Source organism: Berghia stephanieae, chromosome 3, assembly GCF_034508935.2.
Source record: "Berghia stephanieae isolate SIO BIC M18660-M18661 chromosome 3, UCSD_Bste_1.3, whole genome shotgun sequence".
In the NCBI taxonomy this organism is placed as follows: Eukaryota; Metazoa; Mollusca; class Gastropoda; order Nudibranchia; family Aeolidiidae; genus Berghia; species Berghia stephanieae.
Genome location: NC_088362.1, coordinates 89505852 through 89568351, shown reverse-complemented (window position 1 = coordinate 89568351; position 62500 = coordinate 89505852). Strand labels below are relative to the sequence as shown.

The window sequence follows — 62500 nt, the reverse complement described above, 5'->3', positions numbered from 1 at the left end:
TTTTTAAAAAGAAAAAAAAATATTAAAAAAAAACAACATCCCTCCCCCCGTAAAACCCTTAAAAACAAAAACAAAACAATAAACTGGCCAGTTTTAGCGCACATCTACAGATTTACTACCGAACTGAATTTGACTGCTGATGGCTCAAAGGATTCAACTCAATCTAACTAAATTTCCACAATAGTATAATGATTAAAATAAATAAGCACCTCTGAGTAAAAACCTTTTTATTTTGTGATCTGTCAGCACCGAAACCCATTCATGTTTTCAAGTTAAATCTATTGTGGAGAAGGGTTGCCAGATTCAAGTGCTGTAAATACAGATTTTATTACTGGACCAATTTAGATCACTGATGGCTCAAAAGATTGGCCTTGATCCATCTTAACTTCCAAACTAGTATGATAATAAAAAATAAATAAGCGTCTATGTGTCATAAGCCATTCCCTTACCCATAAATTTTTACAGGTTCTCCACTGAAGATGTGTATATACATAATATAGTTCACCGACTCATTTGCACACTATCAAGAACTAATCTAATAGAAGGCGAAATGGGCTGTTATCTGGAGTTTTAATGTTCTTGTTTGAACAAAGAAGCAAAAGGATGGCTTGTACAATTACCTCGTGTGTAATTAAGTAAAGTGAATTATTTTTATTAAATTAAATGACAAATTGTATTAATGCAGGCCTGCCTTCTTCTACCCAAAAAATAATTTAAAAATTAGAACTTTGAATTTTGGACTCCACCTAAAGAGCAGTTGCTGAAAACGAAAATTTAGTGTGAGACCATTAATAGAAAGGATAACAAAGTGATATTCAAGGGGGAAAAAATATGTTGATAGCAGAGCTTTAGTTGGGACTATTGGGATTCAAGTGCAATGCCTTATATACTAGGTATCTCGCTCCCAAATATTGATGAAACACTTCAAAACTGACTGATCTGAGTCATACATGATAACACTTGACTCCTTGGTAAAGAATGATAATACTCTATAACTGTCCAAAATATTTATCTCTGCACAAGGCCATGTGCCCATATTAAAATCATTTTACCAAAAGGTACAACGATGTGCATCAATTTAATCATCAACCATCCCATCAATAAGTTGAAGTATATCTGAGTTTAGAAAGTGAAACGTCTATGTTCAGAGATTACACTTGACACAATCACCCACTGTTTATCTTATACTTATAACGCACATAGTGCTTATCAGAAATATTTAGAGAAAAATATGCCATTTATGAGATTACATGATGGTCGAATTTACTACTACAGAAGCTTGATAAAATGAATGTAAGGAGCTAATTCTTAGGTTAATATATAGTATATGAAATTATTAAACTAATGTCATGATAATTTTTACATCATAATTTGTGGGTACAAAAATCATTTATAATTTTTTTAAAATGAGTTAATCATTCCTCCACATGAGTATACTTCTGAGGACAAGCATGGAAAAGAAAACCACAGTAACAAAGTGTAAAAGTATATTCTTTACATTTTTTTTTTCGAAAACAATCTTCGCTACTTTCTAAATCAAGAGATTTCTAAATAATCCATTCAACAATTCTATTTAATGTCTATATATGAAGGATTTCCAAATTCTCTCATATATCCCCTCAAGGTATCAAGAATGTTCAGACACCATTAATCTCATTTGATAGCACTATGGTGAAAATGATAATCAGTATTAGTAAAAATGACTCAAGTAGTCTATGAGATTAAATAGGCTAAAGCATCATTATCAGTAATCCTTCTACGTCACTTATTTTAATGATAACATGAAATAAAATTATTGTTGAAAATGATCTGCGTCACAAGTTTTAATGATAATATGTTATATCATTTAACAATTGTTGAATATGTTATCAAATGGAGTACATACCTCATCACACACCCCTTGATGTTGTTCATTAATTACAAGAACATTAGTCATTACAAAGAAAGCATTGTTCTCCTGTGAACAAAACAATATTAAGAATAGACCTTTATAAATTAGGGAGACATAATATTGAAATGGCTATGAAAAATTTCAGTAAAAATATCAGATACATTTATGTTGAGCATTTCAAATGGTAATTACCATGCTAAATGCACTTTGAAATATGAAGTTTATTTGTCGGATATAATATGTTTAAAAAACTTGTTTTTCTCACTCCAAAACTTTCTATCTACCCTACTTAATTCTAATTGTGACCAGAGTTTTACATAACCCTTTCGGGGTTTTGATAGAAGGTAGTATATTGTATCTGATATAAAGCATTATTTTTATAGGCCAAAATCATATCTAAAGCATTATAAGTTTCTATCCAATTCATATTCCAAGAAATTGAAGATACTTTTTGGGTTCTTTTAAGTGAGTCTCAAGAAAAATGCTAGCATATTAATCAAGCTCTGAAAGATTTTAATTTAGGTTAAACTGATATCAAAGGAATCACACCCATTTTTGCAAAGACTCTTTCAGAAGAATGTTTTAACAAATAAATTAATTAATAAAAATAAACAATTCAATTCATTTAAGATGGTGAAAATGTGTTTTTCCGAATACAATTTATTCACTTGGTATGCAGCCCACAATACAATCACACCAATACAAATTTTTCAAAAAGAAAGGGTGTTATAGTTGATTGCATCCACAATCCGCGGGTCCAACGCGAAGAAGAAATTGCTTTATTAGTTTTTAATAGATTGCCCTCCTATCCCAAAGATCTGATATACAAATCTAGCTTTTAGGTGAAAAGCATACATTCTATGTCTTTACAACATAGCAATCTAAAAAAAGTAAAAATGTTTAAAATGAAAATTTTTTGCATCATCTATCCATGAGAAATCTTACCTGTGGAGGAATTACATAGTCTGCTACATCCCAGGTCCTGCCCCCCATTGATGGGGTACCAGAATAATTAGTATAGACTATTCCTTTCAATTTGGTTGTTACAGCACTCTGAACATTTTCAAATTCTTGATAGCCTTTTTTGAATACAATCACATACCTGAAATATTAGAAATTTATAAATGGACTTTAACTGTGAAAACTGTTTTGAACTTTTATTTTTGGGCAGTTTCATTGCTTTTTTTTTCAATTTCAATACATTTGACATAACAGGAATCCTTGGGTTTATTCATTATTATTTGCTTTATTCTAATCTTTTAATTGATCTTTAAAAGAACTAAAACCAGTAACAGTCTCAGCTTTTGATGAGAAAGAAATTAAATAGGAAATTTCATCTATATTCCTTTTACATGTGTACTTCCTTACCTATAATTCTTTTCTTTTATTATTATTATTATTATTATTATTATTATTATTATTATTATTATTATTATTATTATTATTATTATTATCATTATCATTATTATTATTATTATTATTATTATTATTATTATTATTATTATTATTATTATTATTATTATTATTACTAGGGGCGAAATGGTTAAGGCATTGCACCATGACACGGAAGGACCCGGCACTTTCGTTTTTTTCCATGAGCAAGATTATTAACCCCCGAATTGCTCACTTGGACAACATGGGTGATTCCTGTTGACATCAGACATCTTGTTTGATGAATTATCTATATTCCTTCGTGGAATGCCCAGCCGACGATATCTTATGATGTAGTGGTGGAAAAGGCATAATTTTTAATTTTTAAAATTATTATCATTATTATTATTATTCTTAGATAAAACAAGAGAGTAAACTAAAAGTTCTGCAATTCTTTTTGGAATTAAATGACGTTAAATGATGTTTAAAACATGAACATTGCTGTTTATTTTTCACATTTTCATTATAAAAATGTTTTGATGATTTTTGAAACTTTTGACTCATTTTTTTCATGCTGTTGGAAAAAAATTCATGGTAAATCCATGAGCAAAATGACTTTTTTTTATCTGAATAAAACTAAAGAATGATACTTTCACCTTGTTTGTTGTGAAATTATCTTTACAAAATGTATAGTTGTCAATAGTTTTGATTGAAATTGAATTGCCTACGATTATTTTTTGCACACTTGTGTCAAATTCAAAATGACCAGGATTTTGATCCACATTTTGAGTGCACTATCATTTTTTAGCTGGGTTAAAACATTGGCAGACTGTTGTGATCAACGGTGTTCAATCAGAATCAAAACTGCTGTCATTCTGAGTGCCACAAGACTCAGTTCTTGGCCCCATCCTCTAATATTTCCAAGCAACCCCTTTCAAATGTCATCTCAAAATACTATCTTAATTACCGCTTTTATGCGGATGACACACAAATTCATTATTCTATTCTCTCCCTTTAAGTTTAAGTGATTTACAAACACTTATACATCGGTTTTTCTGATTGTTTTAATGAAATAAAGAGATGGGTGTATAAAAATAAACTAAAACTCAATGATGATAAAACAGATGTCTTGATCTGTGGTAGGCTAAATATTCTTCAAAATGCAAAGAGATTACCAATTACTTTCGGCAATAGTACCATTGAGATTTCCTCACAAGCAAAAACCTTGATGTTTCCATTGATCAAGATCTCACAGTCATGTAAATCAGTGCTTCCTCCAAGAAATTGTCAAAAAGGAGGATTTTTTTAGAAACCGGCCGAAGGCGGGCAATGCGACCTCCAAAGGGGGGTCCGGGGGCATGCTCCCCCAGAAAATTTTAAAAATTGCCATGCAATTAGAGCCATTTGGAGCCTTTTTGGATCAAAATTATGATTTTTGTTAAGCACTTCAACAAAAAATTTTTTTCTTGAAATTTTCCGCAGAGATTTCTCTTGGTTTTTGACAAGTGCGGATTTTTCATGGATCATTAAAAATGCGGAAATCCGCATAAAAGAGGAAAAGAGGAAGCACTGGTAAATAACACCCTAAAATGTGTATACCTAGAAATGGATAATAATGAGCTTTTTTGATTTAGGAAGTGTCAATTGCCAAGGAGTGAGTCTTTGGTAGTTGACAGTTCATCAACTGCCAAGGAGTCAAATTGGAACTCTTCAGCTGCGCTGCATGTGGTGATTTCAGTCGAGCCTCGATTTGCGCGCATACGAATTTCGAATCCTGTCACTTTCTTCCATTCACTCATTCCTTGTCAATCGTTGTGGAAAGGATCAAGTCAACACTTGTTGGCATTTGTTTTTAATTTTTAAGTCTTTTCACGAATTCCAAGATGAGTTAAAATAATATCAAAATAAAAATTTCTGTTGATTTCAGATTCAGCTAAAAAAAACAACAAAGAAGGACGAAGTGGCAAATCCCTGCCAAGAAGTCCTAAATTAAAAAAGAAAAGTAAGATTTCCTTTATTTTAAAGGAAAAATACTGCACATTGTCTTAATAAGGAAAGTTAACATAAAACATTTGTGCAACAAGATCAATCCGTGGCAGTTAATAGTAAATAGTTGACGATTTACCAACTTGCAAGGTCCGTGACAAAAAGAGGAAATATGAGAGAGAGAGAGAAAGGAGGAAATGACAGAGAATTACACACACACAGAGGGAAAAGAGAAAATGACAGAGAGAGAGAGAGAGAGAAAGAAGAGAAAATGACAGAGAGAGAGAGAAAGAAGAGAAAATGACAGAGAGAGAGAGAGAGAGAGAGAGAAAGAAAGAGAGAGAGAGAGAGAGAGAGAGAGAGAGAGAGAGAGAGAGAGAGAGAGAGAGAGAAAGAGAGAGAGAAGAGTAAAAGAGAGTATTAATTAATATTAATATTAATAACATCACTCTGCGACAATGCATCACTTCGTGACACTAAAGGTAGTCGGTGGCAGTTATAAGTACACATGCGTAGTTGATGAAATGACACGGTCCTTGGCAATTGACGATTTGACAATTGACGCTACCTTTGATTTAACATTGTTGTATTAAAATATTATTATGGACAAAATATTGTGTTGGTGTCGGAGTATTTCCATTACAACAATGAGCCCATAACAATTTGGGTTACCAGACCTGCAAATAATATGTGCACTTCGCAATGTACATTCATTTATTATCATAACATTATTATCTATCCAGGCCTGCAAATAATATGTGCACTTCACAATGTACATTCATTATCATATCATTAGTAGTATTACTATAAATTATCTATCATTTTATCGTCATATCCCATTATTTTCTTTGCCTTTGAGATTAAAGAAAGGCCGTCATTATTCCCAGACAGCTGTCTGGGAATAACCAATTTTCGTTTTGGCAGACCCTGTCTGGGAATAATCACAGCGTTAAAGAAATGAGACTCATGATGGCAATTTATTATTTTTATTTTTTAGGGTTTTTTAAATTTTTTATTTTTACTCTAATTTTGACATAGAAAAAAAAGTTGGCTACCATTTCTCTTAAAATCAGATGAAACATCTGGCTAATAAAACATAGGTAAAATTACTTCTCTCCACTGTTATAATTTTTTGTTTTTAATATTTACCCGAGGTTGAAGGGATTGTTGAGTCGAAGTGAAGTCTATCTAGATAGTGTAAGAGTGAGTGTAAGTTAATAAGTATGACAGTAGAAGTCAGTGGAGTGAATACGAATACGAGTGAAGAGGATCGTCACATCATATTTCTAACAAACGATTTATTTTAGGAGTGAAATTGTGACTTACCCAATAATATAGCCAATTATAGCAAGCTGCAATAATCTATTAATTATTCCAACCTTTTTGCTTCTAATGTGTACAATTCGAGGTGTATCATACTCAAAAAATACTGAGATCGCCGATCTGACGTACTTTGAGGTGGACATCTTTTCGATCATGTGACTACGGCAAAAATTTTCGATCTAAATATAGAGCTGGATATGTCACGTGATTAAAGGAGCCACTCAATCGGTCAGAATCAGCGTGGGTGCGCAACCGGATGCGCGGGTTGACGGAGGTAGGAAACAATAACAAACCCACATGGTTGCCATTACCTCCACCATCATTCTCGCTCACGGTTTGTGGAAAGCACTTCATTACAGGCACGTAATAGTGAATCTAGTTTTTGTTTTGAACATTTCTATTATTATTCTTTGTAAATTGACCGATATTAAAAGAAACATACAAACAAAACAGGCATGACCAGTCACTAACAATGCCGTGTAGTGTGTAGACAGTAACACAGTACGGTGAACATGACTGACACTGGGATCGGAATGTCGGAACCCATGAGTCGTTCGCAACTCTGCCTCACGTATTCATTTAATCAGTCAATTTAATTTTTATTAAGCTTGCGTAAAACATACAAACAAAAAAGACATGACCAGTCACTAACAATGCAGTGTAGTGTGTAGACAGTAACACGGTACGGTGAACATGAATGACACTGGGATCGGAATGTCGGAACACAGTTAGTCGTTCGCAACTCAGCCTCGCGTACTCATTTAATCAGTCAATTTAAATTTCATTTAGCTTGCCTATTCTTCAAGTTTATGATATATTCACTTTTTCTATTTAAAAAGGGTAATCCAAACAGACCATAAAAACGATTTTATAATAAGCCGACTTCAACTTCCATCACTTAGACACGAACTTATTTTGGGTGGGTTTATTTAACAAAACCGTTTGACTCAAACTAAAGCTTCGGCATTGGATAAGGAGCGAGGTCCCTGTTGCCATCTTGCTTAGTTTATACAGAGACTGGGTTGCCAGCTTGGCTGTTCTTGATAAATAGTAGTAAATAGCACAACCTTGTGCAATGAGAGATAGAGAGAGAGAGACATAGATTTTGAACAAAAAACGAATATCTCTCTCTCTCTCTTACCCTCTCTCTCTCTCTCTCTTGCCCTCTCTCTCTCTCACTCTCTCTCTCTCTCTCTCTCTCTCTCTCTCTCTCTCTCTCTCTCTCTCCCTCTCTCTCTCTCTTCCTATTTCATCTGTCACACTGTTTGACAATCTTCTTCACCTGGCTCACTTGTACTTGTAATATCGGGTGTAAGGTAAAATTTTGAACAATTATTATTATTTATAAAATGCAGAAACTTTGCAAATAAACCGATAGACTAGATATTAATTCGATTCGAAAAGTGAAACACAAAAGGAGAATTTGCGAATACCCGGTCCAGACATAAGCGTCATGGTCTTATTTATAAAGTGCAGAATCTTTGCAAATAAACGGATAAAATAGAGATTAATTCGATTCGAAAAGTGGGACACAAAAGCAGAATTTGCGAATGCCCGGTCCAGACATAAGTGTTATGGTCTTATTTATAAAATCTAGAAACTTTGAAAATAAACGGACAAGATAGAGATTCATTCGATTCGAAAAGTGGAACACAAAAGCAGAATTTGCGAATGCCCGGTCCAGACATAAGCGTTATGGTCTTATTTATAAAGTGCAGAAACTTTGCAAATAAACGGATAAGATAGAGATTCATTCGATTCGAAAAGTGGAACACAAAAGCAGAATTTGCGAATGCCCGGTCCAGACATAAGCGTTATGGTCTTATTTATAAAGTGCAGAAACTTTGCAAATAAACGGATAAGATAGAGATTCATTCGATTCGAAAAGTGGAACACAAAAGCAGAATTTGCGAATGCCCGGTCCAGACATAAGCGCTATGGTCTTATTTATAAAGTGCAGAAACTTTGCAAATAAACGGATAAGATAGAGATTCATTCGATTCGAAAAGTGGAACACAAAAGCAGAATTTGCGAATGCCCGGTCCAGACATAAGCGCTATGGTCTTATTTATAAAGTGCAGAAACTTTGCAAATAAACGGATAAGATAGAGATTCATTCGATTCGAAAAGTGGAACACAAAAGCAGAATCTGCGAATGCCCGGTCCAGACATAAGCGTTGTGGTCTTATTTATAAAGTGCAGAAACTTTGCAAATAAACGGATAGACTAGATGTTATTTCGATTCGAAAAGTGGAACACAAAAGGAAAATTTGCGAATACCCAGTCCAGACATAAGCGTCATAGTCCTATTTATAAAGTACAGAATCTTTGCAAATAGACGGATAAAATAGAGATTAATTCGATTCGAAAAGTGGAACACAAAAGCAGAATTTGCGAATGCCCGGTCCAGACATAAGCGCTATGGTCTTATTTATAAAGTGAAGAAACTTTGCAAATAAACGGATAAGATAGAGATTCATTCGATTCGAAAAGTGGAACACAAAAGCAGAATCTGCGAATGCCCGGTCCAGACATAAGCGTTATGGTCTTATTTATAAAGTGCAGAAACTTTGCAAATAAACGGATAGACTAGATGTTATTTCGATTCGAAAAGTGGAACACAAAAGGAAAATTTGCGAATACCCAGTCCAGACATAAGCGTCATAGTCCTATTTATAAAGTACAGAATCTTTGCAAATAGACGGATAAAATAAAGATTAATTCGATTCGAAAAGTGGAACACAAAAGCAGAATTTGCGAATGCCCAGGTCCAGACATAAGCGCTATGGTCTTATTTATAAAGTGCAGAAACTTTGCAAATAAACGGAAAAAACAGATTAATTCTAATCGAACAGTGGAACACAAAGGCAGAATCTGCGAACAACCGGTCCAGACATAAGCGTTATGGTCTTATTTATAAAATCTAGAAACTTTGCAAATAAACGGATAAAATAGAGATTAATTCGATTCGAAGAGTGGAACACAAAAGCAGAATTTGCGAATGCCCGGTCCAGACATAAGCTTTATGGTCTTATTAATAAAATGCAGAAACTTTGCAAAGAAACGGATAGACTAGATATTAATTCGATTCGAAAAGTGGAACACAAAAGCAGAATTTGCGAATGCCCGGTCCAGACATAAGCGCTATGGTCTTATTTATAAAGTGCAGAAACTTTGCAAATAAACGGAAAAAATAGAGATTAATTCTAATCGAACAGTGGAACACAAAGGCAGAATTTGCGAACAACCGGTCCAGACATAAGCGTTATGGTCTTATTTATAAAGTGCAGAAAATTTGCAAATAAACGGATAAGATAGAGATATATTCGATTCGAAAAGTGGAACACAAAAGCAGAATTTGTGAATACCCGGTCCAGGCATAAGCGTCATGGTCTTGTTTAAATGAAACAATGCCATTTAAAAAAATATATGGTCAATGAGCAATTAAGCTAAATATGCGGAGTTCAAATAGATAATTTGATCTGTGAATTATTTTTATAATTAGCTGTTTTTATTCTCCATCATTTAGGTTATGTGATTAAGTTTATAATTGAAATACAAACTTTATCTCACTTATCAATGTTTTGCAATAAAGGAGAGTGTGAGTGAACCTGAGCAAAGGAAATTATTTGAGAGAGTGATATTTATCATGCTTTTCAGTTTGTAGTTGAATTCTAGAATGGATTCTTTATAGTTCTCATTGATTGTATGTCAGTATGTCAGTCTTTAGGACACCGATTACCCTAATGCGGCCACAATTTACAATGTGACGGCCACAAGCCCGTTAAACACAGAGTGGGGTATTGTTGTTTGCAAGTAATGCTATGGTTTTAATAGGATATCTGTCTCCTATTAAAATACATTCCTGTGTTGGATTTTGGATTAAATTCATGTCTTCTTCGGATTTTGGGATATTTAATTTTCATGGATTGTGATTGTGATTTTCAAGACTATTAATGTAAGTAAATGCCCAAATAGATATTTTTATTCATTTATTCTTTATTTATTTTTTTTAGTTTTGTTTTGTTTTGAAGCATTTATTATAAGAAATATTGTACATATGCACTTATACACCAAAGACTATATCCTTTCAACTGCTTATTATTATTATTATTATTATTATTATTATTATTATTATTATTATTGTTATTATTATTATTATTATTATTATTATTATTATATTATTATTATTATTATTATTATTATTATTATTATATGATAATAATAATAATAATAATAATAATAATAATAATAATAATAATAATAATAATAATAATAATAATAATAATAATTAATAATAAGTGCATTGAGTGAAATCCCAATCATGGTTGCCCAAATAAAACTGGCGCTAGAATCCCGACTACCTGTCTAAACGAATGTTGTTTGTACGATACATACTAACTACACGTTCAATATCGGGGGCAGAAAATATACGTTTGGTTTTATGAAATTAAAACAGTAGTCCCACATTGTTCTTTGATGTTATTTGTGGTTGCATTTGCTTTGAAACTTACACATTATATTGTGTTACATTGTTTACAAAATATTTCTGGTACTCGTATGCATGTGTAGTCAACGGACCACCGGTCAATCGTGTTCTTTATTATTTTATTATTAATTTTGGCTTGACATCTTACATATGTGAATTTGACAGGTTGTTATGGATGGTAATTATAACATTAAGTGATTTTTAAACATTTTTACGGCGTTTTAAATGTCTTTCTTGCATTCATTGCCGAGCACCTCCACTTTTCTGTTACTATTTTAACGATCAGCTGATTTTCTCTTGCCTCCCCTTTAATTTCGCGGACTTTTTTCAGAACGAGGCGTGGGAGTGGCCAATCAGAGAACGGCAATAGATAGAACGAAATTGACGTCACTCAGTTCCTTGTTTTTTTTTTGTTTTTTTTTTTGGTTGTAGTCAGCCTTTTCCAATCTTTGTGTTTTGGTACGTTATATCCAGCTGACGGAAGTTTTATGCCCTCAATTTGTCAAAACTGGCCTCACAAAAAGTTGTGTTTCTATTAGATACTATTATAAATCCATTTTTTCTTTTAAAAAAATTAAATTAATTTTTTTGCCAATTCTAATCAACTTTTTGTTTATCAAATCTGATGCATTCTTCAAGTGAGTTACAGTTATAGTAGTGATAACAACATATTGATAATATTATGGCAAAAGCAAATCGTACCCTTGGTTCCCTAGACGCAACCTGTGGCAGTGTCCCCAAAAAGTGAAAGAACAGGCATACACAATGCTTTATCAGATCTGCCAAATTGAAAACGTCAAATTTAGCAATTTTTATGTCATTTTTTAGTAATTTGACAAGGACATTAGTAATTTCTGAAATCGTGTAGGGACAACCACAATTTGACATTGATGATGTCATGCTTATTCGCTTTACTGTTATTATTATTATTATTATTATTATTATTATTATTATTATTATTATTATTATTATTATTATTATTATTATTATTATTATTATTATTATTATTATTATTATTATTATTAGTGACCAGAAATTAATCATAAACTTAACGGTTATCCTGTATGGACAAGGGTACGAATTATATCTGACAACTGTGGAATTTAATTGTCATTAATGTCATTTAGAACTAGTAGGTATGTGTAGTGAATGTGTTTTCGACTGGTGCTGTAAGTATCGCCAACCTATCAAATAATGGGATTTGGTAATTCATGTTTATTATAAACAGAAATATTTTATTCACTTTCTATGTCTGTATATGCCTTTCGAAGGAATGAATTATATTTTGCAAATGTACTGTCGCTTATGCGCAATAGTAATATTATGAATGTATACATTGTACTATTCTCTTATGTTCTCTTATTTTCATACTTATGTTCCCCAATCCCATTAACATAATTGTAACCTGTTTGTGTTTTTATTTTCAAAAATGAGATCATTGGTATTGCCAAGGGTTTGTTAATTGAAACCATTTCGTTATCACTGCTCTTAAAGGTAAACCAGAATTTTTCAACCCAGTCAAAGTTTTATTCCTGAATATTTGCAGATCTGGTTAGCCGCCGGCTAAGACGCTCGTAACATTGCATCCGGAAGTATAACGGACCAACACACAAAACTGTGTGTTTCCATGAACGTTTATAGTCAGGTTAATACAGTTCAGTGAGCATTACTCATAAACGCGGATGTCAAAAAACAATAACAAAGACCCGAGTGACGTCATCTTCGAACTGTCTATAGTCTGCTAACCGTAGCCATCGTATAGACAGTATGCAGATGACGTCACTCAGGCCTTTGTTATTGTTTTTGCCATCCGCGTTTGTGAGTTGTTCTCACTAAACTGTATTAACCAGACTATAAAAGTTCATGGTTACACAGAGTTTGTGTGTTGGTCCGTTATACTTCCGGATGGCAATGTTGTGAACTCCTTGGCCAAGCGCATTCTATCTATTATAGTCTGATAGATACTGAAATCCAAAAGGACTGGCAGTTTGACGTCATTATTTGGTTTTTGCACCGCCTAGTGAGTTGTCGTTAGTAGAACTCATGGAAACAAGTTATTTCATTGATTGAACTATTGAATACAACTCACGATTTGTTTTCTTTTGTGGCAAAAGACTGGCATTTTGACGTCATTTTTTGGTCAGTATCAGGCCATAAATTTACGAAGGCCACGGCTTAACACAGTTTAGTGAGAATTACTCATAAACGCGGATGGCAAAAAACAACAACAAAGACCTGAGTGACGTCCACTTCGAATTATCTATAACCTTGGTATAGTCAAGGACATGTCTCTGGGCGAATGACCAAATCAAGGTTATAAGAAATTAATCATCCATGAATTAAGCAAGCAAAAGCCATCCTCACCGCCGCAACCGTACAAATGAATGTCCGCTACCTGTCCGCCCGCCAGCGCATGTGACTCACGGACGCTCTCTAAGAATAATAATATAAATTGTAAATTGAGCTTTATATAGCGCAATATCCACTAAATGTGCTCAAAGCGCTTTACAAGGGGTCCCTGGTCAACAGCAACTTTTAACATGTAGGACGGGACATGACGCCTATTGGGCGATATTACAATTTTAACGGCAGGTCCTCATTTTACACCTGAGCACGGTGAGAGAATGTGAGTAAAGAGCCTATTGCAAGGACTCAACTATGCGCCGCGCGAGGCTCGAACCCAAGACCTTCCGATCCGAAAGACCACATAGCCGCACAATCAGATAAGGAACAAATAACAATGAATTGAGTAGTCTAATTTTGATTAATTAAATATTTACTATTACTCTAAAACATTTTAAAAAATAGTTTCATTATTTGTGTTAACGTGTTATTTTGTGTCAGGTTATTCTATTGATTTATTTAAAAAGTATTTCAGCTTTAAGGGTGGGATTAATGACTTATGTTATGAACCTGATCTTTTCCTATCTAACGTGCAATTTCTACCACCACTATTACTTATCGTCTTTAAATTAAAACGTTATTACTATCTGTTGGGTCGCCATGATCTTAACCCTTAATAATAGGATGAACGAGGCACCAGGCGAATTCTGTATCTGGTGAAAATGACTTTATTTCTTTGTCCTTTCTTACTTGCCACTTCTCCTACAGATCGCGACAATTATTATTATTATTATTATTATTATTATTATTATTATTATTATTTTATTATTATTATTATTATTATTATTATTATTATTAATATCATACTACTACTACTACTATCTACTACTACTACTACTACTACTATCTCTTCTTCTTACTTATTGTTCTTCTTTCTTTTTTTTATTATTCATTATTATTTTTATTATTATTATTATTATTATTATTATTATTATTGTTATTATTATTGTGTGATCCTCGTGTCCACCCGACAGCAATTTGATAACGATGTCTGTTAGATCTCACGGAAACCTACATTGCGATAGACAGCGTTGCTGCAATTCAAAGGGTAGCACGCAATCGCTGCTATCCGTTATACTTATACGCCATAGAAATAGAAATCAGGATAACACCAGCTCAACAATGAGCTCTATCAGACGTGTGCTTATTTGCAGGTCTGATAACCCGAATTGTTACTATGGGCCCACGACGTAATGGAAATAATATTGCCGTTACCTACAACAAAATTAAATCAAGACCATAAAATTGTGTTCAGTTATAAGACATTTAAATATGTCTTTAAAGAATTGCTAAATTTCATTTGCATCGAGTCAGGAACCCATTTCTTTAAGGTACTACCCGTGTTTCCTCCTAACATTCGATACTGATAAAACTGTTAGGTTAAGAGTTATGAAATGGTAAACATCGACCACAGATAGCCTGTTCCAACGAACCGCCACCCTTCTATTTAGACAAACACACACACACACACACACACACACACACACACACACACAGAGAGAGAGAGAGAGAGAGTCTCTCTCTCTCTCTCAAACACACACGCTCTTTCTTCCCCCCCCCCTCTCTCTCTCTCTCTCACACACACACACACTCTCTCTCTCTCTCTCTCTCTCTCTCTCTCTCTGTGTGTGTGTGTGTGTGCATGCATGCATTCGTACATACATACAAAATCTATTCTTTTAAACTCTCTACAATTGGGTATCTATTGCCTTGCTTTCGACCTATACCCACTCTAATTCTTACACACCCCAAAGCCACACACATACATACTGTCCAATCCCTATGGTCTTTTTACGCTAAGGTTAAGAGTCATTTGGTGTTATTGCAGTATTGCACTTTGTATATATTTCTGTAACGTATAATATCAACGTTTTGTGAATAAATATTTGAAATTTGTTCCTTATAACAGTAATAGGTTGTTTCTAATCGTTTACATTTTGACTTCTGGTATAATATCAAAGAGGATTCAAGTGAATTCATTTATTTAACACTTTGACGTGCAAAGGTAACAATGATTATATAATTGAAATTGGCACTTCAGTTCTTGGATTTGGATTCAATAAATAGATGAAGAACGTTTGAACCTGGAGATAGGGTGGAGGGTAATAATGGTTTCTCCTCACTAGCCAATGAGCTCCGTTGTTGAATATCAACGGAGTAGTTGAATTTTTCATTGCCAAAAGTTTTGCTCTGAGCCTCTAAATGACAAAGACGTTTTCAATGCCCCAAAGAGGTTGTAAAGTGAAGACATTCAAAGCTTTGAATTGGAATCTTGTATTGATCAACAATTCTCTTTTTATTCTGTAAATTAAATGAGTAACTCAAATAGAAGAACTCGTAGCTAGGTGAAATAATGTCGGAGATAGGTGATTTGACAGTACGTGTATGCAACAGTCTGCACCACCTTCCGTCTCTTATCATTTGCTTTCTTCTCATCATCATTCAAGCAGCCACCATTGACTACTACCTCATTCACCACATAGACATTCAACATTCATTCTGGTTCGTCTGTGATGTTATCGTCGTCATGCTCTTTATTGCCTGTTTTCAAGTTACATCACAGTTCGAACATAACCGGAAATACATTATTGTCTGGGTCACGTGGCTTGTGCTGCAATCGGCCCTCTCGGCTAAAGTGATCGTCATTTGTACAAACTTCAGCACCGAGCTAGATGACGAGGAAACATCATTTTTTGGACCAAATACGCTGAAAACTGCAATAGCTCTTGGGAGCTGCATTTATGTTCTTTTATTAACATCCCAGCATGACGCACCACTGGCCAGTGAAAGACGGAGATATATCGAAGAACTCTCAGGGACTGTTGTTTTTGACATTCTGGACACGGCTGATATACTCGAAATTCTTTTCGACAAGGAAGAACGGCCATCTCTTTCCTCTGGACTCCCAGAGGTGGTTCTATCCGTAGCGACACTCAATCTACTTCTTCCCACAGTGCCATTGATAACATTAAGCAAAACAAAATTCGGATTGGAAAAACTTCAAAGAAGATGGATTTACTTGCATCGTCTGCTCGTTGTACTTGCTGTCAATGTGCCTAATCTGATTCTCCGAATGGCATTGTGGCATATCTACAGCGTTGCTGTCTCACCTTTCACGTTGAAAAACTTTATCCTCATCTTCATGACGCTCTATGAATTTTACGAGCATAAGAAGGATAAATACGAAGAACATGAACGCGAAACTATTGAACTGGAGCAGAATAAGTTGGGCAGAAACAACACTAATTCTGAAAAGGGACCAAAACAAAATGAAACTACAAGCGGGAATGCTGAGATAACACAAGGGAAAATCGGTGCCAAACGAACCGAACAAATACGAGACTATAATATTGGTAAAGATAGCTCTAACTTTGAAGCAGTGGGCGATAAGGAAGTTCACTTTGATATTGAAACGAGGTTTGTTTCGGCTCTATAAAACTTGGATATTTATTTATCTAGGGTTCCAGCCCCCTTCATAATTAACACTACATTCCGGTATATATTTTGGAAACTTATTAATCATTTGCTAAGAACAATTAATATAATGGACAATTAAAAAAAAAAAAAGAAATTTTAAAGCGAACGCATCGTTTATTCTATTTTTTTTAAAATTTCTTTGCCACGTTCATATTTTAATGCATGTTTTGTAATTCACTGTCAATAATCGTAACAACACCTTTGTGAATTTTCATAGAATTAAATAATGTTTATCTTTTCTTAGATACTTGGGATTATAATTTTTCCTATATTTTTTAAAGGGGTAGGAGGTTCTTAGTTATTATTTTTTTTTACTAAGTAGATTGTCCTTCTTAGGTACGTGAATTAAATCCCCATCGTCAATGAAATTATACTTATATCCGTAAGGGCCCTCATAGACGCTACGTTTTTTACCGGTGACGGCGCTCGTCTAGGTCAGTGTGACCCGATCCATGCGTCAGTCGCACATGATTTTTGCCCCACTCATGGTGAGGTATTACACACCGACCGTCACTGGTCCCAGTCACTGTCTCTCTGTTCTATTATTCGTCTTGCTCACAATAGTGATTACTTCTCACTAAATTATATTAATCAGACTATTGAAGTAACGAAATTGACATCATTCAACTCTTTGTTATTGCATTAAGGCAGCCATTTTGGTAATTTCTCACTAAATTATATAAATCAGACTTTTAACGTTCAAGGTTACTGGTAGTTTTGTGCGTCGGTACGTTATTTCCGGCTGGCGGATGTTGTGAGTATTTTACCTAAACTCATATCATCAATACCCGTCCAAGGTTTACGCATCATATCTAGTAATAGCTATAATAATGTAACATGTCGAGAGAGAGAGAGAGAGAGAGAGAGAGAGAGAGAGAGAGAGAGAGAGAGAGAGAGAGAGAGAGAGAGAGAGAGAGAGAGATTGGGGGGAATGCTGTATACCAAAAAAAAAAATTAAAAACTTAAAAAAAAAAAAAAAAAAAAAAAAAAAAAAAACTTGCGCTAAATATACCGCTATATTCACTAAAGGTGCTCAAACCACTTTATGAGGGTCCTTGGCCGACAGCAAAACATGTTGACGAGACATGACCCCTGTTAGCTCACTCATCCCTCGAGATTTTTGCTACTTTTCAAAATTGGAAAAAATGTATTATAAATGAGCAAGTACTCAACTATCATTAACATGCAAAAACTCAAAACATAATCTTTGATACTACGCCTATAATTTGTCTCAGAAAAATGTAATAAATAGGCATGGGGTAAAAGTAACCCGGGTAAACTACGGACATAGTCGGTGTTCGGGTTGAGTGAATTAACAATGTCAGTTGTGTCTGAAAACAAAGAAGTAAATTGTTGGTTTAAAATGTTGGCTTTTGTTATCTGGGTCTTGAGGGGATATATCATGTTCATTTTCATTTTTCAGGAAGGGAGATGAGGGAGAGAGGGGGGGGGGGGGCACCCATGTTTTCTGTTTTTCTGCTCCTGATGTTAGACAATCATCCTTTATTGTTGTTAACATCAAGGATCATATTATTCAGAGATATTGGATGGACCTGCCTGCGTCGTTTTGGGCAATTCTTTTTATTCCTTTGTATTCATTTTAAACTGATTTATCAGGCCATGATTTTGCTAGTTAAACTATTGGGTTTTTTTTTTCGTTCTTAAAACCCTCTTGACTTCAGTGTCGATCCATGGCGGTCGACATTGTGTGGTACTTTGGATGGGACAATGTCTCGTATCATAGTCGATATTCTGCTTTTCATACAACTCCATAATTTGTCCATCTCAGTGTCTTTGTCATACTTGGTTAGAAACGAGTTAGCAAAATTGTTTATTTGTCTTCATTAGTGGAATGTCTGCCAGCCTCCATAAGAACATTTCTCGCTTTGGTTTCTTGTACCTCTTTGGATTACCTAAGTAATCTAAGAACAAGTTATCAAGATCACCTAAGCCAAACTTTACTTTCATATTCTGGATCCAGATAGAGACGTTTGTGAAAAGCATATTCAAAGTTGAGTTTTGTTTTGTATTTTGATCAATGACTTGTAAATTTATAGGTGCGACTCTGCCGGACCTCTACTTCATGACCTGCATTGGCTGCCTGTTGGGAAAAGAATTAAATTCAAAGCTTGTGTTTTAGTGTATCGTTGTCTTGAAGGTACTGCCCCTTCCTACCTTTCAGAACTAATTGAAAGATATTCAAAACCCCGCCCCTTACGTTCGGCCAGTGATTCCACAAAACTAGTTGTCCCTCGAATTCGGAAAAATGCTGGAATGAGATCCTTTTCTCATTTCGGACCCTCTATTTGGAACGCCTTACCGCAGAGCATTCGTGAAAAAGAATCTTTGTCTATTTTTAAACGTTCGCTTAAAACACATTTGTTTCGATTTTAGTAGATGGTATGAGAAGCAAGATAGGTTTGGTTTGTGTTGTGTGGTGTGTGTGTGTATGTGTGTGTGTGTGTGTGCTTGTGTGTGAATGAGTATGTTTCAGCCAAAGTAATTTGTAATTTAAGCGCTTAGAGTCTGGTGTCTCGGAGTTATAGCGCTATATAAGTTTTCAGCATTATTATTATTATTATTAAATTTATATCTTGTTTTGTGTCCAAAAATAGATAATTAAAAATGGTTTCCTTGCTGTTATCGTATGTATATCATTACATACCTATATAAATGCAAGTGCCTTCCTTCCAGTTTATATCTGTTAAATGAAAGTCAACGTCAATGAGGAAAGATGATTTCTTATTTTTGAAGAAAGTCTTTTTAATTGTTTCACAAGTCTCAAGTTGTTTATGTGACTATTTTGTGGTCTTTATATATAGAACCACTATTACAGATTGTTTACTCCCAGTGTCTATTTTGCAGAACACAACCTCAGTGTTACTCTCAACATCTATTTCCTCAGTAAATGTTTTGGTAACTGCAATCATGACTCCTCCGCATGTCTGTCTTTTCTACGCATAGCAAATTTTGTGAGTAGTAGTTCGGAGTTCAATAATTTAGTTTTTAACCAGGTTTCTGTCCCTATTAATATGTCTAAATTGTTCTCATTTATTAATGCCATGAGTTCTTCTCTTTTGTTTATTATACTTTGGAAATTTATAATCAAAACTTTCAAAATGACAAATTGCCATATTTATGGACAATAAAGTTCTGTTTTTATCATTATTATTATTATTATTATTATTATTATTATTATTATTATTATTATTATTATTATTATTATTATTATTATTATTATTATTATTATACAGTTTATTATATTTGAATGAGTCTGGAAAATGTTGGGGGTGGAAGACACAACAAGTACAAGAGTGATCTCCCTTCCACCATGTGAAGTCAAAGGACCACATCCGGTTTCAAAGATTAAGCACTAAGACAAAAAGAGACGATAAGTATGTTTGTTTGTTTTTAAGCGTTTTACGGCGCTTGCAACACATTTAGGTTATATCAGCGCCAGTAACAAGAAAGAAAATGGGATAGTAAAAAGTTATAGAATTACAATTAAAGCATCCAAGAAAAAGTAAGACATAGGGGAACTGGGAACAAATAGGGATCAGATGTAGATTCTAAGAGCATACCACCAATGTACTTTGTTTGAGATCACCTATAAGTCTGATCCAGACACAAGCACAAAATCCAACAAAGAGGAATACACTCAAATGCTTACATCATACAGTGAAAATAACAAACATAATAATACATAACAGAGAGATGAATTACATGGAAAAAAATATCTCCCAAAACAATAACTATGCATTTGACTGTTACCCTCCCAGCTAGGACTCCGGCCAGGGCCAGGACAAAACCAAGTAATCTCTTTCAAAGACAAAGACAGAAAGCATGTTGGAAAACAGTTATAAGGGGATAGAAGACACAGTATGTACCCCCCCCCCACCCCTGACCACTTATGGGAGGTCAGGAACCCCACCCAGGACGATAAGTAGAACCGAGAGTAACTTACCCTTGCGCCTTGTACGAAACCATAGATAACTGTAAACTCAATTAAATAGCAAATAGACTTTTATTCTTCTGCTAACAACATCAAGTTCATAGTGAAACACATAAATTGACAAATAATTTAAATATTAGAGGGACAGTGGTAAACTCAAACAAACTGAAATTGTTTTTTATAATTGCCATAAGGGTATGGAATTCCCTTCCTGACAACTTGAAAAATTTTGACTGTTATGAGAAATTTACTTGGCAGTGAGAAACATTTTCAAGAAGAGGACACAATTGTGATACAGATCCATAACCTAACACCATCCCATACCGCACAAATGTTGTGTCTATCTTCAGTACTGAAGCTGCAACAGTTTCGATTGGATAGACACTTTCAGAGCCATGGTAAAAAGGTAGCAAAATATTATCGAAAAAATAGAGAAGCATCAAAATGGAATTTTCATCAATGAAAAAAATATGTTGCATTGTATCGAGAAAGTTCTAGCATGCGACATGAACTGTATATAATATTTAAAAATGAAATGTGGATGAAAAATAAAATGATCAAACTGAATAAGATTTGTTTGTTTTAAGAGGTTCAAAACCAATGCGATAAACACAGGCCATTTATGCGCCAGGAAATGTGAGACAATAAATTTAGATAAAATGGTAACCAGGATTAAGTGATAGAAGAAATTTACCTCTGTACCTATTCTGAGACCATAACTGTACCTCTGTAACTAATCTGAGACAGACCTTATCGACTCACCTGGACCTTTGATAAAAATGAAAATGTACATTTGTATTGTAACTTACAATACTTTATATTATTTATTATTATTTTATTATTATTATTATTATTATTATTATTATTATTATTATTATTATTATTATAATCGAGCAAAGTGGAGCAATTACTATGGGAATATCAATACATTTTCATAATTATTCAATTTTAATTAAGGGGATTTAAAGGCAATTCAGTGTCGCATTGGTATGACAGAATCCAAGCAAATCAAACTAAGTTTACGTCGTTGCCCTGTACATTTCATGAGAGAAGACAAAATGTTGGATGTGATTGTGATGGTTTAATAATATGAGCATGTACTGCAAGGGAAATAATCATTGTAATTGTAACAGACCAAGCTAAACTATCACTACTTGACAGAGGAATCGGAAAAAAATCTTGACTTCACCCGAGATTAAACTCTACCAACTGTGCTATTGGGAGCTATGAAAAGCCCATATTTATGTTTTGAGGTGCAGTCTTCCCTATAAAAGGAATGTTTCTAAGTAAAAAAGCCCAGCTTGCTCACCATCCCTGCGAAGCGATTTTGAAAGTTATGGGCATTCTGAATGGTTACAGAAATAATGGCCTACTTCCAAAACTTCGCATCACTTTTTCAATCAACAAAGATTTAAAATGATAGAGAAATGGCAAAAACAGTCTCAGGTCAAGCCTTACCAAAGAAATGTAAGAGCTGGGTTGCTTGATGTGCCAGATCTGCGTCAACTTGTTGGATGTCTGAAGATGCCAGTCTACTTAACAGTGTCTCAGTAGTGGATAATTTCTGTGGTTCCTCCACCTCAAGTTTTATCCTCATCTATGAGAAAAGGAAATAAAACATGAACAAAGTATTGAGTTTTTGAGCTGTCAAACTACACTGGTAATGGTAATGCCTAGGATCATAAGGAGTGTCTTATGTAGAAAGCATATCTTAAGGATACATCAAAATTTCAAAATCATCATCAGAGCTTGTCGCTCCAACACCAAACCCACTCCACAGCATCTGGGGAAAAGACCCTTAGATCAAGATCAGTGCAGCTGGGCCCGTCCTGGCATTCTCTAACTCTAAGGATGTGCTCCATTGTGTGCTCTGAGCATCCATATGTACACAAGCTGGTCTCTGCTAGGCCCCACATTTTCATGCTTCCAGCTGTTCTCCCAAGTTTTGTCCATGCTCTGTTGACTGTTACCCATTTAATACTGGGGAACTCAGTTCCATAGGGAAGTTCTTCTCTCAGATCTTCAATGGCTTCATTTGCGTGGTTGTCCAACTCCCTTCATGTTGATGGTCTGTAGATAGCTGCATGGTCAGGGTTCATGTTTTACTATTTCAAAATACATGCTGGAGTGATATTGAATTATAATGAATACAATTGTCATATCCGCATATCACATGCTTTATAGTATGAGAAATAGAAAGTAAAAATAAAATATTGTAAGACTAGTAGCTTTTTAGTAAAGACAGGAAACCACACTTGTTTTTTGTTTTTTAGTTGTTTTTTTTTTAAAAAGGGATTTCAAGCCTCTTGCTACACTTTTAGGTTATTTCAACTCCAGTATAATGGAAGACAAGGAAAGCTTAAAAGATAACAATTCTACACTTACAAGCATCAAAGACAGAGGAAGACAGATGGGGATAGTTTAAACAGAGAATAGAAGTAGATCCAAAAGCAATCCATCTATGTGTCTAGTTTAAGACAACCTATAGATCCCAACTAGACACGAACAAACAATCTCACAGAGAGGGGTACATTCAGATGCTCACAAGTGCATAGCAATATATAATGAAGAGAGTTGGTTCACAAAGGAAAAAAATACAATCTCACAACAACAATATAAAAAAAGATAATCCATCTGACTACACTCCCAGTAAGACCTCATGTGATTTTTGCTTTTGTTTTTTTTTCAAGGGTTTTAAGGCGCTTGCAACACATTAAAGTCGTATCAGCGAAATATAAACAAAACATAATACAGTGCAGATCATCTCTCAAAACTAACTATACATTGGACTTTTCCCTCTCAGCCTGGGAATCCGGCCTGGGTCAGGACAAAACCAAATAATCTCATTCCAAGACAAAGACAGAAAGCAAGTTGGAAAACAGATATAGGGGGTTAGAGGACACAGTGTGTACCTCCCTGTCCACAATGGGAGGTCAGGAACCCGTCCCAGGTGAGATCTCATTCTAAAACAAGGACACAAAAAAGGAAAATTATATAGAGAGATTGAAGAGATAGCCAGGGAGACCAAAAGATAACCTATCGGCCCAGATTACAAGGTCTAAATGAGAATTCTACCCACCATAAAGCCACAATTGACACAGGTCCAAACGAGTGTCAGGCTATAGACAGTGATGGATATTGCAAATGTTTTATTACAAAAAAAAAAAGATGCAAAAATGTAAGTTGCACTGTAGCAATTCTATATAGCGTCTTGGGGAAAGACATTAAGCATTGAGCATGATGATTCATAAGAAATGCTCTATACAACTGTTCATATTTATCTTTATTTATCTTCGATAAAAACATGGGGAAGCTGTTTTGTATTGTAATGTTCTAAATTTCACTACCAATAAAAAATACCATGTCTCTGTGGCTTACTGAACGTACTTGAAAATTGAATGGGTGTCCCTTATAATAACAAAAATCAGAATCCATCTATTTTGTATCTCTCTGTCGTATATTTATAATAAGACTTTTTTGAGTTTGTCATCTCTGGTTAAATGGACTTTGCAAATTGTCTAAAAAGTAAAACAAAAAATCCATAAACTTTGAATTTAATCTAAGTGATAAAGATTTTAGTCCAATACCGTCTTGTACATTTAAATCTTGAATTCAAGCTTTAAGTTATAAAGTTTTGGCCCAATACCAGTCTTGTACATGTAAATTAGTTACACACCCCCCCCTCCCCACCAATAAATAACTCAACCAAAAATTTAACGGACTTACCATATCTGCTTGGGACAATGACAAATCCAAAAGCAAGCCAACTGCGAGTTTCAGTTGCAAAGCCTGGTCTCTCTTCAGCAGCTCCTCTATACCATCATGACCAACGTCACCAAAACGACAATTGACATTGCTAATGATCTGTGTAACAGTTGATACAAGGCCACTTTGGAGTAAATGAGAATCCACATGGGCTGAAGTCCTAGCCATAGTTTGAACCACGTTAAGGGCCTGAACAGACAACAAAAAGAAAAGAAAAAGATGAAAATATTTAATTTACTCATCAGTCTTCAAAAGCAGACAAGCAATATCTTTTTGTTTATGTGCTGCTATGTGGTATTGTGTTATGACACTTGCTTTTGGACTGGAAAATCCTGGGTTTTAGCCTTACTCAATGCATAGTTGAGTCCTTGTAAAAGGCTCTTTATTCACATTTTCCCACCATACTCAGGTGTAAAATGAGTAACTGGCCGAACAATGCTGTCTCTGTCGGAAAAAATTGTAACATTGCCTAACAGGCATCATGTCTCGTTCCATGTGTTTTGTGTTGCTGTTGGTCAGGGACCCTTTGTAAAGTAATTTTAGCATGTTAGTGGATATTGTGATATATAAAAGCTCAAGTTCAAGTTTAAAAAAAATGAGAGTAACCATTATCTCCTAGGTTCATCTTCAGGTTATGTTTTGTTTTGCTTTTAAGGGTTTTACGGCGCTTGCAACACATTTAGGTTATATCAGCGCCAGTAAAAAGGAAGAAAATGGGACAGTAAAGAGTTATAGAATTACAATTAAAGCACCCAAGAAAAAGTAAGACATAGGGGAACTGAGAACAAATAGGGATCAGATGTAGATTCCAAGAGCATACCACCAATGTACTTAGTTTGAGATCACCTAAAAGTCTCATCCAGACACAAGCACAGGTCCCAACTAAGAGGAATACACTCAAATGTTTACCAATTATATAATATAATATGTAAACTAAACATAACACAATGTATAACAGAGAGATGATTTACAAGGAAAAAAATATCATCTCCCAAAACTATAACTATACATTCGACTGTTTCCCTCCCAGCCAAGGAGCTCCGGCAAGGATCAGGACAAAACTAAGTAATCTCATTCCAAGACAATGACAGGAAACAATTGGGAAACGGGTATGGGGGGATAGAAGACAGAGCATGTACCTCCCTGCCCATAATGGGAGGTCAGGATCCCCACCCAGCATCTTCAGGTTAAGAAAAAAGCTTAGAAGATGATCAAGTCAAATACTTTACATTGTTTGGTAACAAAGTGAAGAAATATGTGCATCAGTGACCAGACAGGTGACAATAACAGCAAACTCTGGCCCACTCACAAAAACAATTTTGCGCACTCATGTAACGCAGCTTACCAAACACACCAACACTATAATTAAATTAAGATTGATAAAGATAAAAATAAAAAAAATTGACCCCAGAGTTTGTCCACCCCCCCCCCCCCCTTTTTGAGAAAAAGTGGGATAGGGCATAATCAAAAAATTTGAAAACAACAAAAGATTACAGGAATGTTTGGACAAAAAAGAAATGAAACAAGTGCAAAGCAGGGCAGCTTAAATCACCAATGTTGCTTGGACATGATATACACATCTCTTATTTTTTTCTTCCATGCAATGAGTGACAACCTATTTAATTATAATCATAAAGTCAGTTCACATCCTGAAATGCCTAATTGTCTTTGTTCTTTTTCCCCCCACTTATCTAGTACCATCTCATGCTTGCAATAAATTAAAGTCTTATTCAAAGCAATTGTCATGGTTAGTTTAGCACTACAGTAAGCAAGACAAACTTTGTCATCTTGAACCTTAAGGCACTAAAATGACTTTCCTTTTTTCTTCTTTTCACCATCTATATCTAACTCTGACATCAGCTTCATAGCATGTGGGAAATGCAATCGTTGGCATTAGCTGAGGAAAATTAATCAAGAACAAGTGAAAGCGGTTCGAAAGAAAAAAATAAAAATAAAGGGCGATGAAAATATGAGTTTCAACCTGCACAAGGTGGCTTTCTATCTCACTATCGCAAATTAATTTGAATTTTTTATGGGTTTAGAAAAAAAAAAAACAACTAATCTGGTACCATCTCATACATCAACATTCCCATCATTCACTAGAGGAATGCAATTAACTTTAGACAATACCTGTGTAGCTATATCATCGTCTTTGCTACAGCACTGAGAGATAATTCCAGACATCACCCGCGGATGAAAACTTATCAAGACTCGACTGCAAACATCAACTGTTGAGATAATGAGTCAATATCCAATGTGTAATTTTATTTGATTGAAACATTTCACTACTTTAAGGTTATATTACCACCTGTGGGGGAAAAAAAATTAAATTCTAACTTTGTCAACAAAAAAAAAATGTAGAATCATGTAGATCTTACTTTCCAGTGGAATTGATTACAAATGAAATGCAAAATATTTATTCTGAAGTTTTATTAATTTGGATAGATCGGAAATTTAAAATGAACATCATATCTGTTTGTGATCTGAACTCTAAAAACTGCTAACAAAACACTAATTACATAAAATTTTGTGTTTACTTCAATTGGCAGATTGACTGAATCAAGCTTCTGCATCAAACAATGTATTCTAACCCCATACTCAAATTCACAGAAAACTTCCACATATTGTGTTTTATTGTAAAATCCAAATGAATTCATCATTGCTTTCTATTGAAATAATTAGTTAGGGATTGGAATTCTGATGAAGCAACATCTTTAAGTGGCATTGAAATGTAAGTGGAATTTATGTGGTGGAAAGAACATTAAATGAAAAATAATAAAATCAAGTCAAACAAACCAAAATATTACTTCCAGAACGTTGCTACATAACTATTTTAATCATCTATCACTTCAAAAGGAAAATAAGTCAATCCAATTTAAAAAACAAATATTGTTTTTAACAAAACAAGAAGAAAATTAGAGCATTACTCACCAACGCAGTTGCTAACAAGCCCAAGGATTTCATGCTTCAAACTATCTGGACCAGAGATCAAACGCTCAGTGATGCTTTTGAATATTCTAGGGTCATCAAGCATCACTCTTGCCAGCAAAGGATCAAGACCAATAAGGTTACACAGGCATCTCACAAAAGGAAAACATAACTATGGATCGAAGTAAAATTTAAAATATACTTATTTTTGTATCGTGAAAATCACCATTTCTATTTCAGAACATTATTTTAAAATATTAACACATATTCCATGGAAGATTATCCAGACTGTCTAACATTATACCGGATGTATTGAGACCAGAAAAAATCCCATGACACAGAACGAGTCACATCCAGTGGTAGGTCAAGTACAAGTATGTGTTGATTGAACTAACAGGTACCTGGGTTGGGATTAAGCAAACAAAAATAGTTTCAGAAATCTGCAGGGGCAATGATGATGTTTATCATAAGCTTTCAGAATTACATTATGTCTTAAATGGCATATAAACAAAAATGTCTTACTTTATCTCTGTGTAAAAGGTTTTGATCTTCAACAATGACGTTAAACCTGTCGGAAACGAGTTTTGTTGCCATCAAGAGGTGGTCAGTTTCAAGTCTTATATGGCCAAACCTGTATTGAAATATGGGATTAAGTGAAAATCAAAAACATATCGCAATCCAATACTCAATCCTCATCCATTATTGTCATCTACCCACTATAGTCATTAAGAAGTGAGTTTTAGTACTGTAGTGTAAGTGGTATGTTTCATAATTAGGTTTCCTTGTCGCTCACCTCTCACATAATATTATGAATAATCCTGTATTTAATATCAAATGAAACTTTATTCAATTACCTGGTCAACGTAAGAACCAACACACTTCTACATTTGATGTACCCAAGGTCAAGATGGTGACCAGTGGCTGTTTGTCCAAGCATTCATCATCGCCTTTTGAATCTGGTCCTCGTATTCAAATTGTTGCCCTCACAGTATTTCTGTCATCTTTGGGAAGAGATGTAAGTCGCATGGCGCAAGATCAGGTGAATCGGGCGGGTGTTCCAACAATTCCCATGAATAACCCCCGAGAAGCTCGTTCACATCTCTTGACTTGTGAATAGGTGCATTTTCAGAATGACTGCTCGTTCAAGCAAAGTGGGTCTTTTTTTCGTTTCGTTGGTCTCAGTTTGGTTTTAAGAACGAATCTGTAATATTTTCCATTAACAGTTTGACCAGATGGGACAGGCCAGTTCAGTATAATACCAATTATGTAAATAAAAACGATGTGCATCACTTTCCTCTCTCCATGATTTCTGCGAGCCTTCTGCATGTCTGATCTCCCATCTTCAACTTCCCTGACCCACCTTCTAACAGTTTGAATTGAAGGAGCATTGGGCTCCAAAACTTTACATAGTTGTATTTTGACAGAACTATCTACAAGAGAATTGTGTGAATCTGCCACAGATTCTGCCTATTTATTAATTTATTTTTTTATTAATTGTGTTTTCTATGTAAATCTAATAATGGATTGACAAGGTACTGTGTGAAATTTGTAAATTTATGACCATTATATCAGGGCCCCTTCAACAACTTAATATCAATAACTAAAATTAAAAGGAAGTAAGATCTATTTAAGTCTCTTGTCTACAGTAGCAGTTTTTGACTATTGATGATGTAATTATAAATTAGGAATGAACATCGTATCATTCAATGTTCGCGGTATCTCCTCAAAACTTAAGAAAAACAACCTGATTGAGGACCAGTTTACAAATTAGACATAATAAGCATACAGGAGACCAAAGACAAGGCCAATGATTAAATAATACGAGGTTGCCGTCTCATTACATTCGAGCATGAAAATATCCAGGGAGGGCCCGGTTTTCTAATATCAAACTGACTAACACCTTATTTAAACTCACATTGTTGCCTGTAAATTAAAGAATATCTGTTTCGAGCTTTAAAACCATCCTGTGCTTTCTAAACAAGCCAACACTTATAATCATCACTCACCATCCTACTTCGGGGACATCCAAAAAAGTTTCAACAATAAGAGATAGATTATACAATGAAATTGAAATGATAATCCAAGACCATGTACATGACAACATCATAATCACTGGCGATTTCAATGCTAAAATAGGAACAAGGAAAGAAAACGAAACATGCCTTGGTGCTTATTCCAAAGGATTGCGGAATGAAAATAATGGTCAGTATCTTATTGATTCCTGCTGTGAACATAAATTATTCATATGTAATAGTGCCTTTAAACACCTTTCCCTCCATATTACTACATGACAAGGAATGTGGAAAAATTCTGTTGATAAGATTATCAATACTTACAATCAGATAGACTTTATCATAATTTCTGACCATTACAAACGCACTCCCAATGATTCACGAACATATGCAGAAAAGAAGACATCTACAGACCACAGACTCTTAATTTCAAAGTTCAGGCCAACAGAAAATTAAAATAAGCCAAGGCATACGTATTAATTGCAAACCAAATAGAAAATCGATCAAAGACTAAGAGTCTAAGAGATGACCTAGTCAAAGAAAATTTCAGAAGCACATTTGGGTCGAATCTTTCGTCAAAGAATTTAAAGGATGTCTCTAACCCAGCTGAAATTCAACAACATCTTGTCCAAAGCATGTTGATGAGCAGGGAAACAACACTGCCTGAGAGAAGTAAAAAAAACAAGACCACTGTCCTGTACTGTATATTAAAAAATAAATTGCCTATAGATATTGTTGAAGTGTGGATCTCAGATGACCAGAGGATCATTTGGATACCAGAGTAAGGTGCATTTATTCATGCACATCCAGGCATCTCCCTTTGCAGGCCTGCTCAGCAAAGTAAGCACAGAATGTCTAACAGTTATCAATCCATGCAATATGGACTTAAGCCATATCACCACTCACTGTGGCAAGCCATCAAAAGCGAAATGACGTCAAGCATTTACTAACACTGAGAGTCATTATCAAGGACCTGTTTCTTCCCTGTGACCCATATTTTAAGTACCAGTGGATTACGCTGGGCTGCAGCTTTATCTGATTATAAAATGAGAATAATGGTTGGATGTCCAGCAGAGGTTGATTTAATTGAAAGCATATAATTTATTGTCTTACCCCGGGTAAATACTGCAAAGAAGCCATCCTAATTCAAAATTCAGAGTTGAATCAACTGACATATTTTTCAAAAGCACTTGTAGTTTTCCATGAATGTCTTTGTTATGCATGCACCTGTATTCAAATCAGTAAATATATCAGGTCATATGTCAGTTTAAGGAATAAAACCTTCTAATATAAAACAAAAAAAGCATTTATTTCTCGATCATAAAAAAGGATTTATATTGAATTGAGGTGCTATTGACCAATTACAAAATCAATTTGAAAGAAAATCCTGCAAGGCACATCAAAACCCGGCTTTTAATCTAAATTTGATTTTAAAAACTATGAAAATCAGATCTGATCTCAAAACCAAGGGAGCAAATAAACTAACAAAAAAAAAAAAGTTAATATTTCAGAATGGAAAGCAGTGAAGAGTACTTACTGAATACATGACAAGTTACTCCTTGCCAAGTTAATGAGGGCAAACAGAACACTTTTAGTTCTCTCTTCATTAGGATGATGGTTGGACTTAAAAGAAAAGAGAATGTGAAAATGAGATACAATAAGCTGGGCTCTAATCAAAAGAGCAAAATTGCGACAAAAAAATCTAAGCACTTACAAATATTCATTACAGAACATTGAAATAATTGGCATGGTCTATTTCAAGGGAAAACTGATCTATCCCAGGCATTAGCGCCAAAAATTGAGCTAGGATAAAGTGACCTGTACCCTCCCCGCCCCTGCCACCCCTATCACAACTGACACACATTCTTACTGTGACAATTTAAAAAGCACAAAAAAGCCATTCCTTCAGCAAGTCAGCAAAACAGGGTTGCCAATTCAGGGGGGAAAAATTTTACAGAATTTTAATGCAAATACATTGACCAACTCCTATGTGAGCGCGGAAATTCAGTAAAAAGACATTATGTACTTACTTGTTTTCTGTATAGCAGGTGAATGGAAAATATACTGAGGGTTTATAACATACCGAATTTCGTAAAAATACGGAAAATTGGCAACCTTGACTAAACCAAATAGTCTTATTATAGGCAAAAGAGCAAAGTCGTATGCATATGGATAACAGATAAAGATGGGATAAAAAAAAAGAAAACTCAGCAAAAGAGTTCATCTCACTCACCAGTTGCTGTGAAAAATGTTCATGTCAAACCCAATAATGTTCTTCATTGACTTTATATATAAACTTACATTCAAAAGGTCAATCAATGCATCAGTACAGCCCTGTTTATGTAACACATCCGCATTTGATGGGCTATCCCCAGCTAGGTTTGCCAGTCCCCATGCACAAAGTTCCTGAGATATAAAGCAGAGGTAGAAAATGAATGGTTAGTACAATAATAGTTTAATCAATACAAAACAAAAAGGAACCCTTTTAAATGACATTTTGATTATGCACCAAACTAATCAGTCATAAGTATATTATTTAAAAGGCATTCAAAAGCTAAACGTACAAAGTTTGATTTTGCAATTTGTCAGAATATTTCATACTCCCTATTCCCTCAACCCGCCACTATTAATTATCTTTCTGACAAGAAATGATTCTAACGTGCTTATGTCATGCAACTAAAATGGACATTTATATGGAATTATCACAGATACCATCAGTAGTACATTTATTTCTCAGAAAGGCACCTTCTATCGGATGATCATACATTTGTATCAGCTTTGAACAAGACAGACAATGTAGGAGCAGAAAACCAATATAAACCTGCATGACAACATCAGATCCTTTTAAATACTGAATTAAAGAGGGAGCCAGACCCAAAAGAGCAGAGGAATAAGAAGATGATGTCACTGCAGCGGTGAGGTTTATGACACACCATGCACTTGAGTGAAGTATTTCCACATTGTATGACTTGAAGCAACTGTACAGAGGCTGGAGTCCTTCATGTCTAAAATTTGAAATAAAGATAAACAGAATTTGTTTTATTTTTAATGTTGATTTATTTTGGCACAAAGGGGTTAAGAAGACCCCCCCCCCCTCCAAAAAAAAAAAAAATAAAATAAACAAAGTATTTTAGTCTTTGACCTGCCATGTTAGGAGACCTCCCCCCCCCCCCTCCCCCCTTTCCCGAAAAAAAAACATGAAAAAAACGAGCAAGTCCTAATAAGCATGGAAATAAACAAATAAATATTCTTAATAACCAATTGATTTTAGTGAAAAATGCTTGAAAAAAAATTAACAAATACAAAAGCAAACTTCAAATCCCTTTTCCTATCACATTTTCTCTAATTGTATTTAGAACAGGCAATTTGCATAGATGCCATGAATTAAAATGGTGAAAATAGATCATGTAAACATCTGGTGGTAAATGAAAACTTACTTCAAAAACTCGTCTGCATTACTTTTATGGCTGGCAAACAATCTGTGCAGGTCTGTCAATGTTTTCAATTTGTCTCCCTTTTTCAGACATTTGATTGCTAATCGCACCTAGTCATTAAACAAGAATAAAGCATGGACAAACTTAATTTAAGTGCACAAGAGAAACACTACGTTCTCATTCTTCAGACATGGCATCAAACAATGAGTCAAATAATTTCCTTGAGATTTTTATTCTTTTTGCACATGCTGTATTTCATTGACACTTGAAGCTGGATAACACAATGTAGCAATGACTATGAAAATTTTTGTTCTCTATTTTTGTAGGAAATACTACTCTTACATCAAAGCCCTGTCTCCACTGAGTAAAAATCTTTTTGAATTTTGAAAATCCATTAATATATAACAAAGTTATGCAGTTTCAAAGATGTCATTTATTTGGATGACTCACAAAGAGAAAAAAATACGGAAAATATGGGACACTTTTTCTTCGTTTTATTCTGGTTTGTGCCTGTATCTCGCTTAATACGTGGAATTAGATATTAAAACTTGGCAATTTTATGGTAAAATTGTCAGAAAATATGATGAAGACATCAGAAGAGTTCTAACTTGTATAGTTTTAGAGCTGTATGGCTAGGGTCAACTATAAATTTGTTTTAAAATATACATAATATTGATCATTTGGAACTTTTCCGAAGTGTAATCTTGTGTCTACAACCCATGCAAATGACACGAAAAATTATGCTGAATTATTATCAATCAATCCCGTTAGACCATGGCTTATGTTAGTTCTAGTATTTATTTGAGAGAGAGAGAGAGAGAGAGAGAGAGAGAGAGAGAGAGAGAGAGAGAGAGAGAGAGAGAGAGAGAGAGAGAGTGAGAGAAAGAAAGAGAGAGAGAGAGAGAATGTGTTAATCTACTATCCCTATGACATAATGAAACAATACCTTAATTTTAAAAAAGCGCGCGAGGATTTGTGTCATCCGTCCTCGCGAACAAGGTTGCCAGATGGCCACGTGTGTGGCCAAATATATAATTTTGTTTCTTTTTTTACATTTTATTCATCTATGTTTGTCTCAGTGACATTTATCCTAGTCTATTCAATTTTCTGTTTGTTAAAATTTAGTTCATTTTAATTGGGCCAGTCTTAATATTAAAAGCCATATGATTTTCTATTTAGCCACTTTTGAAGTCGAATTTGGTCAGGTTAAAGTCTGGCCATCTGGCAACCTTGTTCGCGACGACGGATGACACAAATCCTCGCGCGCTTTTTTAAAATTAAGGTATTGCAAACTTACCCATCTGGCAGCCTTGCCTCGCTCACGTCATTTTCGTGTCGCGCGATGGTGGAGCAAAATGGCCGTCTCCATATTTTCACTCATTGAAATTCGAATTGGGTTGATGTTTTGTGAGAGTACGGGATAAGTACTTATCATAATCGAATGAAATTTGAAATATAAATAGAAGGACAAAATCTCTCCTCTTTGTAGTTTTAGAAATATTGTACTCCAAAGAGTAAAAATCTATTTTTAACGGTCTTCTGGTAATTGTACGAGTTTTGTCGCTTGACATAATCTAAAATGACCTCTTTTCTAACTGTGTGCCAACTTTCAGTCATATTCAATTATAAACAGCGTCGTAATTAATTTTTTAAAATAGCATGTACGAAACGGCTTCGTCCCATATTTTGTCGCGAATTTGGGCAATTTGTGAGAGAAAAAGAGGCCCAAAGATTTGTGCGGGATAGTCATTGCTACACAATGATCATGAGACCATTAAAAAGTATTGAATATTCTCTTCTTCTTCTTCATACTAACTGACAAACTCAGAGTAAATATAAAAATCTGAAAAGGCGTGTATGAAACAGTGTCAGACAAATGCAGAAAGAAAAATACAAAAAGAAAAAATCAGTTGGTCTCCACAGGGGATCAAACCTCAGACCTCCTCAGAGTGAATAGTACTGTCTCTGCACATAAAAAAGGATAAGAATTATGGTAATTTTCTGATAGTGAAAAACCTGAAATGTATTTTTTAAATATTGGCTTATGATCTCCAAAATGTCATTTTAGTTAGCAAGACATTCACTCTCCTTTTTTCAGTTCTATTCCCAACCCATGTACATACAAAGGAACACATTACTGTACATGACTGTGTACTAATTAAAAGATTCCTAACAATTAAGGCATTCCTTTACAAAATGTAATTATGAAATGGTACTCCATACAACTAACAAATAGCACCAGCGTAAAAATTTGATTTTGACACAATAAACTTTCAGCTTCTTTTGCTTGTATCTAAAATACGGTTCCAACACCCTGCCAAAGGCTTTGCCTAGGAATGACACATAAGCTTTGTATACTGATCCGAAATTTTCATAAAACAAGAATTTGGTTCAAGATGTGTGAGACAAGCTATTTTCACTTGCTCGACCGTCTGTTTTCACCTTCAATTTATTAGTGGACAACATGGACACCGGTATTTGCACAAAGAAATTAATACATTTAATTACAACACTTAAACATGAACAGTTTTGTTCTTTAATAAACCCAAAGTCAATATAAAAATGTTCCCTATTTCGCTCAAGGGTGTAAAGGCATGAAATGGTCAAGATATCGCAAACTTACCCATTGTTAACGTAACATTATTTCTTATCCCTCGCTATCTGCTTAGGGCCTTAGATACCTGTTCAATTGTCTGCATTCTTCATGCTAATTATCCTTTCTCCTAACAACAGACCTGCCAACCTTCCCTATTCCATGACCCTAAAAAGTGTATTTTTTTTAGCAAAAAAGTGTATTTTGTCCGCACATGTGGAAAAAAAGTGCGCACTATACAAAAATTTATATAAAAGCTAACACCAAACCCAAATCAAAATAAACTCTGATCTTCATCATTCAAGCAATCTCTAGTGATTACAAAATTATCAATTTATCGAGAAACTAAAACTTAATGACCATTTTAAATTAGCATAAGGCTCAGAAATTGCAATATCTAAGGAAATTGCTTTCGAAACACTCAAAGAAATGACCAAAAGACCCTTAACATGTTGGTAATATTGATGCTAGTGTCAGTGGAAGAAGTGGTGGTTGTTGTAGCGATGGTGCTCTAGTGGTGGTGGTGATGATGATGAAGCTGTGGTGGCAGAAGTGATGTGGTGGTAGTGGTTGTGGCAGTGACAATGCTGTGATGGCAGTTGTAGAAGTGGTGATGCCATAATGGTGACGGTAATGGTAAGAGATGCTGATGTACCAAATAAAGTTGTGATGGATATCTGCTAGCCCAGTACATCAGTTATGAGTGAGATTAAATATCTGGGAGAGTGGTCTTCAATTCAATAGATGACATTTTGCAACAGTAGTAAGATATTTTCCATATATTATGTTATCCAATGATCCATCTCTCTCTCTCTCTCTTTTTTTTTTTTTGAGCACTCACTACTACTACTACTCATCCTACTACTACAATTACTTCTATATACTACTAATACTATTACTTTGGTCAAATGATGGGAAATTCGCAAAGTATGTAAAATGCAGAGACAAGTTAAATACTTCTAAAATGATTCTAGAGAATTCATTTTGAACCAAATACCGTTCCTAAACCTGCCCACTTTGTTATTCAAGACTCGTACAAAATAAGAAAGAAAGACAAAAGATCATTATAAATTTTATAAATCAAAATAGAGTAATTTTATTTATTATAAAGGGAAATAACCCATTTATGTTTAAGCCTATTAGCAATACAGTTTTTAATTGAGGGCTTCATAGTCAAAGATGTTGGTTCAATTAAATTTTCACTTAGAATTTTCTATTTAATAAGTGGCAAAAGCTTAAATGTGGTCTGAGACTATTTAGATTAAAGTATAAAATAAGCTTATATGCATAATTCTATGCAAATCCTCAAAAATGTAAGAGAAAAATATTGTTGAAAACTGGCATCATATAAGCAACTGAAATGTTAACTATAGAGCTAAATGTGATGCATCATTCATTCAGAAACACGGTCAACAGTTGGTGTACGACATGTGTGTATCAATGCATCAAATGTATCATCAACATCATTCACATCACACATCTTTATTAAAAATCGTACTAAATCCTTTGGAATGGTATCCGCGTATTTGGGTCCAAAAATCGTACTAAAATACGTGAAATCGTACTGGTTGGCAGGTCTGTAACAAGACTCCAAATATGCTCTGCCCTCAGGTTCGCATCTCTATCAGAGACAAGCCAATTGCAATTAGTATTCTCACCTCACCTGTTAAACTTGAGTCCTACCTCAATTGGCTATCCAAAATTTCCACATTTTCTTATTGGCTATTCCAATAATTGTTTTGCATGACAATTTTAACAAAACTCATCTCCCTCAGAATAAACGGTTGCATCTGCTCAAACATCCAGAGAGGAATAAGCTCTCAGATTTCAAACTTGTAAAAAAGTATTAACTATCTCTCAGATGAAGGCCCTAGTCACAGAAGAAACAATCATTGCTTTTAAAGAAGGTCTGTGAGGAACCAGAACCAATCCTTGAACTTGCTGACAGTGCACTAGATACCAGTCCCGTCCCAAGAAGGGTACTGAATAAACCCTGATTTGGAAATCTTCAACAACCGCAATGAGATCGATAACCGACTGGATTTAAAGATAAGCCAAACGGGCTTATACCATTCTAACAACCCAGTGACACAAATTATATAAATTTTAAGAAATAGATGAAAAAATAATAAATAATTTAGATCCACTCAATTAGAGCCATTCTTCCTGTGATTAATTAAGTACAGGATTAATAGTTAAAAGTGTAAAATATAAATCATCCATAATCTTCATTCTACCTTCCACTTATTCTCTCTATCTTTTCCTGTAACATCTAATTAAACTTTTGTATAGAATTGTTATTATTGCATTGGGTGTTACTACCATCTTAGTATTACTCACTTGTTATTATTACAATTAGTTATAGGGGACCTTAAGGTTATTCTTAATCACCCCTCGATTAAACCCGAGCCATTTGTGGTGTAGGTTGAGTGTTGTAGCGGGTAAGATAGCCCATAGCTATCAAAGACTTGTTTACTTGATAAAGACCAAAGGTTGAAACGTTATATAAGGGAACAACACAAAACAAATGGCGTGTTCCCCTATATATGAGCCACATTTACTCCCTCTTTCTTTCTCTTAATTATATTGGCTCATTTAGGCACCTCTAGTTTTTGGTTGTGCTCTTGTTACGCACTACCCAGAACAAATTAAATGCAGGTAAAAGAGCTTTTTCATCATCTGGCCTCTCTACTTGGAATGAATTACCTTTTGAGATAAGAAACTCATAATCCCTTGAGGCATTCAAAAGCAGACAAAAGACATTACTTTAGAAAACATTTCTTTGCTTGATTTAAAAAAAAAAGAAATTAAATAGATATTTCTATGTTGATAGCATTTCAAATGTTGAATATGTCTGTATCTAATAGCTGTAGTCATTGTTTAATTAATGATATATATTTTACTTTTGTAAAGCGCTTATAGCTCATATTGCATGAGATGTTGGCGTTATATAAGTGTGCAGTATTATTATACAGTAAAAAAAGAAAACTTAAGAGAAATGATTTGCAGCAGGAAAAAAATCCTATCTCTCATCAAGGGAAAATAAAACAATAACTTATACAAACACTTGCTCCTTCTATCCCTTTCACAGACAAAGAATATTGCACTCTAGTCTTTGATTTATAAAATTATCCAAAAAAAAACCCCCAGATAAAGCAACTGCTGGTAAATTGAATTGTTATAGTATAGCAATGATGACTAGAATAAATTGTATCCTACCTGCTCATTCTCTTCATCCTTGGACTTTTTCAACAAATCACTGTTGTATTCCAGAAGACTGTTTAATTTTAAACGTTTCCTAGTGATGATACTCTCCCTTCCTTCACTTTGTCGGTCTGTTTAAAAGACACAGTATATAAAATCATCAAATGCCAACCAACAAAAGAGCAGCTAAGGTCAGTTAAGTTTTCAATTCTTTGCAAAAATAGGTTCACTGAATTTAACCAAAGAACAACATTTGTATGATGGCTTTGTTAAAATAACGAAGTGACTAGATGTAGCTCTAATAGAGTGATACCTAACATAATACTCTGATAGAGTGACTCTTAACACAGATATCGCTCCAGTATTCTGGTAAAAAAAAAACAACACAAAGCCTGCCCATTGCCCACGCCATCCTCAGTTCACCGGCTAACTCTCGATCAGATGTTCAATGATCGCGAATAGTTGTGTTGACCTGATATATCAATGAATATCGTGCATTGCAACTAAAGTTTGTTGAGACTTCTTATTAAATAGAATGGGGTTCAAATGCACTAGTTTGTGCAAAATATTGCAGAAGAACTTTATTCCTAAGCCTAACAAAAACAAGAAGGTAACCAACTACACGAAGTTGGCAAGCCATAAAGTTAAATCGATACTCAAGATACAGTAGAATTACTTTAAACCGAAATTTTGGGGACCTTCTAAACCATTTCGGTTTAAAGACATTTTGGTTTAAAGCAAGTTCCCGTTTTGCAATGTTTTTCAAGAGTAGTAACTATTTAAGGAATTTGCTCATTTAATCGCATCATGGGTTTCCCGTTAAATGGAGTTGTTGAATAAATGCCGTCTTCGTAACCATTAACATTTTTTATTTTTTAATTAATTTTTTTTCTTTGGGTGTGTTTTAAAAATATTTTTGGGAGTTTTCGTTTTCAAATCAAAATTGTTGAAAGAGTTGAGTTCGGGATGCCGTGTATTTTACATTATATCTCCGTCTTGATCAACTTTTTTTTCATCAACTTCACGTAGTATTTTGATTTAAAACTCCAACGTGTAAGCACAGTGCTTTCTTTTAGACATCTTTTAGTAAAATGCAAAGCTAAAATAAGATCGAAAGTTCTTGTGCGATAATTGATAATGAATGATGCGCAGCTACTCAGAGGTGAAGTGAAGTAGAAATGAAAAGTGAAAAGGCGTGTAAGTGCTAAGCTGTCTACTACACATCTCTCTTTTGTTGAAAAGCCATTAGGTTCAAAGGCCTAATTACATCGAACCCCCCCCCCCCCCCTCACACACACACACACACACATTTAAACAAAGTGGAAATGAAATGGCATGTCAATTGTCGTGTTGAAAATCCAGTCAGTTCCAAAGCATCAACACACGAACGAGAGTATCTCGCTTGCGTGATTCTACACCTCAACTCCCCCTCTTTCCTCATTTTCGCCTGCCAGTCACCCGCTGTCTTCCTTTTCCAGTCTGTGCGATTGTGGTGTTGGCCAAGCCCAAGTGCAGTGATCAGTGACATCTATAGAGTATATGAAGTCCTAGGCAGTGATTGAAGTGTTTACCTAACCCCCCGCCACCCATCACCCTCATCTTATACTTACGCTCTTTGTTTAATATCGCCGGGCATTATTACGTGTGGCCTCCTTCCCGAATTTTTGAAGAAAAATAGAGAGAGAAAAAGGGAAGGTGCTCTCAAGTTGTTTCGGTTTAAAGAAAGTCCTGCTTAGAAGTATTTCGGTTCATCGTAAGAATTAGTACAAAGATAATGAAGAAACTAGTACAATTTATTAAATTCTTTGCGGTTTAAGGTATTTTTCGGTTTAGCTTCTTTCGGTTTAAAGTAATTTTACTGTATTTTGAAGTAATATGACTATCAATGAATGTTAGAGTAACCAAGTTTAATAATCAAAATACTGACAAATGGGTGTTAGAAAGATAGTCATCAGCACTGCCAAACAAGCTCTAAGGTTCATCGTCAGTACTGACCAATAGGTGCTAGCACCCATTAGTCAGTACTGACCAACAGGTGTAGTGCCCATTGGACAGCACTGACCAACAGGTGCTAGCGCCCATTGGTCAGTACTGACCAATAGCCCTAGCCTTTTATATAAGAGGTCACAACAGTAAACTTATGAAAATAGGTGCAATCAGGGCGACCATTTTTTAGCAATATCTAGCATGTAATACTAGATATTTCTCTAACAGAGCAACACTTAATGCCTGACTTAAAATAAGCAAATATCTATTAATTACATGCAATCCACATTCAAGGGAGAATTTTTTTTCTAGAAAGGTGTGATCCCAATTGCGATCAAACAGGTAGCTTTGTAATGGTTATGCTGTTAAGACTGGGGGGGGGGGGGGGGGGGGGGAAACTGGGTTCAAATCTCAGAACATATATGGGACCAGGCTAGGTTCACGTGCTGAGAAACTAGCCTGGCCTCACTGGTCAGGCTACATTCAGGGTGCCTTGAACACTACGTGGGTACCAAAGCGTTAAAAAAAGCGTAACAACATAAATAAATTGTTGTCTCTGTGAATGGAAAGACTTTTTTTGGTGGGGGTGTCGGGAGGTCAAAATCATGGTCTCCCAATCCAAAACAGACGCATTTAAACTGAAAATAAAAATCATGATCTCCCTAGCCAATTAGAGAGAGCATGATTATGGTCTCCCTAACCAAATAGGCCAATTTTTGCTAGTCTTCTACTTCTACCATGTAACAATGAATTAACGATTTTTACTTTTGAAAAAAATGTCTGACAAGAGCTACCTACTGTGAATAATCATGGTTGCATCATTTACAATATCTGAATGGTTCTGGTATCATTTTAAAGAAAAGATATCTAGCTTTCTTATGGTATGATTGACATCACGTTCTGTAAAAAAATATAATTTGATAAAAATTACTTTAACGTCGCTATAACTTAGCAAAACGCTCCAACAAAAAACAAGACTGGGAAAATTTTAGAGCTCTTCGTAAGGAAATAAACATACAACTTAAGCAAGAACATGACAAATATGTCACTGATTGGCTCAAAGCTGACTCAGATTCTAATAGGAACCTAAACGTTGGCATCACAAATCGCTTCTCTGAAAATACATCAAATTTAAGGGATAATTAGGCAAGGCAGTTTTACAAAAACCAGATGGAGCAGAAACTATTGACATCACAGAGCAAGCACCACACAATGCAAAAGTACATTCACAAAATAAAACATGATGTTGCCTACTATTACTATTATTAATGGAAACAGCATTCATTCCTCTAATGTCAAGAATAACCATTACCCAAACCAGCATAACCAAACAGCTCCAGGGTCTAAATCCTTCAAAAGCAAGTGCCCCAAATCAGATACCCATCAGGTTGCTCAAAGAATGCGCAAAAGAAATAGCTCCCTATTTTTGCATTATTTTCCAACAGTCACTCGACACAGGCCATGTGCCAAAGCATGCATTAGTCACTGCCATATACAAAAAAGGCAAATGAGATATTGCCTCGAACTGTAGACCAGTGTCTGTCCCATGTAAAGTACTGGAGCACATTGTGCTTAATTCAATAAAGGATCACTATGAAAAACATAATGTGCTAGTCGATTTCCAAAATGGGTTCAGAAAACATAGATCTTGTGAAAGCCACCTCGTAAACACCATAGAAGAAATAGGAAAGACATTAGACAGCAGTCTAGATCTATTTGTTTTAGACTTTCCGAAGACATTTGATAGTGAGATAGTGTGCCACTGCCACATATACGACTCCTCAGAAAACTGGAACACCATGGAATTAAAAACATTGACCCAAAGTCCCCTTAAAAATAATAATAATAAAATAAATTAAAATAAAAAAAATAAATATTATTTTTAATAATAATAATATATAATATAATAATAATAATAATAATAATAATAATAATAATAATAATAATAATAATAGCTATAGAGTCTATTTTTATTTTGCGCCCAATCCCCTAATATAAACCTCTAGGATCGAAGGCTACTTAGATGTCTACTACAAATACAAAACGAACCCGCATTTGTAGTAGTAGTACTACTGCAAATAACTGCTACTATCTAGATACTACTAGACGAATAACGAAAACCGAAAACGAACGATCCGATATTTACACAGTATCAAACTCCAAACTATCTGAGCCTGATCACAGCGTTTGGTGTGTGGAACAGCTTACCGGCAACTGAAAACTTATTTGTTTGCTTTATCGAATTCAGGCTTGTGCCGGTTCGTTTATGCGACAAATGTCGTCGGCATCCAGTTGCCATGATGATTATGCACGAAATTTCCTCGAAACAGTGCCAAGTGAAAAGTGAAAGTGAAAGTAAAAAACTTGACTGGAAGTGAAGGAACAGAATTTGTCTCCCTTGAAAAAAAAAAACAAAACAAAGCAAAACAGTCAGTTAAAACAAAAGTCAATTAGCTAAAATTATATGTGTAGCCTATCTGAAGTTGAAAGCAATTGCATGATTCAGAAATATAGTAAATTATAAAATTAATATGAGTTTGATATGCTATATTTTAAACGATATGACAGAAATTATGTATATTATGACTATAGATATTTCAGAAAAAAAAATTCGGAGTATATTTACTTTTTTAGTGGTAATCAGCTAATCTGGTTAAAATTCTTGTCTCTTGTCATGAATTCTAGCCAGTTTGGTATTATAATACCAAATTTTTTAAAAATTTAGCAATTTTTTTTTTAACGATCGAAGCATGAGATATTTAACTTTGGTTTTCACAAAACATAAATATTTGATAGAACTGATTTTAATGATCAAAATTTGGCCAAAAGTATCTTTAATACGCTTGCTTAATTAATTATATTTTGTATTGTTCTCCCACTGTACTACTAGTACTTTTCATTGGCTTGTTTGACACTATGGTTCTTGGCAATCATGTGTCAACCGTTCGTCGAAATCGAAAGTACATTGTGACGGCAGTAAAGTGAGCTGCAATTGTACTTTCTGACTGTCTTTTTTGGTTTCAACTTTTCTTTGTATCATGGAATTAGTTCGTGAGCATCCACATTTATCTTGTGCTATATTCTTTGGGGTTGGCTTAGCAACTGGAATAGTCTTAAAATCTAAAAGACTCCCATCATTGCCCCTCGGCGCAAGTTCACCATCATCCTCCACTGCTCAACAATCAGTAAGTAAACCAGTGAGATTTGAGATAACGACCCATTATTCATTCCCCCACCCCTCCCCCATTAATAATGGGCCATTATTAAAGTAAGGACATGAATTTATGACTATAATAATCAGTAATCAGAACATTACTCTGGCAGACACTGTCTATCCGCCTTCTCTAGATACAGTACAGTGCAACCTGGATTGACCAATGACACTACCCCTGAATAACAATAACAACCCCTGGCCTGGATAGCGACAATGACCTCTGGTCCCGATTTTTTTGGCTATATATTATTAGTAATAAAACCCCCCAAATAGCGACATCATTTAAGTAAAATCCCTGTTTAGCGACATCGTTAAAGCAACAAACTGCAGTTGAAACTGATTCCATCGTCATCTCGTACTCTTAAACAATTAACCCCCCCCCCCCCCCCCCAAACTCCCAGTGAGATTGTTTTGTTACTGACCAATCAGAACACGTGTTTACTACACTTCGTGGAATCTGAGCTTGCTCACTGGATGGTACTCTCAGGGGTCCATTAATCGTCCATGATAGCTACTTGTCTGAGGTCAGTTGCAGTTATCAATGCCGTGTCCAATGGGGGCAATTAAGGATATTTATGGTCTTATACATAATATGTTGGAATAGTCGGGGAAAGCAGTAACAGCCTTTTTCACTTTATTATTTACATTTGAAAAATCAGTTGTTCGGCTAAACATCAGTTCACATTTGATCTTATTGTGATTAATGCCTAGTTTTGGTTTTGTTTGTTTGTTTGTGTTTTTTTTTTTTTGGGGGGGGGGGGGGGCATGTGTTTTGTTGTTTTTTTTAAAATATCGCAAGATTTAGGTCTACTCATTTTTAATTGCTTGTAAATTTTGATGCAAAAGAATCTCGGTATTCAAATGTCATCCAGCAGTATCGTATGGATTTCATTTTAATTAAAATTAATACTAGATGTGTGCATCTATGTTCTTGTGGGAATTTATCATATTGGGAATTGATTTTCTTGCTTTATTCTTAGTTTTGTTAAGTGGCGTTCAAGTACTGCATGCTTATGATCAAAACAAAGACAATACACATTTGAAAGTGAAATCTAAACCGGTATAGATAGAATGAAGTTGACATCACTCAGGTATTTGTTATTGTTTTTTGCCATTCATGATAATGAGTAATTCCCACTAAACTGTATTAACCAGACTCTATTGTCTTCTGGCACTTTTCTACTCACTTCATATCTTGTTGTTACCAATATAAGTGCCTGCTCCACTCACTTTTCTGAATTAAAAATTCACCCCATATACCGGAGCATACTTAATGTCTCAATCGTTTCTATGTTATATGTTTGTGTTGAGAATATTGGCTATTAAGCTTAACTGCTGGTCAAAAATAACTTCGCGATGGTTGTGCGCGAGCGAGCCTGCGATCTCCAAGAAGTGGGTGAGAGAGGTCTCTAGAAATATGACTTGGGTTTGAAACGAATATTTTTTGTATTCGTGGATAGCTCACACGGTAGAGCCGCGCTCTCACCTGCCAGGCGGAGTTGTCGTACCAATAAGGTCGCAGGTTCAAACCCCACCACCGCCGCGAAAATTTTTTTTTTATTCTCTATTGTCTTCTGGCACTTTTCTACTCACTTCATATCTTGTTATTAACCAGACTATAAACGTTCAAGGTTACACATAGTTATGTGTGTTAGTCCATTCTTTTTCAGGATGTCAATGTTGCGAGTTTCTTAGCCAAGCGCATAGCATCTATACACTTTGTAAACAGGAGAAAGACTCATTCTAACGTTTTTGGACGTGTCTTCTCTCATCATCATCATATTTATTATAATGGCCACCTCTATTCACAGTAGTACTGCAAATAATGATAAGGATTGGGCGCAACAATTTCAAAGAACACATCGGATTTGACACTACTTACCATGACAGACAGTCTGTCAGTGGTCAGTTACAATTGGAACCATGTCAGTGCAATGCCATTTGTACCAAAAATTCTCTCAAGACAGCTAGCAGTATGTCGTGGTCAATAGTATTAGTATCAAATGCTGCAGATAAATCCAAAAGGCAGAGAATTTTCAGCTTATTTCTGTGTGCGTTGCTCCTTTATGCCAGCTGAGACCATTCTTCTAGAGTATTCTTTTTGAGATGTGCCAAGAGTTGAAAAAGAATGAAAAAGTCCAACCTAATTCAATCATAAATAGCCACTTTACTTTTAGAGGGAGGGGATGCACTCTTAAAATGCTTGACTTGAAAGTGAGTCATGTTGGTACTGTCTACTAAACAGTACTCTAAGTCTTAATGGAATGTAGTTTGGGGATAAGTAGAGTGTACACCATATTGTATAATTTTTATTTTTATGTCATTCATATAGATGGGAAGGGCACTGCATTTATCCAGTTATTTCAGCCACATGGTGTGGCAAAGCATGTGATATGTTACTGCCTAAAATTAATGTTGACATGTGTCGAAGATTTGTTATTCACAAAACGTGTTGGAATATGTGACTGTAGATGATTACTTTTTGTCTTCATCTCACATGTTTTACTGTAGAACCAAATGAACTCCTGAAAAAAACTTTTATTTTTTTTTTTCATTTAATGGACATATTTAATGGTGCCATGTATTCAGCGGAAGCTGGGGTTCAGCAAAGTTGTCACAACAATTTGCACTGTGTTTATCATATGATGGTCTCTGTATAAAAGCAATCCAGCTTTTTAAGTGCAATCAGGCTAAAAGTATGCTTAGGGAGGGAAACATAGTTTTTACACTATAAATTTACCCTACCCCTGGAGTATAAGCAGGTTGTGATGTTGCCATAATGCAAGGGTGGGGTAGGTAGTGGATAGTTTGTGTTAGTGTTAGAGAACAAGAACAAAGTTCAAGAAGGAGGAGGGGAAAAGAAGAAGAGGGGGAGGAGGCAAAGAAGGGCAAACAAATGCCCCAATGATAAAGAAACAAACCATTAGACTTCCTTTTCAAATCTCTGAATTCACAAAGATTATAAAAAAGATTGCATAAGCTTATCCAGACAATTTTATCATTAAACAAGAAAAAAAAAGTCATTACTCGTCCCTAATGTTACAGAAGGAGGAATGGTCTCCAAAAGAAAAAAAAAAGTAAAAAATAACTTTTCATGGGCAAATAACAGCTTCTAGGCCTGCAACAAAGGGCATACAGATATATGAAACTCATGGAGAGGGGAGGGGGGGGGGGGGCAGTAGATATTTTGACCATATTTCAAGCAGAGGGACATTGACATCGATTAAAATATGTATCAAATTAAAAGCTTATAAGCTTTTTGTGATTCCCAAGGACTGTGCTTATAAATAGAAACCATCGTTTTTATGTTCCTTTACATATTTATACCTTTTTTGTCTCATGTGAAAAGGGTAAGGGGGTTGAATTTTTTGTTATTATTATTTGGTTATAAAATGACGGTTCGATTTTGCATCATGCTGTTTAACCAGAACCAAATTCTTCTCATTTTAATAACTTCTTTTGCATTCTTTTATCTAGGGAGGCCAGGGTGATGCCAAATCCAAATTTTCGGGTGAATACAAGATGATCCTTGTGGTCCGTAATGACCTCAAAATGGCCAAAGGAAAAATAGCTGCACAGGTTTGTTAACAAGTTGGTAATGAAATGACAGTAATATAGATATGCTATATATATTTATGTTATATTTTACAGTATCAAAATATTTAAAAAAGTAATAGTTGAGGTAATTTGTGAAATCCTTTAATTTAAAAAAAGCTTGTTGATACAGATCCGAAGATTGACAAAAAAAAATGGATGCAAAATAAATAAATGTAAATTATTGTCATTTGAGTATGCTTTCACTTTTAGATAATTGTTTGTTAACTAGTCATGATTTTTACTTAGCTAAAAAAAATTTTTCTTGCCTATCTAAATGATATATATGTATTTTGTTTTAGTATTTTAATGTTTATACAATCAGAAAGATCATTTATTTTCCTTTTTAATTATACAAATTATATCTTGTCAGTTACTTGTATCACAACAACAGAAAATGAAGTGAGTAGAAAAGTGCCAGAATACAATAGAGAATAAAAAAACTTATGGGGGCTCGAATCCACAACCTTACTAGTACGACAACTCTGCCTGGCCGCGACTGTGAGAAGGACACTGTACAGTTGACGCCATCCACCACTCAAGTAAGGTCGTTGGTTCGAGCCCCCTTGCCGCAAAGTTTTTTTCATTCTCTATTACTCAATTGTCTTCTGGCACTTTTGTACTCACTTTATTTTCTGTTATTATCAACATAAGTGCCTGTTCTACTCACTTTTCTGAATTGTATCACAATATAACATGTATTGTAGTTGTTTGGCTGTGTGGGAAAATGATGGAGTTCTCAGAGTTGAGCGTTACGCATGAATGTTGGAAGTGTAAACTTTTAGGCACACTTTGTCTATTAGAAACACCTTAAGAAAATGTTTTATGTTTACAAGCCTGTTATTCTTCCGACAATTGTCGGATTTCCGAAAGTACGATTGTGCTCAATATATTCTGTTAAGTGCTGACATTTTAAAAAAATAAATAAAAGTAAAAATAAAATTCGTAACGTCAAAAATCAGAACCAATAAAAGAGTTTTATTTAGTGCCTTGAAAATTTTTTTTGTTATTCCAGTTCGAACAGCGACTTAAAAAAAAGAACATTTTTATTTGTCGCTTCTAAGACAAAACTAACTAAGCTAGATATATTATCATTCCACTTACATGCTCCACTAGACGTGGATGTATTCACTGCCTACTGTGCCAGACGAGAGTGAGGGGTGACAGTGTCTTGCTTGTCGTATTCGACACACACGTGTAGTCTGTAATCAACGAATACACAGGGCGTGTGTCGGACCAGGCCGTTTCTCTCTATTTTGCTACCAACACACACGCAAATCTCCAGTTGTTTTTTTTCCTCCCTACAGTTATTTTGTTTCCGATTGAAACAGAACTGGGGAAAAAAAATGCGAAATAATTTTTTTTCTTTGAAAGGTGATTTACTGCTCTCAGCGGAAGTTTTCTTTCCTTAAGACCATGATTGTTTAAATCTTTCTCTTTTTCCTCATCCTCCTCTTCTTCTTCTTCTTCTTCTTCTTCTTCTTCTTCTTCTTCTTCTTCTTCTTCTTCTTCTTCTTCTTCTTCTTCTTCTTCTTCTTCTTCTTCTTCTTCTTCTTCTTCTTCTTCTTCTTCTTCTTCTTCTTCTCTTTTTCTTCTTCTTCTTCTTCTTCTTCTTCATATAAGAACTAATCCAAATAAATGAAAGAATCAGCTTAAAATTTAACACAAACAGGTAGGAATTGTTCTCTTCCCTTCATTTTATAACTAGCTCAGACCTGGGACCAAAAATGTGTGTGTACTCTCTCAAATAATTGGGATTTTTTTGTTTTAGTACCATAAAATATGGTCCCGCTTATTGTATTATAAATGTGTTGGGGAAAGTGACATGATTTGACTAGTCAATTGACGTGTCATATCTGTGTTGTATTTATTAATTAATCCATATTTTTGTCCTGTTGGTCTATTTTTGCGTGTTCAAAAAGTTCCGACAACTTTTTCACCAATCATTTACAGGCCTGTGTTTAGTTAGTTACAGAAAAACCTTCGACTTAGCTGAGTCACTCTAGTTATTATTTACAATTACCATATAATTGTTGATAATAAATAATATTTGAAATTACTGAGTCTTAGCTGATTCGTTACACACACAGTGAGAATGAACTAATGTACACTTTAACATCTGTTACTTTTCCTAGTACTCAAAGTTTGTCATCCTACTTAATTCGTTTAAGATTTTTCACCAAAATTGTCGTGAAAGATATTATTATTTTACTCAGACATCCTATCTTTCCGTTTACACAGAGACCAGTGATTGTCAGGCCACATATGCTTACTACTGTTACTGTTCTGTTGTGGGAAGCTATTAGTCAACAGTTAGATAATGTGACAAATATTCTATTTCTTGTATGTGGGATAAATGAGTAGGCTACATACACTCTCTAACCAAACATAAGAGAAGATTAATGAAACAAAGAATGCATAAAATCAGATATTTTTAAATATTGAAAAATAAAAATTTCTTTTGTTAATTAGTGTGCACATGCAGCTGTTGGGGCTGTGGAAAAACTGGCCTATTCCAATATGACGGAGCTAAGACATTGGCAAAGTCAAGGACAAGCCAAAGTCGTTGTCAAAGTGGATGATGAACAGTCTTTGTAAGTAATTCAAATTTAGGAGTTTTGAAAAACTTTAGAATATGTAGCTTCAGTGAAAATCTTTCATTTTCAAAAGAAAGGGATGTTTATGGTATTGAAATGAGAGCTAATAATTGCTTGCTTTCTCTGAATAAGATGTTAGTCTTTCAAAAAATATTTCCATACAGATAAAAGTTAGACTCAGCTATGTCCTCACTGATGGATGGACAAGAGTCAAGATAAAAAGATTGAACAGTTTGGGAGTCAGTCAGCTGCTGTACAAATAAAATTATGATAATATATTAATTATTTTGAATTTATTTTAATAATAATAATAATACTTTATTCATCCAAAGGAAGAAATAAGCAGATAACTAGAGTGGTATAAGTATGTATAATGTGAAAGTAATAAAAATGTGTAAATTGATCTGAATATTGAATATTATAAATTTGTATAAATAAGTTAAGATCAGTTTTAAAAATTGAATAAATTGCGATGATGTTATATGATTATTGTATAAAATTAGGTAAAGTTCTATTCCTTAAAAATGATTATTACTTAATAACCTCTGTTTTATGTTATATTATCTTATAAATTGAATTTTATAAATAAGTATAAATCTAGTTCTGTGCTAACAATTTATAAACTATGGGACGTATATATGGCCAATACGTATGTTTCAGTATGTTTCAAAATTAAATAATCAATAAAGGGGCGTATTTCACTGAAAACTATTGCTTTAATTTAAAACTAGAGTGTCTACTATTGCACAACAAACGCGAGGGAGAAACAAACATGGTATAATTAGTAACACAAAACTGATAAATAGAGATGGGTACTGTTGTTATCATCCAATTCCCTAGTTGGGCTTCATCCAATTATATTGGGGACCAATGAGTGTCTAGTCAACAATTTAGAATTCCAATTAGGAATTTTTATAAATTCGAATACCAAAAGGTAAAAAGGATTTCCGATTGTCTTTCACTTTTTGTTTGTGCGGAGATCAGGTGACCACTCCTATTAGATCTCAAGATAGAGGTGTTTAAGGGATGGTCACCATCTTCAAGAATTGTACAGTATTTCCTAAAGATAGATTTTTCTATTAGTTCATCGAAATCTCCAATGCCATTCATTGATTTCTGGGCCTTCTTTATCAGTTTGTTTAGCTCTTTCTTACTCACTGGTAGGCTCTTGCCTCCTCAAGCCGCAATGCAAAATGTGATAACACATTCCATGATTGACCTGTAGAATAAAGTATAGAGAGTTTTATCGATTTTGAATTGCCTCAATTTGAAAAGAAAATACTTACGTTTAAGGGGCAGCGTGGCTCAGTGGTAAGGTCTTTGCTTTGTACCCGAAAGGTACCGAGTTCGATCACCTGCGCTGCGCTGTGTGGCCTTGAGCAAGTCACCTCACCCTGGCTCAATTTGCGGCTGACGCCTGGGTTATTCCAGTCTTCCCTTAGAATAGACCCTAGAGACAAATTTCCCCAATGGGATGAATAAAGGGTATTTTGTTTTATTTTATTATTTATTTATTGACTTTTGTTTTTACGTTGTTGACATGTTCAGTCCACAGCAACTTGTCATCAATTGTCACACCCAGGTATTTATAGGAATGAAACAGATCTACTGACTGATCCTTTAACCTGAGTGGTTCCATCGTTTCCTTTACTTTCTTAAAGTCAATAACTAGCTCCTTTGTCTTGCTTACATTAAGCTCGAGGTGGTTATCATCACACCAAGACACAAACCTATCTATTTTAGTTTTATATCCCTCCTCGTTGCCATTAGTGATAAGACCTTGAAGTGGGGTGTCATCAGCAAATTTTATGATTCAGTTATTTATTTAGATATTTTTCTACCATCCACATTACTCCCATAAGCAACTACATCATGGCTGTAGGAGTCTACTTCTGTTCTCTGTTTTAATAAATTCCCTTTTCTTACTTATACTTGATTGTTTGTAACTGCACTTGAGTCCAAATCTGTAATCTCTTAATTCTTTTAAAACTCTCTCTTCTTTACATCCAGCTGTAATTACCTAAAAGCGATGAAAGCATAAGAAAGCTGATCAGAACATAAAAAGTTTCTCTGTTATTCTCTCTTAATGCTTAATTTATCATCCGCTTAGCTCATTATGATTACCGTCATCTTTGCTCATGATTTTATTTGTTTTTTTTTTTTGTTTTTTTAAATCCACAGATTTGAGCTAAAAAAGTCAGCAGAGACAGCAGGTCTCACAACGTGCATGATCAGTGATGCAGGGAGGACACAGATTGCACCAGGTTCTAAGACTGTTCTCGCTGTTGGACCTGGTAATTTTTGTCATCTCTTGCTTTTTATATGTGCTCATTGTTTCTGTCTTTATAACGTAATGTTAGTCAAGAAAGCTTCATTAAGTTGCCTAATTTTTCACAATCTAAACTTCTTCCTTTCAATATTTAAATTGTTTTTTTTTTTTTTTTTGCTTTACAGTATATATATATCTAAAATATTTTTAGTTGACCTTGTTTTCATTTTCTACCTTGTGAGTTATAATAATCATATAAGCAAGGAGAAATTCCTCTATACCTAAAAATGTGAAAATTTACAATCACAAGCAGATGTAGTTTTGAAGGACAGAATATTTTAGGTTAACTTTTCCTTATTATTCAAAATTACATTCTTCATATTCCATTGGAATGAGCATAAATTAATAGATCATCTACAATTATAACATTCCATTTTCTAAAAATTCTCATGTCAACTATGTCTTGTAAAGCGACATCGAACAGGTTTAGTTTAGATTGGCTATCTATAAATTTTAAATCATTATTCAATTCACATTTTAAAAACTATACATTGTAGAAATCAAAGGAAAAAAAACAAACTGTTTTGTGCTTTGATATTTGAAAATTATTTAGAATTATTTCTCAATGAAATGTGAATCATAAATTGTGCCCTACTCTATTCCTTCTTCTCGCGGTAATTCTCTTTTTTTTTTTTTTTTTTTTTTTCATTGAAAGGTCCTGTCAAAGTACTACAAATCGTTACAGGTCATCTCAAGCTGCTTTGATGAAGGTGAACTGAGGGATGGGGGGTCTATTTGCTATTTAGTGTGTGATGATGAATCATTGTTGGAACTAAGAAGAAAATGTCTCTGTAACTTGGGAGTTTTCCTTTACAACAGTGAATTTAGAGTGGACTTTTTAAAACTTTTGATTAAATACACATGGGTCATGGGAATTTTGTACAGTTGATATTTTTCAAAATGATTATTTCATTTACAATGTGATGACCTTCTTGGTCATAAATATTTTAAATGAGTGTAACTGATTGGATGTCTCGTATGCCTTATATTATTATTGATTATTTTCAATAAAATTACAAACATCAAATTCTGTGTTGAAAAGTTTCTTTAGATATGGTTAAGTTTTTGTTTTGTTTTTAGAAAATTATTTGTTTAAAAAAAAAATTTGAATTGCTTTACAAATTCATGGTTCTAACACCTGTTCAATCCAAACAATGGATATTATATACAATGATGATAATTTCTCTTGTTCAATATATGATCTCATGCTTTTAGTCCTTTTAAAAAAAAATGAGCCCCATTGTTTCTTGATTCTATGTCTAGATGAACCAGGTGAAGATGATTGAGCATAAAATTAAAAAGATCAATGTAGTTCGAGACACTACATTCACAAAAAAGCTAGCTTGGCTGACACTTACCAGTGCCACAGTGGTCAACCAGCTACTGAACGCTCCTCACCAACAAGACACAATTCATTTATTTGTACTGCGCAATTTCTCCGTGATCTCTGATCACTGATCATGCACATGGATATGAAAACAAATCACAATGTCCACTCCTACTCATTAATGAATGAAGCACTGACTCATACCCAATTATGCTGAAGCAAGCGCCAGGGTAGTAGACCAACTCCTGAATGTTTGTTCAACTCGCAGCCCCATTTAAGCTAGGTTTTTGTCTTGCTTTGCCTCACGTACATAACAGGCCTCGGGGGGGGGGGGGGGGGGGGGCAAAAGGTTGACCAGGATCATCAAGAACCTGGAGAAAACCAAACAGCATAGGTTTGAACCACGGAAAACAGCCGCCACTGCTGACAAATGTTGATGTTGATGCAGCTGTGCAGATGTAGTTCAACCAGAGTCAAGTAATCAATGCACCAACATTGTGGCCAATCATTATAAACCACGCAAAGACAAACAAGGAGGGACGGGTTTTCAAGCAAGCAATGGCTGTCTCTGCTGTTTCAAGAGGCGATATGAAACTTGAACTTTTATATAGTGCAATATCCATTCAAAGCGTTTTTCATGTAAGATGTATTTTGAGACATGATGCCTGTTAGACGATATTACAATTTTTTTTTCAGACAGAGACAACACTGTTTACGGTCAGATACTCATTTTACACCTGAGCACAGTGAGAGAATGTGAGTATAGAGCTTTCCCAAGGACTCAACTATGCTCAGAGCGAGGCTCGAACCCAGAACCCCTTCCGATCCAAAAACGAGTGTCATTCCATAAGACCACATAGATATGGTATTATTTTCAAGGTAGCCTGCTTTAGCTAATGCTAATACCACCACGGTGGTGGCTGGAAAAAGACAGCCAAATTCAAGTACTTTACCCTCCACCCCCCTCCATTTTGATTTCTTTGTTATAACAACTCTCTATAATGACATTTTTTGGTCTGATGATGTTTTGCACTATATGAAAGTTCACAGGGAAAGGGGAAAGCAATGCAAGCTTTTTAAAAAATAAAAATTATGTCAGTCTTGTCTTCACTAGACAAGCTCTTCACGATTTGTAGCCGAGGTGCATTGAATGGGAGGTAACTTTAGACATGACAAACAAGAAAAGTTGAATCCGAGGTTTTGTTGGATTCCAATGCACTAAACCATAATTTTTATTTTCTTGGACATGCGACATCAACATGACAATAATGCTGGCATGGAGGTTTTTTGCATCGCTTTCGGCCGCAAAATAATCCCTGATTTGCATTGGGCCGCAAAATCTGCAGCTTTTTGCTTTTTCTTTTTTTTTTTGTGGGGGGGGGGGGGGGGGGGGTATTTTCGAGATTTTATATTATAAGTATGGGAGTAGCTTCCGTCAGCTGTGCAGGCCTATTTGATTTTGGAAGAGATTTCCTTTTTTTCACTGTGACAAGGGAACTAATTGCTCAGCAGTTTTTTCACAGAAACATCATTATCAAAAAGAGCTCCATGATCACCATAGGCTGTTTCCAAGCTACTGTAATGGATTGCTTATTTTCTGATCAGCCGATAAAGAGGCTGAGCCTTCGTGTTATTTCAATAATAAAACAAATCGAAGTTAAGTACGAATTGACCCAGGGCTGTGGTGAGCCCAGTGGGGAATTAACCAGGGACGAGTTGAGATGGAGATCCGTGGAGATAAAACCCAGGATAATGGGTGGTCAATATTAGAGGGAGGAAACCTTGCGACCTGGGTTGTAGACAGTAATGGGGAATGAACTCGAGGACAAGACGGAATGTAGACACATGTGGGAAGTGAACCTGGGTGCACTCTGGACAATGGGATATAATAACCAGTGGAGAGTAAACACAGGACTTTGGGGCGTGAACATCAGTGAGGAGCAAACATAGGACTATGGGCTAGTGACACTGGTGGGGAGTGAACTTGGGACTGTAAGATGTAGACAAGTTGGGAGTGGACAAGAGAGAAATGTACCTACTTTTTGAGATAGGCACCCAGAACACTGTGAGGTGGATTGCAGCAGGAGTGAACCCGAATTATGTAAGGTGGACATTAGTAGGGAGTAAATATGGGATAGATACACAAGTGAGGAGTAAACCTGGGACTATGGGAAGTTGAAACCAGTGAAGAGTGAAACCAAGATTGTGAGATATGGACACCTGAGAAGAGTAAACTTCTAACTTTGGGATAAGGACACCCGTGGAGAGTGAATCTGGGACTATGGCAGGTGGACACTAGTGGGGACTGAACCCGGGATTATGGGAGGTGAACACCAGTGGGACATGAACCCGATGCAATGAGATGCGGACACCACTGAGGAGTGATCGTGGAACTAAAGGATGTGGACTCCAGTGGGGAGTAGACCTGACGCTATGGGAGTTGGACACGAGTGGGAATTGAACGCGGGGTGATGTGATATGGGCACCAGCGGGACTGTTTTGTTCCTGGAATGTGATGTTTTATCCATAGATGAATGTCCCTGAAATTTGAGATTGAGGGTAGGCATGCCTGCAACAGCTTTGTTGGGGAGGATTTTAAATTTTTTTATTAGCTTTTATTTAGTTAATCTTTGCCAAATACTCAAGCCCACAACGCTTTTCTCTTTCATGAACTGATTGTCAGTTTTTACGAAAATCAATTGCAATTGTTTGGTAAAATTTTGCAAATTTCGTTTTTTTTTTTTTTTTTTTTGGGGGGGGGGGGGGGGGGGGGGGGGGGGGGGGGGTTTGCTTGCAAAATTTGGGATTTTATTTTGCAAAAAAACCGCCATGCCAGATAATGCTTAGTCTGTGACGACGATGATGATGATGATGGAGAAGAAAAATATTTTTTGTGTGCATATTTTACTCTTTTTGCTTGCATATTCACCTAATCTTGATGCAAATTTTTCATTTTTAAAATTCATAAAACCGCGGCTCTATTTTAAGATTATTTTAAGAATTTGAATTAGGTTGAAAGCTATATTTGATTTGAAGACATTGCTGTCAGAGGGCTTCACGAATAAATAAAAAAAACCCAAAAAAAACCTTTAAAAATAAAAAAAATAAATGCCGATAAACATGTGACGGTTATCAAGTTCAAATGGTTAAATCACATCAGTCACTTTTCTATTTGTCTAGAATATCCCATCGTGGTCGGTATGAAATATAGTTAAATAGGCTTGTATACAATAGAACATATCTAATATCTATCACTTACTTAAAGAACAACATAGAATTGTATGTGAAAAATTAAGTCCAACAGAAACACAACTAATGGAGACAAGAGTTTATCTCAGATTTTGTAGTGTTTAAAGAACTGGTGACAATTACTTTTTACTTCTTGGATAGGACACTGGTTTATCTCAAGGTACTTAGGCAGGATCTCTATACTTCCAGCAAACATTTCACTTCAATCACATTGGGTGGATAGGAGAAAGATGTAATTCCTAAAAGGCATACCATCAGGATGTTCGAAGTCTGGATCAAACTGTGGACTATACCTCAACTAAATGTTTGAAAACTGGATTGTGAAAACTTAAAGATATCTTACATAATCAAAAAGACACATTTTGTAACAACGTTGTTCTATGTTTTAAGATCCCACACTAAAACTAACCTTAATAGATTTGGATGCTAGTCTGGGACTCTAGGCTTGCAGCCTCATACACGAAACATATAAACACTAGCCTCGTGGCACACTATCAAGTACGATAACACGCAACGTATTCAGAGTAAATGTCTCTAAATCTAAAGAGTCAATGGATTGTAACCAATACAATAACAGTGAAGTCTTTATGCTCGGCTCTGGGTTATAAACAAACCATGTGTGGGTTAACACCATTGTATCTTCTCTACAACCTCTGGGTTGTGAGTCACCCAGAAGTTGGGTATAGGGGTACAAACGTTTAAACATTAATATCTTAATTCTTTTTGCACTCATTTCAATGGGCCTATTATGTAAAATATGTTAGGGCTCAAAGGAGGCATATCTAAAAGGACCTGGCTGTTAGTCTAATCATAATCGCACAGTTGACTTTAAATGACCCTGATGGGTGACCACTGAGGGTCTGCGCACTGTTATTTCCATCTTGATTAGTTTAATCGGTATGAACTACTTCCTCCAAAACATCGGAAATAACACCAATCTACATTTTTTACTGGTGTTTACTTTGCTGTTTTCAACCAAAGAATATTCTGATGGATGAAAACAGCGGCTGATAAAATCTTCTCAGACAAGAATAATCAGGATTCCATTAGGGGCATTCCTGTTCAGGCCAAATTTCCACATTAAAACACGTATTAGGGCAATCACATGAATGGAACAGGTCTTTCTATATAGCCCTCATTGATTTTAAGAAGGCTTTTGACAGTCTAATAATAATAATAATAATCTTTATTGTCCAAATTAAAGGCAATTCATGTGAGGTAAACAATGCTCAGTTTGGTTCATGGTATGAACATCAACACATTTACAAATACAGACACAGCCATACACGAACATACACGCTTGCACATTGTTTCTACACATGTATACAAAAGAAATGAGCGTACATACAAACACATATACATACATACATACATACATACATGCAGACATACATACAAACCAGCATATCATCGTATATGCATGCCTACATTCATACATACATACATACATACATACATACATACATACATACATACATATATACATACACACAGACACACACACAGACAGATAGAACGATACGATATATTTGCTGGGACAGCAGATAACCATATTATAAATATAGTGTCTTATATTAAGAAGAAGATGGCAATAATTGTGATGATGATGATGATGATGATGATGATGATGATGATGATGATGATGATGATGATGACTACGATAATGATGATGATGATGATGATGATGATGATGATGATGATGATGATGATGATGATGATGATAACGACGGCGGCAATGTCGATGATGATGATTCACGACACTGCTTCTCGTTATTTTCATTGGTTGTCTCATTTTTCCACAGAAGATTTGTTAATTAATTTTATGGCGGTTGGAATGAAGGTTGTCTTATGTCGATTTGTCCGACATTTTGCTTCTAGATACCGTCTTCCGGAGCGCAGAAGTTGGAATTTTTCGTTCAGCGGATGCCTCTTTTCGTTGATAATGTTAAAAGATTTCTTCTCAACTGCATTAATATAAGTTGTGTCAAGGCTTCTAAGGTCTGTGTTAATTATTTTTGAAGCCTCTCTGAGGGTTCTATGTAGTTTGGATTTTTCTTTTGTTCCACAGCTTCCATACCACGTTGTGATGCCAAACGAAACGATACTCAATATTAATGACTTGTAGATTTGTATCATGGTCTTTCTGTTCACATTGAAAGACCTTAATTTTCTGAGTATATACAAGCGCTGGTTACATTTTTTGATGACATTGTTGGTGTGCGATTCAAATCTTAGACTGTTATCTATAATTACACCAAGGTATTTAAACGTTTCAACAGTTTCAACCGCCTGATTGTTAATTTTTGTTATTTGTCTTGCTCTTTTTCCTATTTTTCTGTGATCAAACAGTTGTTCCTTTGTTTTTGTTACATTGAGCTCTAGACAGTTATCGGCACACCATTTGCTGAATTTACTAACTTGCTCAGTGTATTTAAATTCGGAGACGGAATCATTGAGCAGGCCGAGTATTGCGGTGTCATCAGCATACTTGATGAGTTGGCAGTTATCAAAGCTAGCCACACAATCGTTTGTATAGAGGATGTAAAGTAGAGGTGAGCTTACACACCCTTGTGGGCATCCGTTTGAAAGAGTTTTTACTGATGATATATTTGAGCCTACTCTGACATGTTGGGGGCGATCGATGAGAAAGTTGTTATACCAGTTGATGAGGTAATGGGGAAGGTTTAGAGCATGCAGTTTACTGATTAATATGTTGGTTTTCATGGCATTAAAGGCAGACGAAAAATCGACGTATAGGATTCGGCAGTAGTTGGCGGGTGAAACATCCAAGTGATTTGATATTGAATGCATCACTGTGAGGAGTGCGTCTTCCACACTAAGATTTTGTTGGTAGGCAAACTGATATGGATCAAGTATGTGTTGGTCATATATAAATTGCAACAGCTCTCTTTTCAGAATTTTTTCCAGACATTTCATAATAATTGATGTTAAAGCAACAGGTCTATAATCATTCAGCTGAGTTGGTGGATTCTTTTTGGGTACTGGAATTATAGTCGATGTTTTCCATATAATTGGGATTTTCTGTTCATCTATTGAACGTTGGAAAATAGGCAAGAAAGGGACAGCTAGTTGGTTGTTACAGTTTGAAATGAGTTCCCCACTAAGTCCATCTGAACCTGGTGCTTTTTTCTTTTTACATAATTTAAGAACATTGATGACCGCCTCTTCTTCGATTTCTGGCGGAGGAGACGTATTTTTTGTTATGATATTAATTTTTGAAAGTACGTTGTCAATGGTGTCGAATCGGCAGTAAAACTTATTTAATTCCTCGATATTCATATGTGTGTCATTGTTAAAATCTGTCTTTTTGTTGTTAACGCCACCCATTTCTTTAATCATCCTCCACGCCTGCGATGCATTTGAATTTTTAAGGTTTGTTTCCATTTTATCTTTATATTTACGTTTTTCTTCATAAATTACCCTCTTTAATTGTTTTTCTGCCTCGTGCTGCTTGTTTTTGTCCCCACTCATATGAGCGATTTTCTTCATATTTATAAATAACTTAACTCGTTTGTTGACCCAAGGTTTGTTGTTGTTAAATATTTTAATCCTTTTAGTGTCCACACACAAATCACAACAGAAATGAATATAAGACGTGACAACATCAACCCATTCGTCCAGTGACATGTTATCAGACATGAGTTCATCCCATATTGTGCAGTCAAAACAACCTTGGAGTTTGTTTATATTTTCTGTTGACCAAAGACGAGTTTCTTTCACAATCGCTTTATGTTGTCTTAATTTAGTTTTGTAGGTTGGAATCAACAACACACTATTGTGATCTGAATTTCCTATTTTTACTTTTTGAACGCTTCTGTATGAATTTTTAATATTTGTATAGCACAGATCCAGGGTTTTATCTCGTCTGGTAGGAACAGAGACGTGTTGATAAAAAGAATTTATAGGAGGGCAGTGATTGAAATCACCAAGAATTATTACGGGGGAATCAGGATGTTTTCTTAAAAAATTAAATGATTCCTCCTCAATTACCCGTAAAGCTGTGTTAGCATTCGCATCAGGAGGGACGTACACAGCAATGACATAAATAAGTGGGAATTCCCGAGGTAAATAGTGGGGTCTAAGAGAGAGGGAAATGAGCTCGATGTCCTTTTCACATAATGAACGTGTAGTTCGACAGCTTTTGCACCAGTTTTTGTTGACATACACACAAATACCACCACCTTTTTGTTTTCCTGTCATTGAGCTATCTCTGTCACGCCTATGTATTATGAAATTTTCCAATTCTACACTTTTATCTGTATCTAAGTCTGAAAGCCATGACTCTGTAAAACACAGTATGCTTGAGTTTTCATAATCAGGATCAAATTTACACAACGCGCTAATATTGTCCGCTTTGTTTCTGATAGATCGAACGTTTGAAAGTATAATCATAGGTAGTGGTACTTTACCAGTTCTTCGAATTCTTTGCTTGACGCCTCCACGTTTTCCTCTTTTTCTTTTCTTGATTGAAACAATAAAACCTTTTCGATCATTTGTTTTGATTGTTGTTTGTCCAATATCAAGCAATTCGTTTTTTGTGTAGACGACGGTCGCCATATTGTTTTTATTTCGAACACAACAACATTGTTCACTCGTTGTAACTTTTCATGCTCTACACATTATTGAAATAGGTACCACAAATAGAAATATTTAAATATAGTCATACCTGTATTCCAATTACAAATAATAAGTCCATATACAAAAACGATGGCAGATAATAACACAAGAATACAAACTTTTACTGATGAACAACAGAGCAATGAAAAACCAAGCGTCGCCATTGAGCGCCACCGGAAATATGTCTATAGCGCAGTTTACTCTGGAAAATTCTGTGGTTTTGGGGAACCACAAGAGACATTATTCAGGCTCTCTACAATGATTTGAATGTAAGGCCATATTTGACAACAAACTTGCAGAACCTTTCGATATCAAAACCGACGTCAAACAAGGATGCATCCTGTCCCCAACACTCTTCTCCTTAGCAATTGAATGGGTCATATGCTTGACTTTAATAAATAGAGAAGCAGAAATACAGTTTTCGATGGCGTCAATGCTCGGAACTTGAATATCCAGTCGATATAATATTATGTCTCTGTCAAACAGGCCCAAAGATGTACAAGAAAAGACGGATGCACTAGCATCCGAATCCAGAACTTTAGGACTCTGAATCAATATTAATGTATCTTGATAGCAATGTGACAATGAACGGAGACTGCATAACAGATATCAATAAGCAAGCCTTTGAGATGATTGGGAATGTTTTGAAGTCAAGCAGCCTCAGTGGCAAAATAAATGTTCATTACAAAAATAAGAGCTATGTTCTCAGTTTACTGCTGTATAGGTCACAATGTTGGA

At 35.1% G+C, this 62500-nt stretch overlaps 4 protein-coding genes across 7 annotated transcripts in view; 2 read left to right on the top strand and 2 right to left on the bottom strand.

Annotated features, from left to right (window-relative positions):
• LOC144968783 (P2X purinoceptor 4-like) overlaps positions 1–6747 on the bottom strand; it is a 29784-nt gene extending 23037 nt beyond the window's left edge. The window contains exons 1-3 of one of the 2 annotated variants that reach the window (XM_078907458.1): positions 6575–6747; positions 2837–2993; positions 1886–1957 (exon numbers count right to left, since the gene is read on the bottom strand). In XM_078907458.1, the coding sequence (XP_078763584.1) occupies positions 1886–1957; positions 2837–2993; positions 6575–6726 (381 nt within the window). In that variant the 5' untranslated portion in view covers positions 6727–6747. The remainder of the gene's footprint in view (positions 1–1885; positions 1958–2836; positions 2994–6574) is intronic. The other variant, XM_078907459.1, reaches the window with a different exon arrangement.
• Positions 6748–15816: 9069 nt separating this feature from the next.
• On the top strand, positions 15817–18577 carry LOC144969380 (uncharacterized). Its single transcript, XM_078908488.1, has 3 exons — positions 15817–16880; positions 17328–17428; positions 18558–18577. The coding sequence occupies exons 1-3, from the start codon at positions 15817–15819 to the stop codon at positions 18575–18577; spliced, it is 1185 nt and encodes a 394-aa protein (XP_078764614.1).
• A 3625-nt stretch (positions 18578–22202) lies between these two features.
• On the bottom strand, positions 22203–43179 carry LOC144968780 (uncharacterized). 3 transcript variants are annotated; one of them, XM_078907454.1, is made up of 12 exons: positions 43023–43179; positions 38844–38959; positions 33035–33141; positions 32419–32602; positions 31899–32003; positions 31135–31220; positions 30711–30824; positions 28108–28216; positions 27589–27757; positions 26788–26885; positions 24619–24846; positions 22203–22489 (listed from the first exon to the last, which is right to left on the bottom strand). In XM_078907454.1, exons 1-12 carry the CDS (start codon positions 43111–43113, stop codon positions 22340–22342), a joined length of 1557 nt encoding a protein of 518 aa, XP_078763580.1. In that variant the 5' UTR covers positions 43114–43179; the 3' UTR covers positions 22203–22339. The 3 variants fall into 3 exon arrangements, with proteins under 3 accessions (XP_078763580.1, XP_078763578.1, XP_078763579.1); XM_078907452.1 differs by lacking the exon at positions 43023–43179 and adding an exon at positions 41613–41684; XM_078907453.1 differs by lacking the exon at positions 30711–30824 and having other exon boundaries at positions 43023–43172.
• Positions 43180–43746: 567 nt separating this feature from the next.
• LOC144968779 (peptidyl-tRNA hydrolase 2, mitochondrial-like) lies at positions 43747–53575 on the top strand. Its single transcript, XM_078907451.1, has 5 exons — positions 43747–43999; positions 47506–47607; positions 50095–50216; positions 52401–52513; positions 53204–53575. Exons 1-5 carry the CDS (start codon positions 43853–43855, stop codon positions 53251–53253), a joined length of 534 nt encoding a protein of 177 aa, XP_078763577.1. The 5' UTR covers positions 43747–43852; the 3' UTR covers positions 53254–53575.
• Positions 53576–62500: the final 8925 nt, after the last annotated feature.

What these genes read in the sequence shown, in the direction of transcription:
- LOC144969380 (XM_078908488.1), top strand. Translation starts at nt 15,817, where the DNA reads ATGTCGGAGATAGGTGATTTGACAGTACGTGTATGCAACAGTCTGCAC. An exon ending in CACTTTGATATTGAAACGAG is followed by an intron (nt 16,881 to 17,327) that starts GTTTGTTTCGGC and finishes TATATCCGTAAG; the next exon opens with GGCCCTCATAGACGCTACGT. An exon ending in TGATTTTTGCCCCACTCATG is followed by an intron (nt 17,429 to 18,557) that starts GTGAGGTATTAC and finishes CTGATTTATCAG; the next exon opens with GCCATGATTTTGCTAGTTAA.
- LOC144968780 (XM_078907454.1), bottom strand. Translation starts at nt 43,113, where the DNA reads ATGGCAACTGGATGCCGACGACATTTGTCGCATAAACGAACCGGCACA. An exon ending in AGGATGAAGAGAATGAGCAG is followed by an intron (nt 33,142 to 38,843) that starts GTAGGATACAAT and finishes TTTAATGACTAG; the next exon opens with GTGCGATTAGCAATCAAATG. An exon ending in GCTTGTTAGCAACTGCGTTG is followed by an intron (nt 26,886 to 27,588) that starts GTGAGTAATGCT and finishes TTATCTCAACAG; the next exon opens with TTGATGTTTGCAGTCGAGTC.
- LOC144968779 (XM_078907451.1), top strand. Translation starts at nt 43,853, where the DNA reads ATGGAATTAGTTCGTGAGCATCCACATTTATCTTGTGCTATATTCTTT. An exon ending in AAGGAAAAATAGCTGCACAG is followed by an intron (nt 47,608 to 50,094) that starts GTTTGTTAACAA and finishes TTTGTTAATTAG; the next exon opens with TGTGCACATGCAGCTGTTGG. An exon ending in GTGGATGATGAACAGTCTTT is followed by an intron (nt 50,217 to 52,400) that starts GTAAGTAATTCA and finishes TTAAATCCACAG; the next exon opens with ATTTGAGCTAAAAAAGTCAG.